This window comes from Coregonus clupeaformis, unplaced genomic scaffold (assembly GCF_020615455.1).
Source record: "Coregonus clupeaformis isolate EN_2021a unplaced genomic scaffold, ASM2061545v1 scaf0995, whole genome shotgun sequence".
In the NCBI taxonomy this organism is placed as follows: Eukaryota; Metazoa; Chordata; class Actinopteri; order Salmoniformes; family Salmonidae; genus Coregonus; species Coregonus clupeaformis.
In genome coordinates, this window is record NW_025534449.1 from 36,829 (window position 1) to 107,727 (window position 70,899).

Sequence of the window (70,899 nt, forward strand, 5' to 3'; positions counted from 1 at the left end):
AGTGGCGCAGTGGTCTAAGGCACTGCATCGCAGCGCTAACTGTGCCACTAGAGATCCTGGTTCGAATCCAGGCTCTGTCGCAGCCGGCCGCGACCGGGAGACTCATGGGCGGCGCACAAGTCGTCCAGGGTAGGGGAGGGAATTGCCGGTAGGGATGTAGCTCAGTTGATAGAGCATGGCGTTTGCAACGCCAGGGTTGTGGGTTCGATTCCCACAGTGGGCCAGTATAAAAAAATATATATATATGTATTCACTAACTGTAAGTCGCTCTGGATAAGAGCGTCTGCTAAATGACTAAAATGTAAATGTTTATGGGAATATCAGATTTTGATGATTATATGATAACTTTGGGTAAGCATGACCTTAAGGGTAGTAATGAGAAATATAATGTAACTTTTAATGTACCAGTTAGTAAGAAGAGCAGGACTTTGATGGTTAAAAGATTCGCTTTTGCCTGACAATGTGACTATTGGGAAGTTTAGAGATATTTGGAGGGTTTGTGGTGATAAAGCGTATATATTCTTACCCTATGGATGGACAGGATGTTGTTACATGTCAACGTTGAAGCTTCCATATGAGGTTTCTACCATTAAAAGAGGGGTAGCACCGGACACAGATAAATCTGAATCTAGGTTTGGAAATAGGGTGAAAAGAGACATGGCGACATTTCATAGTCTTGAAGCCTATCATTGGATGATGAGTCTAAGAGAGAAGGGGGGACTTTTTCCATGGTATGGTGTAACATTTTTGGCAGATCATATTGATAATATTACCTATACTTTGATTCCAGATAGTTATAGATGCATTGAATAATATAAGGGATGTGTTTGGTAGATCTGAAGGAGCTGGATGGTCAGCAGCGAAGTCTTGGTTCCAAGATCAGTTAGGCCCAGTGGGAGCAGTGATGGTTCAGATTATAGTTGCAGTTTTGATAGCACTGTGTGTGATGTTTGTAATTTGTTACTGACCTTTGAGAAAGCTATGATATTGAGATAGGTTGGAGTTGTGATGCCTGGAGACAACACTCAGATGCCGTTGTTGACTGTTCCTGATCTGGATGAAGATGGAGAAGTGGGACTGGATGGAGAATTGATGGATAAATATCCTTTTTGATTATTTGATCATTTTTCAATTTATTTTTTTCAATATTAGTGTGATTTTAGTATGATGTTATGAATCAAAGGGGGAAAATAGGATAATGTGATTCATACATCATATATAAAAAAAAATCTATATTAGTGTGATTTTAGTATGATGTTATGAATCAAAGGGGGGAAATAGGATAATGTGATTCATACATCATTTATATATAATTTTTATATTCTTAGTTGATATTGATGTTTAATTTGAAAAAGTGTTGTTTTGCAAAAGATACTGTTTGGTCTTTTCTTTTCTTCCAGAAGCATTTGGGGGAATATGTAGAGATTGAAATACTCAAACAAGGACAATATGAAGGGACAATATGACAGGAGAATGACTGGAGGAGATGGAACAAGGAAGGTGTGGAAAGATTCCGATTCCATCATCATTGGACGAGGAGACTACGGGGGAGATGAAGTGTAGTGAACTACATTCCAGTGTCTGCAATGAAATATAGACATATTTGCATGTGTAATACATAATATGTGTCATATATTCTTAGGTATTACTTTTTGTAGAATGACATTTGATGTTATTGGATACATGTGGGAATCTTAGATGTTTTTGTTTATTTCGTAAATGCTTAGGGACAGGGAGTCTAGGCAGGGATAGAGGTCCACTATAGGGTCCGATGGGTCGACCAGCCTGAGAGTGGACATTTTTTGGATAGTATTTTGTTTGCAGGGGCTTACATGTGTATTTAATTGCATCATAGTTTCAAATGCATTGATAAAGATTTATGAATTCATCGGGAGTACCTAGGTGGTTGCCTGGGGCAGAGGGACCGTGAGAGAATTTTACTGTCTTGATTGATGGATGGATTTGGAACGAAGGTTGCCAGACAGTTTTTCGCTCTCACACTCCATAAAGATTTGTTCATATTTCATAATAATGTATTCACACTTCATAAACATTTATTCATATTTCATGGAAAGGTATTTACACTCTAGAGAATAATGTTTTTTGGTTTAATGTTAAAGATACTCAATAAGATAAATTGTTACTTGTCATAATCCTATTCTGTTTGTTTTTGAGACTTTTAGTTCGTCTCGAAGGGGGGATATGTAGTCTATTAAGATTATGACTTTCTTAATGGGTTTAAGTCGAACCTTTGAGGATGTTTATTTTAGTATCAAGAGGGAAGAAGAGGTTAGAGCGACCATTGCAATCTGGGACGTCGCTCTCCGGGTGGGCATGACACCTGTAAAACTTATGCTGAAAGCTTGTGCCTTAGACCACTGCGCCACTCACAGACTGAGTATTGCTGAGTATTGTTGACCAGAGCCTTCTCTAACAAAGTCAAAACTTTCTTTAATGTCCCACCCTCAGATACAGATGGTGCCTTGTCTGGTTCACGGCCACATTGAGAAAAAGATGACACATTAGGTCTTTTCACAGGACCCACTCCCTCCTGAGGGCAGTCAAAAACAGCAGCAACCTGCTGTGAAAGTTGTGTTCTACATGCTTTACGTTCCCTTAACAGTTCATCCAACCGATCCTGTACCTCACTGGCTGTCCAGTCACGAATGGGTTTGCTCTTGAACACTTGGGCCAACTCTTTATCAGGACAGTTGGGTACAAACATGACTGCCAACTCTGAGCACTGATTGGGTAAGGTCCTGCCCTCACTCACAAGGTACTGTTCGGATGCCTCTGCAGCTTTGTTAAGCCTAATCCAGAAATCTATTGGACCTTCATTAGCATATGGTTTGATTGAATAGAAATCAGCTAATGGCATATCTGAGCAGACAGTATCCCCAAACTGTTGCTTGAAAACACTGAACACCGCCTTAACATCTGTGACAACAAGGTTGTTACGCTTCCAGACTTTGGTCACATCCCGTGCCCTGCCCATGAGCCTAGACATCACCTCCCCAACATTCCCAGACCCAGTGTAACCCCTCTTCTCTAGGTAGACTTCCATTAACTCCTCCCACTCCAGGACAGAGTACTTATCTGAGCCATCACCCCTAAAAAGAGGTGGAGCACTAACATCTGACTTCACAACCAGATTCAGCTTGGACGCATCAATAAAGGTTGACCCACACTGCTCAGGCAGGGGAAACTGCTGGGGTTGGTGAGGGGGATGGGCAGGAGAAAGACTTGAAACCCCAGGCTGCAGTAAACTCGCTCTGATAGATTCTCCTATCTCTGAACCAATCTGCTTAATAAGGTCACTAAGCTGACTCGGAGGCGTCCCATTATCACCGAGTACTGTGGATGATGGTACATCAAAAGACAGAGGTGGGATACCCTGGTCAGGTGGAACAAACAGCCTACCCCTCCCAGTGCTTGCAAACTCAGGACTAGCAAACGCTCTACTCCCAGGAGCTGACTGTACAATTGGTGTGAATGGAAGGACACCCCTCCCTCTACCCACACTAAAATCCCCAGCATAACACGTCTTATGGATTTGAGAATCTTCCATGGCTCAACAGAGCACTAAAATACAATGTAATTTAGTGCATTCAAATACCCAAAAAATAAATGCAATAAACAAATTCATCCAAAACATACAAATAAGCACGAATACCTGTATCTAATGAATATGCTACATTCACTTTCACTGTTTACAGTATATATTCACTTACAGTAAGCCATCAACAAATTCACATGCGCAGGTCGTGCACCTCATCCACATGCACAACTCCGGCGGTCGGCTTGAGCTGACCAGTCAGAAGGTCACGTAATTAGGACACTGCCACAACTGGAATTCTGATGGTTGGATAATTTTTATTCGACCTGCACACGAAGAGACAATACACAATATGTTAGCTCTTGGTGCAGCCACAGCTCTCGGACACCTGCGTGAGCACTAAGAAACTCACTGTCTAATCAGAGACTTCAACACATTAGTTCCCACAATGAGTTTTAAGTCACACATGCCCACTGGGCTAGTTTGTTCCCACCACAACCCACCAGGATGATGTCTGAAGGAGCTAGAAAGTTCCCCTCTACCACTTCTGCCTACCTCTACCGAGGTACAATATCTGCGCGCAGAGTAGTAGCCATTGACCCACTATCTAACATGCCCTTCAGCTCAACTTTATCCTGTACTAGCACAGTGGTGTAAAACAAACTGTCATTCTGAGTAATTCTCATTGTGTTCTGAAAAATGATTGTGTTGTTCTTGGGTACTGACTCACAAAAGTAAGAATAAACAGATTGGATATCATCATCAGTGGAGGAAAAATAAGAATGCCCCACATTGCCCTCCTCAGAACGGAGGCTTTCTAGTTTTCCTGAGACCTGCCAGTCTGTCCACATCCAGGGTTCTGTCGCTGCCCAGCCTCAGTTGTGTTCTACATGCACGTAATTAGGACACTGCCACAACTGGAATTCTGATGGTTGGATAATTTTTATTCGACCTGCACACGAAGAGACAACACACCAGGGGCGGTGTGTTCAATAGGGCGATATGGGCGACGCACTGCCAAACGGGAAAAGGAAGGGATTTTTTTTCTAATCAATTATATCACGGCAACAGTAGTTATCAGTGTTGTAATCTAGACGTCTGATCTGCCACAGTGCCACTAAATGTCCAATCAGGCTAAAGTCGTGCTTCAAATGCCCCCCCCTTTTGGGGCGATTTCAGTCAGGTTGAAAATCGCCCAGAAGTCTGTCATAGACTCCCATGTAAAATCTATTTTTTTCAAATATCAGAGCTTTCAATACAATCTCTATGGGTTTCTGAGGGCTAGCACTTACGCGCTTTCGTCATACGTAACGTAACCATGAACGTAACTAAGAAAAGAGCGGGTAGCAGCGTCAATCAATTCACTATTACTGTCAAAATGGCTAGGCTTCAGTGCAACTCGATTGTGTCTTTGAAAGAAGTTCCTTTTTGTCGGCGAACAAATGAAGATAAATTGGCAACGAAACAATTAGGACCTCCCAGACCAAATTTAATAATTCAACAGGTTTCTACTAAAGGGGGGGAAGTCCTACACCCGAGGATTTTCCAAAAATTGGTACGAACGAAAAACCTGGCTAGCAGGCTGCGATGTAGCTAATGCAGTCTTCTGCTACCCCCTGCTTACTCTTTCACCCTGAAGGCGGCACGGCAGACAGCACCGCTTGGACAGCGACTGGTGTGTAACGGACATGCACCATCTTTCAGGAAAGATTAAGAAACATGAGCTGTCAAAGACCCACATGGATAGCTGTTTGAGATTGTCTGCTTTGGGGAGAGTGAACATTCCCACTCAACTGGATGAGGGATACAGGCTAGCTGTCCGCCGCCACAACGATGAGGTTAGTGTTGATAATCACAAGTTTACTGGAGAACTGAAACTGACAAGGCTGACAAGATAGGACCCTTTTGTCCATTGTTATTGGATAGGAACATAACTTATAACCAGCTCCTGACCTAAATAGATCTTAGCACAACATTTTACTCAACATATCATATTCCATATTCACTATAACAAATATATTTACTACGACATTAGCAAGAACCGCCACATCCTCAGCCGGCTAATCCAGTGTGTGAAGTTTTGCGGAGTGTTTGAGTTAGCTTTGCGAGGCAAAGATGAAACTGAGGGCTCCACCAACCCTGGTAAGCCAACACTTTTGAGATCAGTCAATAAATGCTTCTGGTATTGACTTATATGCTGCCCCTGTCTTCATGTTGTTGCTGGACATATCTTTTTTAAAATGTGTGTAGGTCACCTAAATCATCAGAAAAATTGCCCCCCCCCCCGAGAATTTTTTCAGGAGCCGCCACTGCAACACACAATATGTTAGCTCTTGGTGCAGCCACAGCTCTCGGGCACCTTGCTAGTTGAAGGTCAGGCAAAAGAGAACAGGTGCTGCATGCACACATTCAGTGCCTAACAACACACTATACAATACAAGTAAAATGATATACAACATAATTCTGACAAAATAAAAGACATAACTGCACACCACAAGACAACACACAATAGGTTAGCCCTTGGTGCAGCCACAGCTCTCGGGCACCTGCGTGAGCACATAGAAACTCACTCAAACACTGACCCAAATACTCCCGAGTTACAATAGGTACCCTAATTAGCGAGCTCGGTGAAAGTTGTTAACATACATCTTTATATTGTCCACATTGTAACAAAACCTGTAGTTGCGTAACAGCCTTTGTGTAACTTTACCACAGTTTTATATTGACAAATTACGGCGCCAAGGACAACATACCTTGCTAGTTGAAGGACAGGCAAAAGAGAACAATAAGAGGGTACATAAATACAGATAACCCGCGATGGACCAAACCAAAATATACACAACTTTTACAATTAGGTGTATTTGCAATATAGATACATAAAAATGTTTGTACACCAAAAAATAACATTAGCTATGCAGCTGTAATTAAATAAAGAAACCACATTGAATTATTATTATTATTAACTTATTAACATCCCCTCTTGACCTGGCCTACTTGAACTGTCCTTGTGTGCAATTTGGTGCATAATCTAGGGGAACAACATCACACTACTACACATTTAATTCAAGTCATACCTTTATTGTCATTCATGCTCTTATTTTTAACCTAGTAGTTTTGCAAAAGTGTAACCTGCGTCAATTCTAGGAAATATTGGAATAACGTGCTTAAGAGGAGCCCTGACACGCACAACAGGATAACACAACTACCACATTTTCAATTGACAATCATTGATTTAAATGGATGTGGTCAATAGATTTGTATAGGCATATATACTAATTTAATTTAACTTGTAAGCCAAGGTTGGATTAGTAGGTCTATGCAACATGCACCTGGATAACCGCGTCATGAATCGGAACGAGCTCCAACGTCCTCATATACACATTATGACAAAATAAAAATCTTCATATTTCACGAAATAAAGACATAGAAGAAAACAGGTTCTAGAAACTCAATTTCTCCATGGCAATAGAATGTAAACATGTTAATTGCGCCAAACATATCCAAATATCGCCTACAACTCAATTCTCAGCGCAGCATATTGGACGACTCCACAGGCATTGATCATTCGCGACTTTAAGTCATTCCTGTTATCTCTAGAGCATCCCGTATATTTATAGCGCTGCATTTCGTCCCCCTCTGACCATGGATAGGTTTGGGAGCATTCCTGAGTTCACTTATGGTCCCACTAAGGTAATCTTAGGAGATATTCCTTTTGGCATACTGTAAATGCCTGTGCATAATGTACCTAATAAAGCATAATTATTTTAATTATCTTCAAAGGAATTCTGTAGAAGCAGTCTTTATTTTCAGACTCTGCAGGCCTGCTGGGAGGAAGCATATTACAATAAACAGGTAAGATTCACCCCACAAAAACAGTAACCACAGAAAAAAAGAGATAGATTTAATCCCAAAACAAGAGTTTTATTTCAAGACAGTTTAGAGAAGATGGTCATAAGAGTTTTTAATATCACTTGCAAATTGTGAGACATGAGCAGTTGTGAAATGTTGCGAGAGGCCCTTCTGAAAGCACATTATATGGTCTTTAGTGGCACGGTTTCACACCTTACCTCATCTTGCAGAAGAAGTTCATGGTCCACTATCTGCTGCTCCAGAGTCGAGGCCAGGTCTCGCCCCATGTCACCATGGAGCACATGAGCGACTGGCTGGTGTCTCAGGGCAAAAAATCCCTTAGGGAGAGGTGAGTACCACGTCAGCTCTCACCTTCACTGCCATTCTCTGTCACCAGCAGCACTCCAGGAGGTGTGGGTAAAATAAACAACAGATAAATAGGAAGCCAGGAAAGTTGAAATGCTTTGTGTTTTATTTGAAGGGTGTGGAAGGAAACCCTGGAGGAGGGGAACGAACTCGCTCGGCTGGTAAGAGAATGAGAGTTAGAGACTTAGACTATCAGTCAGTGAGCTCCTTTCTAGCCTTTCAGCAACTAGTCAGTACAGCAGAATATATCTGTTGTGAAATTACACTAATGGGACTTCCTGTTTCCTACGGCAGACCTGGGAAGTAAACACCTGCCTAAAAATGATTGACATGGAGCACAAGGCTGTCTGCAAGCTCCGCCGCTCTATGCATACCACCTCTCCAGCTGGCGCTGACATGTGAGTTCCATGTACTGCCCTGCATACAGCTTGCTCCATTCATCTACACATCTGGAGCTATGCAGAAAATAACTAGGGCAGTGTTCTCTGTGTGAACATTGCACATCGTTTAGCTTTCTCTGCTGCTTTTTGTTGATTTCAGCGACCCCAAGGTCCACATCATCGTGGAGAGAGCTGTGAGGAGCATTCTGGACAAGCTGTCCAATAAGCCCTGTAGCAACCTGCTCAGCCCATCCCAGGTGGTGGTGGAGCTGGTGCCCAGGATCCTCCTGGCCCTGTGGCTTCAGCCAGAGGAAGACCATTCAGATCACCCCATCCTCCTAAGCGGGATGGCTGTGAGTATGGTGGTGGCCGTAGGGGAGAAGCTCTCCAACACGTTGAAGGCCTCTTCTCCTCACACCCCTTTCTCCCGGGCTGCTGCTTTTGACTCTGTGAGGTCGATCCTCGGGAGAATCAGCCAGTCCTTCTCCCTGGATGACCTCAAGACCCCTTTTTTTATGAACTCTGTCTGTGCCTTTGTGGCGGACGAGCTGAAAAGTTACTTCCAGCCTACTGCAGACACCCTGCGAGTTCCCCCTGTCCTAGTGGTGGCCTTCTCCGCCACACTACCAGCTGATATCCAAGCAGGTGAGTAGCACTCATAGAAAGCACTCTGACAGATGCCTTTTGTCATGACATCCTGGTGCCTTGTAGTAGTAGAGCCAATCAGGATTTTAATTGTCACCCCTAACACAGATGCAGACCAGGCTTCTTCCCACCTGGAGGTTGTGGAAATCCCCCATAACACAGAGGCAGACCCAGCTTCTTCCCATCAGGAGCTTGTGGACATCACCCCAAACATAGAGGCAGACCCGGCTTCTTCCCACCTAGAGATTGCGGTCATCAACCCTAACAAAGAGGCACACCTGGCTTCTTCCCACTTGGAGGTTGTGAACGTCACCCCTAACACAGAGGCTGAGACGGCTTCTACCCACCTGAAGTTTGTGGACATCACCCCTAACACAGAGTCAGACCCTGCTTCTTCCCACCGTATGGTTGTTGACATCACCCATAACTCAGAGGCAGACCCAGCATCTTTCCACCTGGAGGTTGTGGACATCACCCCTAACACAGAGGCAGACCCGGCTTCTTCTCACCTGGAGGTTGTGGACATCACCCCTAAAAAAGAGGCACACCTTGCTTCTTCCCACCTGGAGGTTGTGGACATCACCCCTAACAAAGAGGCACACCTGGCTTCTTCCCACAAGGAGCTTGTGGACATCACCCCTAACACAGAGGCTGGGACGGCTTCTACCCACCTGAAGTTTGTGGTCATCACCCCTAACACAGAGTTAGACCCGGCTTCTACCTATCAGGAGGTTGTGGAAACCACCCCTAACACAGAGACAGACCCGGCTTCTTCCCACCTGGAGCTTGTGGACATCACCCCAAACACAGAGGCAGACCCGGCTTCTTCCCACCTGGAGTTTGTGGACATCACCCCTAACACAGATGCAGACCCGGCTTCTTCCCACCTAAAGGTTGTGGACATCACCCCAAACACAGAGGCAGATCCTGCTTCTTCCCACCTGGAGCTTGTGGACCTCACCCCTAACACAGATGCATACCTTGCTTCTTCACTCTTGGAGGTTGTGGACGTCACACCTGAAGAAAAGCCTCTCATGGTGGCCGTCTACGCCACTCTGCCATCTGACATCCAAGCAGGTGAGTAAGACTTATAGAAAGCACTCTGACAGGTGCCGTTCATCATGATAACATGTAAAGTGTTGGTCCCGTGTTTCATGAGCTGAAATAAAAGACCCCATTCAACTGGCCAGTGTTTAGAACCTATGGTTTGCATTTATTTACATTCTGTCCCGCTTTTGTCCCTTTCCAGAGGATGTTGCTGTGGTCACCCTGGACGTCACCCCACACGTCACCAAGGACGTGACCCTGGATGTTCCATGCAGGGCGAGGAAAGGGGCAGTCCAGCGTTTTTTTTGCAGGCTTTGGAGGGCAGTGTGCTGCTGCACTTGCCACAAGGAAGAGGAGGAACAATATTAATTATTCATTAGACCAGAAACAGGATTGAACCATACAGTGGGGAAAAAAAGTATTTAGTCAGCCACCAATTGTGCAAGTTCTCCCACTTAAAAAGATGAGAGAGGCCTGTATTTTTCATCATAGGTACACATCAATTATGACAGACAAATTAAGAAGAAAAAAATCCAGAAAATCACATTGTAGGATTTTTTATGAATTTATTTGCAAATTATGGTGGAAAATAAGTATTTGGTCACCTACAAACAAGCAAGATTTCTGGCTCTCACAGACCTGTAACTTCTTCTTTAAGAGGCTCCTCTGTCCTCCACTCGTTACCTGTATTAATAGCACCTGTTTGAACTTGTTATCAGTATAAAAGACACCTGTCCACAACCTCAAACAGTCACACTCCAAACTCCACTATGGCCAAGACCAAAGAGCTGTCAAAGGACACCAGAAACAAAATTGTAGACCTGCACCAGGCTGGGAAGACTGAATCTGCAATAGGTAAGCAGCTTGGTTTGAAGAAATCAACTGTGGGAGCAATTTTTAGGAAATGGAAGACATACAAGACCACTGATAATATCCCTCGATCTGGGGCTCCATACAAGATCTCACCCCGTGGGGTCAAAATGATCACAAGAACGGTGAGCAAAAATCCCAGAACCACACGGGGGGACCTAGTGAATGACCTGCAGAGAGCTGGGACCAAAGTAACAAAGCCTACCATCAGTAACACACTACGCCGCCAGGGACTCAAATCATGCAGTGCCAGACGTGTCCCCCTGCTTAAGCCAGTACATGTCCAGGCCCGTCTGAAGTTTGCTAGAGTGCATTTGGATCATCCAGAAGAGGATTGGGAGAATGTCATATGGTCAGATGAAACCAAAATATAACTTTTTGGTAAAAACTCAACTCGTCGTGTTTGGAGGACAAAAAATGCTGAGTTGCATCCAAAGAACACCATACCTACTGTGAAGCATGGGGGTGGAAACATCATGCTTTGGGGCTGTTTTTCTGCAAAGGGACCAGGACGACTGATCCGTGTAAAGGAAAGAATGAATGGGAACATGTATTGTGAGATTTTGAGTGAAAACCTCCTTCCATCAGCAAGGGTCTTTCAGCATGACAATGATCCCAAACACACCGCCCGGGCAACGAAGGAGTGGCTTCGTAAGAAGCATTTCAAGGTCCTGGAATGGCCTAGCCAGTCTCCAGATCTCAACCCCATAGAAAATCTTTGGAGGGAGTTGAAAGTCTGTATTGCCCAGCGACAGCCCCAAAACATCACTGCTCTAGAGGAGATCTGCATGGAGGAATGGGCCAAAATACCAGCAACAGTGTGTGAAAACCTTGTGAAGACTTACAGAAAACGTTTGACCTGTGTCATTGCCAACAAAGGGTATATAACAAAGTATTGAGAAACTTGTGTTATTGACCAAATACTTATTTTCCACCATAATTTGCAAATAAATTCATTAAAAATCCTACAATGTGATTTTCTGGATTATTTTTTCTAATTTTGTCTGTCATAGTTGACGTGTACCTATGATGAAAATTACAGGCCTCTCTCATCTTTTTAAGTGGGATAACTTGCACAATTGGTGGCTGACTAAATACTTTTTTTCCCCACTGTATACCATTAAATTCTTTGCATTATAGTTGCCTTCAATTCTGATTTTCTTCTGTTTAATTCTTAATTAATTTCAGAACATTTCTCTAAACTTTGTGGAGTAGGTTGTATAAATAGGTGGGAAACATCCCAATCCCAATTTTAATGCTTTTAATAATTAACTTATTACATTTTTTTTAGATGTATTATTTGACAAAAAAGTGGAGGGCGCGACAAAAAAACTTTAATCATCATAGAAAACTCTTGCTCACTATTAAAAATGCATTGTTTTATTTAAGCAAGGTTAAAAGATTAACGTTTCGGCCTAGTCTATGACAATATGCAAGTTGTGTTTGCCCAGTTAAAGGGGGGACCCAGACTCACCCTGGTTCTTGAGGGTTGCAGACACTGAATAATTATCATTTGAAATAAATTGCACTTTTCAAGTCTTGACTAAAAATCTTTAATGAATATGAATTTAAATACAATTGACTTGAGGATCAGAGCAAGCAGGCTGACTGGCTTGCCCTGAAGGCCCTCTGCCTCTACCTCTGTGTGGTTAATCTCAGCCAAGAGGTTGTATGGGTTGTCTGTCTCTCTCTGGGTGTGAATCACTATCACTATGACCTCTCGCTCCGCCTGCCCGTTGGCCTGATTAGAAGGCTTCCCCTCTCATTCCTTGTTCACAGGAGCAGGGGAGATGGCATCCGGGGTAACCTCCTCCTATCCTGTATCTAACCCATCTTTCTGGCTGTGAGTTCGACTGAGGTCACTCGTTCTCTCTCCCAGGGTGTTGGATAGTTTCTCCTCCTCTGTGTCTTGTGTATTTTCTACTTTGTAGAATAATAGTGAAGACATCAAAACTATTAAATAACCCATATGGCATCATGTAGTAACCAAAAACGTGTTACACATACCAAAATATATTTCAGATTTGAGATTCTTCAAAGTAGCCACCCTTTGCCTTGATCACAGCTTTGTAGATACAGAATAATACGAAATGTTCTGAGACCAGGTTGCGCTTTCACCTCCCCCGGTAAGAGGGGAATAAGGCAACCTCAGAGTTACATTCAAGGATACTTTATTGACACACACGGATGAAATGGACATGGAAAGGTAGTGGAATGATAGTGGTCCTGTAATGGACAGATAACAGGGGTAATGAATATGCACAATAACTGATAGCACAAGTAGAGCAACAACGCTATTAACAAAGGAAGGTCTGTATTAATGGCATAATGCTACCTGCGGAGTATTACACAACACAGTAAAACACAGAGAGGCAACTTACAATAGGCAATGGTAGTAAATATAAAGAACAACAAGTAAGAATGATATACATGTTACAAACTCACTTTGTGCACGTACACTATCCCACGGTATATCTGTGCATTCAAATTGTCATCGATAAATGCAATTGTGTTCATTGTCTGTAGCTTATGCCTGCCCATACCATAACCCCACTGCCACCATGGAGCATTCACAACATTGACATCAGCCAACAGCTCGCCCATACGCTGCTTTACAAGTGGTCTGAAGTCGTGAGGCCAGTTAGAAGTACTGCCAAATTCTCTAAAGCCGCCTTGGCTTATGGTTGAGAAATTAACATAAACGTATCTGTTAACAGCTCTGGTGGACATTCCTGCAGTCCGTAAGCCAATTGCACGCTGCCTCAAAACTTGAAACATCTGTGCATTGTGTTGTGTGACAAAACTGCACATTTTAGAGTGGCATTTTATTGTCCTCAGCACAAGGTGCACCTGTGTAATTATCATGCTGTTTAATCAGCTTCTTGATATGCCATATTTGTCAGGTGGATGGATTATCTTGGCAAAGGAGAAATGCTCGCTTACAGGGATGTAAACAAATTTGTGCACACAATTTGAGAAAAATAAGCTTTTTGTGCAAACGAAATATTTCACGCTTTTATTTCAGCTCATGAAACATGGGACCAACACTTTACATATTGCGTTAATATTTTTGTTCAGTGTAGTTATTAGGTTGGGAGAATGGGATCCTATCTGGGCTAGCTAAAGCCAACTTCATGGTTAGTAGTATGACAGAGAAAGAATAACAAGACAAATTTAAACATCACAAATCTGAGGGGGCAGGTGACCCTGTGCCCCCTTTGGGCATGACGTCTCTGCTATCAACCACATCATTCTGTCTCCGTGAATATTCAAAACAGACACATTCATTCAGGTCTGGTACTGTTCCTACCATATAGATCAGGGATGGACAATTCCTGTCCTTGGGGGCCGGAGTGGTGTCACACTTTTTCTCGCACACTCTAGGAGCTCAGATGCAATAATTTAATAACCTAATAACCAAAGTTTCGACAGACAAGCTGTCTTCATCAGGGTATCCTGACGTTGGTTATTAAGTTATTAAATTATTGCATCTGAGCCCCTAGAGTGTGCGGCTCTCCTTTTCTTTTTCAAGTGTTCTACTCCGATAGCCAGCACCTCGCCTAAATAGGTGTGCGTTTCTTTCGCCTCCATATTAATCTGGTACAGGTCCTACCATATAGATCAGGCATGGACAATTCCAGTCCTTGGGGGTCGGAGTGGTGTCACACTTTTTCCCCATCCCTAGCAAACACAGCTGATTAAACTTATTGCATTCTAAACTGAAGCCCATGAGTACTTGATTATTAGAGTCAAATGTGTTAGCTGGGGCTGGGGAACAAGTGTAACACCAATCAGGTCCCGAGGACTGGAGTTGCCCATCCCTGATATAGATGCTCTGTTTGCACACATCGAGGGATGTGGTGACAGTGGAGACAAGGGAACACACATAAACAGCTTTGTCCTTTTAGAAGGTCGTCATAATCCTTACATAAATATGATGTGTATGCAAGAAATGCAGAGCCACTTCCAAAAACATATTGACAGAGTCTAGTATCTAGTAATCTAATCAATTAGTTTTCAACCCCTTTGTTATGGCAAGCCTAAATAATCTCAGGAGTAAAAATGTGCTTAACAAGTCACATAATCAGTTAGATGGACTCACTATGTGTGCAATAATAGTGATTTTCAAATGACTACATAATCTCTGTACCCCACACATACAATTATCTATAAGGTCCCTCAGTCCAGCAGTGAATTTGAAACATAGATTCAACCACAAAGACCAGGGAGGTTTTCCAATGCCTCGCAAAGTAGGGCACCTTTTGGTAGATGGGTACAATTAAAGCAGACATTGAATATTCCTTTGAGCATGGTGAAGGTATTAATTACGCTTTGGATGGTGTATTAATACACCCAGTCACTACAAAAATACAGGCGTCCTTTTCTAACTCAGCTGCCGGAGAGGAAGGAAAACTATCAGGGATTTCACCATGAGGCCAATGGTGGCTTTAAAACAGTTAGAAAGTTTAATGGCTTTGATAGGAGAAAACTGAGGATGAATCATCAACATTGTAGTTACTCCACAATACTAACCTAATTGACAGAGTATGCACTCACTTAACTGTAAGTCGCTCTGGATAAGAGCGTCTGCTAAATGACTAAAATGTAAATGTAAAAGAAGGAAACCTGTACATGCATTATGTTTGCAATAAGGCACTAAGGTAAAACTGCAAATAATGTGGCAAAGAAATTAACTTTATGTCCTGAATACAAAGTGTAATGTTTGGGGCAAAATCCAACACAACACATCACTGAGTACCACTCTTCATATTTCCAAGCATGGTGGTGGCTGCATCATGTTATGGGTATGCATGTCATTGGCAAGGACTAGAGACTTTTTTAGGATAAAAAGAAACGGAATAGAGCTAACTACAGTCAGAATCCTAGAGGAAAACCTGGTTCAGTCTGCTTTCCAACAGACACTGGGAGACAAATTCCCTCTTCAGCAGGACAATAACCTAAAACACAAGGCCAAATATTCACTGGAGTTGCTTACCAAGATGACATTGAATGTTCCTGAGTGGCTTAGTTACAGTTTTGACTTAATACGGCTTGAAAACTTATGGCAAAAAAAAATAATGGCTGTCTATATAATGTATATTGCATATATTTTACAATCCAGTTGTGCAAAGCTCTTGGAGACTTACCCAGAAAGACACAGCTTTAATCGACTCAGGGGTGTGAATACTTATATAAATGAGATATTTCTGTATTTCATTTCCAATACATTTGCAAAAATGTGTTTTCACTTTGTCATTATTTTACATTTACATTTTACATTTTAGTCATTTAGCAGACGCTCTTATCCAGAGCGACTTACAGTTAGTGCATACATTATAATTTTTTAGAATTGTTTTTTTTATTTGTATTTTTTTTATACTGGCCCCCCGTGGGAATCGAACACACAACCCTGGCGTTGCAAACGCCATGCTCTACCAACTGAGCTACCTCCCTGCCAGCCATTCCCTCCCCTACCCTGGACGACGCTGAGCCAATTGTGCACCGCCTCATGGGTCTCCCGGTCGCGGCCGGCTACGACAGAGCCTGGTATTGAGCCGGGTATTGTATGTAGCTGCGTGAGAGAAAATATTATAATTGAATCCATTTTGAATTCAGGCTGTAAGAAAACAACATGTGGAATAAGTTAAGGGGTATGAATACTTTCTGAATGCACTGTATATCTGCAAGAAAATTATAAATATGTGAATGTTTGAAAGGGGGTCATATAAACATTGCCTTATTTATATTTTTACAGACAATATTAAGTGAATTCTGTCTGAAATAGTCATGCTATAATGGGCATAGTTTCTCAGACCAAATTTCCATTCTGGCTGAAACAAAGCAATCTGATCATGCTCCAGTCAAATACAGCTATAGGGAATGCCTATACATTGTCCAATCTCCTTCCACACATTGATTTCATTCTTCGCATCTTTATTCAGAAACAAACAAACTTGAAATTAAGTGCTGTTTCAGTGTCTTGTTGCAGGTTGTGCAATGTTCAAAAGTGTGTGTGATATTAGCATTAACTTATGTGTGTGGTGTCAAGTGTGGATGGTCCTATGTATGCAAATAGCCGAGATTGGATATTTCAGCACCATGGACAGCAGCGACATTGGGATAGCGAGATCTGTAATTCAGCAACACATGACACTGGATAGCGGCTGTCTCAGGTGAACTTGGCGTTGGGAAAATCCCATCTAATAGGAAACTAGGCATAGGAGGCAAAAATACTGAAGGAGAAGACTTCCACAGGAACTCTATGCTTAACTGTTCTGCCAAATTCATTTCAAATGTTACATTTTTCGATTTGTAAATAAAAGGGAACACATCTGCAAATAATGTAAATTGACTTTTCTAACTACACTGTACAGCTTTAGTGTGTCTGTGTCTCATAGGTACAACTGCAAGCAATTCGCTTCTCAAATCCTTCTCAAATGTCTGTTTAATGTGAGAAACTAAATTAAAAACAACCGTTAGACTAATACAATGCGTACTGTCACAAATTATTACTATTCCCAACAAGACAACGAAGTGATGGTCTTTACCCACCATGGAGACTTATAAAGGCTACTTCCCCCCACCAAAAGTTCCCACGCAGAGCGATGTTGTTTACTACATCATTATGCATATGTAGCGTGGTTCGTTCTGCGTTGTGTACTTTTAATTAGGACACTGCCATAACTGGAATTCTGATGGTTGGATAATTTTTATTCGACCTGCACACGAAGAGACAAAAAAATGATTTTAGCCCTTGGTGCAGCCACAGCTCTCGGGCACCTTACTAGTTGAAGGTCAGGCAAAAGAGAACAGGTGCTGCATGCACACATTCAGTGCCTAACAACACACTATACAATACAAGTAAAATGATATACAACATAATTCTGACAAAATAAAAGACATAACTGCACACCACGAGACAACACACAATAGGTTAGCCCTTGGTGCAGCCACAGCTCTCGGGCACCTGCGTGAGCACATAGAAACTCACTCAAACACTGACCCAAATACTCCCGAGTTACAAATGGTACCCAAATTAGCGAGCTTGGTGAAAGTTGTTAACATAAATCGTTATATTGTCCACATTGTAACAAAACCTATAGTTGCGTAACAGCACTTTGTGTAACTTTACCACAGTTTTATATTGACAAATTACGGCGCCAAGGACAACATACCTTGCTAGTTGAAGGACAGGCAAAAGAGAACAATAAGAGGGCACATAAATACAGATAACCCGCGATGGACCAAACCAAAATATACAAAACTTTTACAATTAGGTGTATTTACAATATAGATATATAAAAATGTTTGTACACCAACAAATTACATTAGCTATGCAGCTGTAATTAAATAAAAACCACATTGAATTATTATTATTATTATTATTATTATTATTATTATTATTATTATTATTAACTTATTAACATCCCCTCTTGACCTGGCCTAGTTGAACTGTCCTTGTGTGCAACTTGGTGCATAATCTAGGGGAACAACATCACACTACTACATTCACCCCTACTGTTTTACACTAGATTATAAACACAAAACAAAACACATTACCTCGAAGGTAACAAAGCAAAGAAAGAAAAAAAACATTTCACACCCACAGGGCGACAGAGTAACCCAGTGTAGTCCCTTAATTCTAGACCCACAAATGGTCGATCAGCTGGAAAGCTATCCCGTGAAGGATTAGGAAAAATAAGAGGTAGCTAATCCCTTATTCAACCCTATACAAAAAATGCCAAATACATTTTATGCTGATGAACTACACACAAAGTTACATGAATTGTCAAAAATATTAGACAAACCCACAAATCACTCTAAGACCCACTTAGATTACCACATACACACAACAAAGAAAAGGTAGGCAATATCCTACCGTCACTGAGAAACCAAGAATTGTTTCATTTCCTGTGTAGACATAGTTTGGATTAGCCTATTCACTGGATTAATAAATCTACCTAGTCTAGTCCGAACACCCTCACCCAAAAACCTAGCAGGAATGTCACGGACAGCACCAACCGTGCTCAAAGGTCTAACCTCAGGTTGGGGAGTACTACAGATCAGCATATCCGGAGCCAGCACACTTTCAATTTCCGACTCAACACTAGTAGTGTCAGACGACTGATCAGAATCCTGGTAGACTGTCACAGACCAGACTGACAAAGCATCTTCAACCAAGTTAACAACATCAGGCACAGCACCATCCCAGCTGAGTGGAGTTTCACTATCAGAATTCTTGTAGGCTTTGGGGATCTCAGCCCCGAAACCTGAAGGATCTGGAGAAGGTCTGTATGGAGGAGCGGGCCAAAATCCCTGCTGCAGTGTGTGCAAACCTGGTCAAGACCTACAGGAAACGTATGATCTCTGTAATTGCAAACAAAGGTTTCTGTACCAAATAATAAGTTCTGCTTTTCTGATGTATCAAATACTTATGTCATGCAATAAAATGCAAATTAATTACTTAAAAATCATACAATGTGATTTTCTGGATTTTTGTTTTACATTCCGTCTCTCACAGTTGAAGTGTACGTATGATAAAAATTACAGACCTCTACATGCTTTGTAAGTAGGAAAACCTGCAAAATCGGCAGTGTATCAAATACTTGTTCTCCCCACTGTATGTACTGGATATCATTTTTATTTTACATTTTTAGTCATTTAGCAGACGCTCTTATCCAGAGCGACTTACAGTTAGTGAGTGCGTACATCATTTTTATTTTTCATACTGGCCCCCCGTGGGAATCGAACCCACAACCCTGGCGTTGCAAACGCCATGCTCTACCAACTGAGCAACATCCCTGCCGGCCATTCCCTCCCCTACCCTGGACAACGCTGGGCCAATTGTGCGGCGCCCCATGGGTCTCCCGGTCGCGGCCGGCTACGACAGAGCCTGGATTCGAACCAGAATCTCTAGTGGCACAGCTAGCACTGCGATGCAGTGCCTTAGACCACTGCGCCACTCAAAGGGTGCCAGCTTTGCAACCCATCTCTGCTCGCATGCATCGTCTCGGCTTTGTAAGAATATATTTGAGTGGATTGTTGTCGGTCCACACAGTAAACTTATGCCCTCGCAGCCAATGGCTGAATTTATCATGAATGGCCCATTTCATGGCTAGAAATTCCAGCCGGTGAGCAGGATACTTGGATTGTGCATGATTAAGAGATTTACTAGCAAAAGCTATCGGCCTGGCTATGTCCTTCCCATCTTGCACTTGTGATAGTACAGCTCCCAAACCACTAGTAGATGCATCCACGGAAAGTAGAAATGGCTGAGAAAAATCTGGATGAACCAGCAGTGCCTGGTCAACTAGTGCTGATTTCAAAGCTTCAAAAGCGAGTCGACATTCGGCAGTCCAGTCTGCAGCAGTGAGCCTGCGAGGCCTCTTCCTACCCTTGCCTCTCCTAGGCTTCTTCTGACCTGTAGTTAGCTGAAACAATGGCCTAGCAACCATGGAACAATTCTCAATGTAGTGCTGATAGTATACTACCATACCAAGGAAAGAACCTATTTTGATAGGAGACGGTGTGACACCATCAGCTTCACTCTCAGCTTCACTCTCAGTCACATTCAAAATGGTTTGAACTTTAGCAGGGTCAGTGGCTACACCCTCCTGAGAAATAATGTGGCCCAAAAACTTTACAGACCTCCTCAGAAACTTGCACTTAGACGGAGACAGTTTAAGGTTGTGCTCCTGCAACCGCTGAAAAACCATCTCAAGTCTCTGCAGACTCTCTTCCTCCGTCTTAGCAAAAACCATCAGATCATCCAAGTAACAAAGGAGACTTAGAACGTTTTGGTCACCAAAGATGGTCAGCATCATTCTCATAAAAGTAGCCGGGCTGTTGCAGAGGCCCTGAGGTAACTGATTGTACTCGTGCAGACCTAAAGGGGAGGAAAAGGCAGTGTATTTCTTGTCCTCTTCATGCAGTGGCACGTTGTAATACCCTGACGTCAAATCCATTGTGCTGAAGAAGGCATTACCTCCCAGCGCGGCCAGTACATCAGCCTGATGAGGCAGGGGATTGTCACGCTCTGGCTCCGGGACTTTGTATTTTGAGCCAGGGTGTGTTCGTTTTGGTTGTGTTTTGTTTTGGTTGGGTGGTCATTGGTTTTGTGTTTCCCTTATTTGGTCAATGACTCCCAATCGGAGGTAACGAGTGTCAGCTGTCGGCTCGTTATCTCTGATTGGGAGCCATATTTAAACTGTCTGTGTTCACCTTGTGTTTGTGGGATTTTGTTCGTGTGGTTTCGTGTTGTACCATTAGACGTCACGTTTTCGTTGTTTATTGTTTTGTTTGTGTGAACGTTTAATAAATAGTAATATGTTCGCTCGCAACGCTGCGCCTTGGTCCTTTTTATATGACGATCGTGACAGAAAATCCCGCCAAGACCAGACCAAGCAGCGTGTCCAAGGGCCATCGCCAAATGATCTCCGTGGCAGCTTCGACTGGGTCAAGCCCATTGAGGAGTTGAGTGAGGAGGGTTGGAGACAGAGGAGCGAGAGGTGGGAGAGAATGTTGGAGGCCTGGAGAGACCCCCAGAAAATTTTTAGGGGGGGGCTCACGACGTTGGGGCAGCAGGAGGCCGCTATGGAGCGGTCCAGCGGGGTTGCAGAGGAGGCCGCCAGGTTACGGGGGCCACTGGTAGAAGAGGGGATGGTAGGTGTAGAGGCACGGCGAGAGGTACTGGCGTGTGTTGCCAGTCCGGTCCGGCCCGTTCCAGATCCCGGTGTAGAGCCAGTGGTGTGTGTCCCCAGTACGGTCCGGTCTATTCCTGCTCCCCGCACCAAACCTACGGTGTGCGTCGACAGCCCAGCCCGGCCCGTTCCTACGCTCCGCACCGAGTCTGTGGTGCGCGTCGCCAGCCCAGCCCGGCCCGTTCCTGCGCTCCGCACCGAGTCTGAGGTGCGCTTCGCCAGCCCAGCCCGGCTTCTTCCTGCTCCACGCACAAAGCCTACGGTGTGCGTCGCCAGCCCAGCCCGGCCTGTTCCTGCTCCACGCACAAAGCCTACGGTGTGCGTCGCCAGCCCAGCCCAGCCTGTCCCTGCTCCACGCACAAAGCCTACGGTGTGCGTCGTCAGCCCGACCCGGCCTGTTCCTGCTACTCGCACCAAACCAGGGGTGCGAGTCGCCAGCCTGGTTCAACCCGTTCCTGCTACTCGCACCAAGCCAGGGGTGCGAGTCGTCAGCCTGGTCCAGCCCGTTCCTGCTACTCGCACCAAACCAGGGATGCGAGTCGTCGGCCTGGTCCAGCCCGTTCCTGCTACTCGCACCAAGCCAAGGGTGCGAGTCGTCAGCCTGGTCCGGCCTGTTCCTGCTACTCGCACCAAGCCAAGGGTGCGAGTCGTCAGCCCGGTCCAGCCCATTCCTGCTACTCGCACCAAGCCAGGGATGCGAGTCGTCAGCCTGGTGAGGTCCGTTCGGCCCACGCACCAAGCCTAGGGTGCGTATCGTCAGCCAGGTCCGGTCCATTCCTGCCTCACGCGCTAAGCCAGGGGTGCGCGTCGTCAGTCCTGATCCAGCCAGCTGGGTCAGATCGGATCGGGGCCATTATGCGGGGATTGAAGTAGGGTGGTGGTCAAGCCCGGAGCCGGAGCCGCCTCCGAGGAGCAACACCCACCCAGCCCTCCCCTATTTGGGGTTTTGAGGCGCGGTCGCAGTCCGCGCCTTTAGGGGGGGGTACTGTCACGCTCTGGCTCCGGGACTTTGTATTTTGAGCCAGGGTGTGTTCGTTTTGGTTGTGTTTTGTTTTGGTTGGGTGGTCATTGGTTTTGTGTTTCCCTTATTTGGTCAATGACTCCCAATCGGAGGTAACGAGTGTCAGCTGTCGGCTCGTTATCTCTGATTGGGAGCCATATTTAAACTGTCTGTGTTCACCTTGTGTTTGTGGGATTTTGTTCGTGTGGTTTCGTGTTGTACCATTAGACGTCACGTTTTCGTTGTTTATTGTTTTGTTCGTGTGAACGTTTAATAAATAGTAATATGTTCGCTCGCAACTCTGCGCCTTGGTCCTTTTTATATGACGATCGTGACAGGGATGAGCATCCTTTACTGTGCGGGCATTTAACCACCTGAAGTCAGTACATAGGCGCAAGTCCCCATTCTTTTTCCATACCAGCACCAATGGTGAGGCATACTCGCTGCTGGATTTTCGGACGATTTCCTTTTCCTCCATATCATCCAGTGTTTCCCTGAGTTTTTGGTAATGAGCTGGAGACAGCCTACGATAAGGTCATCGAAATGGGCGGTCATCAGTCAGCCGTATGCGAAGGCAGAACTCCTTTGCCTCGCCACAATCTAGGCTATGTCTAGAGAACACTGTGTCATACTTCCCAATTAAGTTGACAAGTTTATCTTTCCAGAACTGTGAAACTGGACACTCCTCAACAGACAGGCCTTGAAGTCCAAGATTCCTCAGTGTACTGTTGAACTCTTAGCTGTCAGACTGCCATGTGATCTGTCACATTGAGCCTTTGCCACATTCTGATGAGCTGCTTGCTGCTTGACATCATTAAAATACTCCAATGCAATGCAAGGGTACACATCCGCCACTTTAGCATTTCGTCTCAGGGTAACTGGCGATGTTGTTGGATTCACAATCTTCACAGGGAGCCATCCATCCCCCCACAGAGGCGTAACTACTCTCCCCACTAGTATGTGTCGATTCACACAACGAGACGTGCTGGGCTCGACAACAACAGTACTGCCCACAGAGAGTTTTGTCTTTGGGGGTAGGCGGCCCCACACCAGATGCTCACTCATGGGTTGGAGCGTTACTGCTCTCTTCAACTTAATGGTGCCCACTTTATCTGGGATGGAGTCTCCTCTCCATCTCTCCAGATTTGACATCACACTGGCTAGAGGAACCTGGTGTACCCGCCACCCGCCAGTAGCTGTCATTTGATTTGAACTGTCTAATCAGAGACTTCAACACATTAGTGCCCACAATGAGTTCATCAACCTGCCCATCAACAATAAGCACTGGGACTACATAACAGAAGCCATAAAACATCCCCTTCAGCTCAACTTTATCCTGTACTAGCACAGTGGTGTAAAACAAACTGTCATTCTGATTGTGTTCTGAAAAATGACTGTGTTGTTCTTGGGTACTGACTCACAAAAGTAAGAATAAACAGATTGGATATCATCATCAGTGGAGGAAAAATAAGAATGCCCCACATTGCCCTCCTCAGAACGGAGGCTTTCTAGTTTTCCTTAGACCTGCCAGTCTCTCCACATCCAGGGTTCTGTCGCTGCCCAGCCTCACTACAGTCAAAGCTCATGTGGCCCGGAGAAAAGCACTTGACGCACAGCTGGTGCATCTGACAGTGAGCTTTGGTCCAGTGATTAGTGCTTCCACAGTCAGCGCACTCATGCTGACGTTTGTGGAATTGTTTACGGGGCCCTCTACATTTAACATGTTTAAGTCATTTAGCAGACGCTCTTATCCAGAGCGACTTACAGTTAGTGCATACGTTACTTTTTTTTTTTCATACCCCCTGTGGGAATCGAACCCACAACCCTGGCGTTGCAAACACCATGCTCTACGAACTGAGCCGGCCATTCCCTCCACTACCCTAGGCGACGCTGGTCCAATTGTGCGCCGCCCCATGGGTCTCCCGGTCGCGGCCGGCTACGACAGAGCCTGGATTCAAACCAGGATCTCCAGTCCCCCAGGACTGTGTTGTGTTACCTGCTTGACAATAGTATTGATGTCCCCCAGGAGAGCAGCAGCAGGTTGCACGTTGTTCCCCATCTCCTCAGCACACAGATCAACCTTGACATTGACCTTGACATAAATAACGTATGTGGAACGTTACTACAACATACCAGCAACGACACGACAGGAAGAGCGCCGTGCGTGACACATGTAACAGCAGCTGGAGGAGTGGCCAAACCTCAAGCTAAACACAACAGAAATAACCAGGCAACACCACATAATGCTAAGGCTGACACACACACGTTCCCTTTTATAAACCGGGTGACTCGAGCCCTGAATGCTGATTGGCTGAAAGCTGTGGTATATTTGACCGTATAACATGGGTCACGTTGAGGGAGGAGGTCAGAGGCCTGGCCGTGTGGTGCCAGGATAACAACCTCTCCCTCAACGTGACCAAGACAAAGGAGATGATTGTGGACTACAGGAAAAAAAAGAGGACTGAGCACGCCTCCATTCTCATCGACGGGGCTGTAGTGGAACAGGTTGAGAGCTTCAAGTTCCTTGGTGTCCACATCACCAACGAACTATCATGGTCCAAACACACCAAGACAGTCGTGAAGAGGGCACGACAAAGCCCATTCCCCCTCAGGAGATTGAAAAGATTTGGCATGGGTCCTCAGATCCTCAAAAAAATTATACAGCTGCACCATCGAGAGCATCCTGACTGGTTGCATCACCGCCTGGTATGGCAACTGCTTGGCCTCCGACCGCAAGGCACTACAGAGGGTAGTGCGTACGGCCCAGTACATCACTGGGGCCAAGTTTCCTGCCATCCAGGACCTCTATACCAGGCGGTGTCAGAGGAAGGCCCTCAAAATTGTCAAAGACTCCAGCCACCCTAGTCATAGACTGTTCTCTCTGCTACCGCACGGCAAGCGGTACCGGAGTGCCAAGTCTAGGTCCAAAAGACTTCTCAACAGCTTCTACCCCCAAGCCTTAAGACTCCTGAACAGCTAATCATGGCTACCCGGACTATTTGCACTGCCCCCCCCCCACCCCATCCTTTTACGCTGCTGCTACTCTGTTAATTATTTATGCATAGTCACTTTAACTCCACCCACATGTACATATTACTTCAACTACCTCAACTAGCCGGTGCCCCCGCACATTGACTCTGCACCGGTACCCCCCTGTATATATAGCCTCCCTACTGTTATTTTATTTTACTTCTGCTCTTTTTTTCTCAACACTTTTTTTGTTGTTGTTTTATTTTTACTTTTTTGTTAAAAATAAATGCACTGTTGGTTAAGGGCTGTAAGTAAGCATTTCACTGTAATGTCTGCACCTGTTGTATTTCGGCGCATGTGGCCAATCAAATTTGATTTGATTTGATTTGAAATGTATTTTGACTGTTCGAATTACGTTGGTAACCAGTTTATAATAGCAATAAGGCACCTCTGGGGTTTGTGGTATAGGGCCAATATACCACGGCTAAGGGCTGTATCGAGGCACTCCGCGTTGCATCGTGCTTAAGAACAGCCCCTAGACGTGGTATATTGGCCATATACCACACCCCCTCGGGCCTTATTGCTTAAATATAGATGTACTGTACAGCACTAAGACAGCCATGACATTATTTGGAGAGACCACAAAGACTTATAGAGAAGCTATATAATTGATAGACTAAATCCAATAGACTGAGTCAAATACCTTTATACCTGGTTACAATGAACTGTAGTTCACTATGAAATGACCTGTGACTAGGGTTGCAAAATTACAGTTACTTTCCCAAAATTCCCAGAAATCCCTGTTGGAAGATTCCAGAAATCAGAACGGAATAAGCAGAAAATCTGGAATCCGAAAAAAAAGAAGGAAAAAAAAGAAACCCTACTGGTGACCTTTGACCTAGCTGGATGACCTTTACTTGGGTGTCAAACCTGGGGGGAAGGCCAAAGTGCAGGATCCAGTTGAGTCTGGCACCAAGTAGGACCACAACATCAGACTGGAGCAGAGCTCTGCAGTCCCCACCAAGACCATAGAACCAGTAGGATAGGAAGAGGAGGAGGAGGAGGAGGAAGAGAGGAGGAGGAGGATAGGAAGAGAGGAGGAGGAGGATAGGAAGAGAGGAGGAGGAGAGCAGGGACAAAACAAAATGTAATGAAAAGAGGCTAGTTATAGGAGTAGTGTAGTTGTTTGATTGACACCAGTTTACATTGACATGACCTGGCCAGGAGAGACTAGTTATAGATAGGGATTTCAGGAGTTTCCTGGTCCGTTCAAATGGTCAGGGAAATTCTTGGTCCTACTTATACAGTCAATGGTCTGTACATGAATATGATGCCAGCTGAGAGAAGGAGAGGCTGACCTGGAGCGGGCAGCAGCAACACAGTTGGGGTGATCGTCAGGCAGCACCCCCTTTACCCATGGGGGTGGGCAGGAAGGGCAGGTCACACTCCTCCACCAGCTCCTTCAGAGCCCCCTCTGCTCTTCAATGGGCTGCACCTGCAGAGGGACACAGACAGAGGGCACTGCCACACGGATTTCAACAGACTGGCCTTCACAACTGGGATGCATTCAGCTGAGCAAAACGTTGTGCAACGTTCAGATAGAAATACAGCATGTAGAACGAACGTGCCTCTCGGACAGGTAGAATGAGAAATCATGTCAACAACATTTGTCGACTGAACGTGGCCCAGTTTTCAACTGAACCGTGGTACAGTGCTATATGTGTTACAGTGCGTCTCAGCTGGCTATTGATCTCTCTTGGACAGACGCACGTAACATAACTGGAAGTAGCGTCTGTCAACAGACTGGGATGTGACAACTTTGTTCCGGTACGCTGATTTTTCACCACTAATCATTTGGACAAATCCCGATTTCGCAGGTGCTCGCATCTTTTCAATTTCAGAACGGGAGGGGACATTTGGCCCATAAACTTGCCTGAAACTTGCAGAGAGTTTCCGTTTAGGGGGGTGGAGAGTTCGCAAGTGGCGTTAGTATCTTTCTCTTAACATCTCCCCAGACCTTATCCAAGTATCTGACGCAATTATGCAAGATTTTAGTTCTGTTTCCCCCAGATTATCTGGCTATTAAAAAAGCAATGCCTACCTTTGCCAATGATGAGTAAAGGCCGTTTGGCTCCTTTCAGGACCGCCAGTGCTTCTGTGATCGCCATATGGTCAGCCATACTCACAGGAGGAGGTGGACTACAGGGCACCTCTCTGACAAAGGAAATAATAAATAATAGGTCAAACATTAAACATGTTACCTAGCAACTTTATTGCATATGTAAATAAACCATGAAGGTCTATCGAGGCTTATTGCTATTCTCTGATGAGAATATTTTGATATAGTGCTATATTTTCTAAGTAATTTAATTTCTGGTTCACTTCAGACGTTAAAAGGTATAACAAGATAAAATAAAAATGACTACGGTGATGTGAATTCAGAGGTATACATATTCAACAGTAACACATTAGTATACATTTTAAATGGATGAAAGACAGTGATGGCCACTAACCTGGCTCTGCTCCTGTCCAATTTAGCATTGACCATGTCACCAGATATGTCTACGTATACAGCACCTGGACGTCCATACATGCTAGTGCGTGCTGCCTTAGACAGACCAAACACCCTTCCATTCAGATCAATTAAGGCTGTGCTGTGCTCTTATGAAGCAGTTAAGGTACCTTGCTAAGCTGGAAAATTAGAGGTCAGAAAACAGACAATTGCAGGTGATACCAAATGATATGAAGAGGACTACACAGAGGGAGTCAGAGTAGACTGTATACCTTCTCTACCACTGAGGAGATCATATCCAGACTGCTAGACCTAGCAGAGAACTTACTGTACAATCTGCATGCCTCCACCTGACAGAGAAAGAGGACCACAAATAACAAATTATTTCCTCTTTCAGCAATTAAACTGCTAGGGCCAGTTTCCCAGACAGAGATTCTCTATTGAGTTTGCTTTTTAGGCCATGACTAGGCTTAATCTGTGTCCCGGGATACCATCCCCTAATGTTCAATAGTCAGAAATGTCATGGTTGAATCGGTACCTGTGGAAACTCTTGAAACGCCCCAGTGGTCTCTTGGTTTTGATCAGAGGAGCCTCCAATAACAATCACAGGCCTACAGAGAGAGAGGTATCACACAATGACATCAACTGACAATCTGAGATAGTTTGGAGTCCTCAGATCATTTTTTGCAGTGTGCGGATAGCATCCCTTCTTTTGAAAGGCAACTGAACATGAGTAGTAGGGTCTTCTGTTTGTGGAGTTCTAGCATACCAGCAGTTCATGTTAGCGTTGGCCATTCCACCAAGTGAATGGATGAGTCCCGGTCCAGACACAACCAGACATGCACCTGGACTGGAGAGGAACAGACAGACAGAGGGAAAGACAGGAAGACAGGCAGACAGACACACAAAGGGTCAGACAGACAGGCAGACATAATTAGCAATGCAAAAAGCTATGAAACTGACCCTCACACACTACACGCTCCTGTAGTCTATGTAAGGGTAGTTAATATCACATGATTTGGGGAGAGCTGGTTTAGTAATAAAAAGGTGGCTTAGGGCTTGTTCATTGCGCATTCCCACATACTTGATTCCTGAGGCTTGAGCTGCCATAGCTACTTCAATGACTGGAACACCAACTATTCCAAACATATATTCTACATTCTGTAGAGAGATACATGTAGATACAGTATATAAAAAACATTTTTAGTCATTTAGCAGACGCTCTTATCCAGAGCGACTTACAGTTAGTGAGTGCATACATTTTCATACTGAATTGTATATGAATTGTTACAATGTAGTTTAGATTTTCTTTGCATTGACACACACATTGGCATGCATCAACAAGGGTGTTAACACAGAGCTGCCAACTCTCACGCTTTCGCCGTGTGACACACGTTTTTGCCTGTTTTCACACGCACTCACGCCACACATCCAATTTCTCACGCAAAAAAAATCGGCCGAGACTCGTTCGTTCCTTTTTTCAAACTCCCCGACGGTAGATGGCGCTGATGAGCGCCACTGAACCATATGCGCTGCACCCCGAAGTTAGCGACAGAAGAAGAGATACCACTGCCGCGAAAGTCAACATGAGATGAAACGGTCACTACCTCAAGAAGTCTGATAAGAAGCTGAGCTGAGACTAGGTATGTAACAATGAAATGTCGTCCAATTGAATACTCACTCTCTTAAACTTTAAATCTTGAAATAAATGATTTGTTTGTGCGTGTGAACATGATTTAGTGTGGTGAATGTAAACTCAGCTGATTTCGAACAGGTAAGATGTATTCCAAAGAATTTAACATAAATACAGGAAATGTGTGCAATAGAAGTAGGTATGTTTTTGTAACTGAGAGTAGAGTTATTAAACCAACATGACCATTGTAATTGTTTAAGGTTTCAAAGATGTCCCGTAAGAGACCTTTGCCAGGACAAAAGCGAAACCTTTTATTTTATTTAAAGAACCAGCCAAGTGAGAAAAGACAGACAAACACACTGACAGAACAGCCAGAACGATTGATAGAAACGACAGGACAACAGACAGAGGAGCAACACAAAGGACAGAGAGAGCAGGAGACAGGACAGACTGACAAACAAGCAGAGGAGCAACAGACAGGACAGATTGACGCCCATGCAGAGGAGCAACAGACAGGACAAATAGAACAACCAACAGGGCAGATGGAAGAAGACACAGAGGGACAGAAAGAAGAGACCCCCCAATCCAACAGCAGGGCCAGAAGAGTCGTGCTCTGGCTGGAGCAGCAACATATAGATCCATTTTCCAAAATGAGTGGACCTCTTCATGGCCATGTATTACCAGAGGGAGCCTCAACACGCACTACTGGTGTGCAGTCTGCCGTATTGAAAACTCATGTTGCCACCAGGGTGTGACAGATGTAGTGCGCCATATAAAAAGCAAAAGGCCACCAAGATAAGCAACGAGCTCTCCTGTCCACAGCCACAATATCCCAATATGCAATGGCCGTTCCATCTGTAGGGGGTATGTCTGCACAAGAGGTTAAGGTATGATATGTGTAATGATTCTGTCAAGGTTCAGTCAAGAGTTTTGTGTTCTAGTTGATCACGGTAAAGTCATGGTTGATAGTTTTGACTAATTTGTGGTTTGTATTTCAGTGTAGTACAGTCCAGTTTTCTTAATTTGAGATCTTAGTTGCTGAATGTGTTTTTTACCTGTGCCCTATTATCGCAGGCGTTTTTTAAATAAAATGTCTTTTGGGAGGATTATAATTTATTTCTTACAGACAAGAAGGGCTGAGGTCAAAATGACAGCTGGGTTGGTAGTTCAAACGTCCCCTAGCCTGCGGACCACCTGGGGCCTCTCCTAAAATAATGTTTCGGAGATTCGAAGACAGCGCAGGAGTACAGGTGTGCCAGGACTAAGTCATCCTGCATTACCAATGAAGCACTCGCACCATATTTCACACAGGAGCTTGTGAAGGAGATGAAAAAAGCCCCGTATACCCTTGTTACGGATGGGTCGAATGACACTGGTATTTCACAAACTATTTGAGATTTTTCTCCTCTGCAAAACATGTGCTTTGTGTATTTTTAAACATCTAATAACATGAACATCTGTATGATTCTAACTTGTCATTATAGGAGTGGAAAAGATGAACCCGCTTACTGTCCGGGTCTTCATGGGCAGCAAAGTTGTCCACCAGTTCTTAAATATGTGCACAACAAGTGGGACGAGCTGTGGGCCAGCAAGTGAGATCTTCACCAAAATTAACTCCACCATAGAGGAGCATGGCATCCCTTGGGAGAACTGCATTGGTCTCTCAGTTTACAATGCAGCTGTGAACATTGGACCACGTAATTCCATTGCCTCTAGGGTGCTCCAGAAGCATCCCAACACCTATATTCATGGTTGTCCTTGTCATGTGGCACATAACACCGCCAAAGCTGCAGGAGTGGGATTTTTAAAGATTTTTAAAGTGAGTTAAGGCCTGATTTATCTTTACATGTAACTTTTTATTTGTATCCTAATTACGTGCATTGACTGAATGTGTTATGATTGATTTATGCATTGCAGGTGTCCGGTTCTGATTTGGAGGATATGGTAGTGGACATCGGTTACTGGTTCAAGGGTAGCACAAATCGGAAAGGATACCTGTCAGGTATGCATGTTTGATACTATTAAGTGTAATACTGAAATGCTGAGCTGTAGAAAATATATGATATGGATTTAATGTCTAAAACAGAGTTTTGTGAGCTCCATGAAGCGGAGTACATGGAGGTCCTCCTGCGTATCTCGGTCCGTTGGCTAAGCCTTGAACGTTGTGTGACCAGGATCCTGAGGCTGTATGAACCTCTGGCCAGCTACTACAAATCTGCTAGTATGGTCATCAATTTTCAATTTCATTATGCAGCAACTACATGGATTGTTAGTCACATACTTGTATTAATGACAACCTCTTGTTTTGTGTTATTTATTGATTGATTCAAGATGAAAATCAGGCCAGGTTCAAGAGACTTGTGCAGACATTCACTGACCCCATGACAGAAGTGTACCTGCTGTTCTTCCAAGCCACCGTACCAACTTTCACTTCTTTCAACTTGCTGCTTCAGAGAGAGCAGTCATCAATATTTTTGTTACATGATGAGGTGGGATTGGATTTTGCTGTTTTTTTCCATTCTGTGTTTCTTGCTGATATCTGCAGGGGTCCTCTAAAACAGGTTTCACCTACTATTTTTGTAAATGTCTGTTATAGATGGTGAAATTCGCACGCAAGCTATGTTCCAAGTTTATGGTTCCAGCAGCTCTGCAGTGCCATGAGGAGCCTTGTGAAATTGCATTTGAAGAAAAGGCAAACCATTTACCAGGTTAGTATTTGACTATTATTATGATCAAACACTGTGATATGTGATATTTAGCCTTGTACCTTATACCGATATGCTGTATTGGGTTCACAACCAGGGCTAAACTTAACAGATTACTCGTCGAGGGTGACATCACACCACAGCAGGTGGATTCATTCCATGAAGCTGTGTTGTGTTTCCTGACAAGTGCTGTGGACTATGCACGTAAGAAGCTGCCACTGGAAGAGCCACTGATCAAGCACGCACAATTTGTAGATGTACGGCAGAGGGCTGAAAGTGAAATCGAAGATGTCCTGTACTTTGTTGAAAGGTTATTTTTTTTCTCTAATTATTGTCTATCATCTTAGCTAAAATACCCTGTGTTTTATGATGAGGTGTGTTCACTCCTAAACTGCACATGAGATATTCTTATGTGGCTTCTCCTCAAAGATGTGTATGAACTGCTGCTGGTTGATGACTATATACCTAAAACGTAACAACTTGTAACTCTACTTTCATAAATAGGTTTCCCCATCTCCTCCCATACCATTGGCCAGAGGAGCATGACCTTCTGGGTGAGGAGTTTCTAAATTATCAGACAATGCCAATGATATCCCTGCAGGACTAAACTGAAATGGAAAGCTTCTGGGCTGAAATGGCAACCCGGAAGCATAAGGTAATTTTTTTTTCCTTTTTTGTCTTTCCTTTTGGCAGGTGTGGCTTGGCTACATCTGTTGCTTAAAATTGTTGCATGCATATATGTGTCATGCATGTTTCAAATTATGCATGTTTTTATCTGAACTTTGTTAATGGATCAACCTACAGTATACTCACAGTATTAATCAATCAAAAATCAAGGTATGTTTTTCCATTGTGTTTTGGTGCATTTTCCATAGGTGACAGGAGCCAAAGAATTCGAGAGGCTTGCTGCCGTCGCCAAGCTTGTCCTGGTGTTGCCCCATGCAAACGCAGATGCTGAGAGGGTGTTTTCAGTTGTGGGACTGAACAAAACCAAGAGAAGAAACAGCCTAGCATTGGATGGCACCCTGTCCTCAATAATGACCATAAAGATGGCCAATCTGGAGCCCTGCTTCAAATGGGAGCCCCCCTCCGATATCATCAAGGCCTCCAAGAAGGCCACAGGCCAGTATAACCATGCCGACAGATCATAGACAAGAGGCCCATTTGAGATGAGCCAGGTCTGCGCAGAATCGATCACCGGCGATCACCGCCCAATGCATGCTGGTTAGATTTGTGTCCGACTTGATCCCGACTTTCTCTGACGTCATGCACACGCGGGCAACGATAACCTCATGAGATCAAGGCGGCCGCAGTTCTGAGATGCAGGCAGTGCAATTGCTTTTCACCGACTGCAGGACCCAGGCGGACCCAGGACAAAAACTCACTATGTTAACATATGCTATTCCACATAAACATCTAAATGTTTTTCTACAACAATATTAATAGTTAGCTATACCAGTGCAATGACCTTTGGCACACTTTCACAACTCGTAGTGCTACATTCTCACTGCCAAGGACATGATCAGCGACTAATATATTCTTAGCAACACGGTTACACAGTATAACACTGTTTTATATAAATTGCACACACTTCACCTGAGCTTTTAGTGCCTCTGCAATGAGCTGAGCCCCAGTCACATCTTCCATTATTATTGTCGAGAAATCTGTTCAAAGTGCAAACGCGGTTAGCAATGCTTTCTTGGACTTGTTGTTCAGTAGCTTATAAATCGTGTTTAGATCTCTTGCAAATCATTAGTTTTTGTCTGCTTTCCAGCATGCATTACATGAGTAGCTTTTTCTTCTTCAGTGGGGTTTATAGGCAGTTGGCATCCAACGTTATGGTGCATTACTGCCCCCTATTGTACAGAAGTGTGGACATGAGCCGTGCAATAGCAGTCATGAATATTTAATAAACTAGTAGCATTTTTCTTTTTTTATTGCAAGAAATACATAATAAGCCCTCATTATGTGTTTATAACTGCACTTTACTTAACACTTAACTCAATTAAGTCATTATGAGTGTATGACAGTATGAAAAAAATCAAAAATGTATGCACTCACTAACTGTAAGTCGCTCTGGATAAGAGCTTCTGCTAAATGACTAAAATGTAAAATGTAAATGACTTGAGTGTATGCATTATAGATATAGGCTTCATAGAAAGTGTTACAAATGTTCTCCTGTCATCTTATAGGAGATCCATTCATGGATTTAGTTATGGCTTGAGAATGTGACTGGTCTACGGAGTTCTCCTTTATGTCTGTCTTTATATGTGACAACAACTTTTCTGTATTATGTGTATTTCCACAATCAATAATCATAAACGGTACTTCACTATGAATACTTTTGACTATGTGGTTTGAAGTACTTTACCGTTATCTTGCACATACATGAAGACTACTATAGACAGAAATCAATGCAGTGATGTTTTATTAAATAAAGGCTCGGATTAAAATATCATATTAATAAAATCAGGCATTTGGCTAATTCTTCTTCCCAGAAGCTCCTCTGAATGGTTTGGAGATGGCTCTGGAGAGAGCGTGTAACACCCTGACTATGAGTGGGCGTTTACGGGACTGGGACTCCTGGGGAGCAGGGGCCGGTGTGGTTGTCAGGTCCTCCTTGGGAGGGGGAGTGGATGGAACCTCTGGAACCTCACACTCAGCATCTGTCATAAGAACATTTCATAATCAGAAAATGAATGTGTGTGTTTGTGTCTGTCCGTCTGCCTGCCTGCCTGTCCGTCTACCTGCCTGTCCGTCTGCCTGCCTGCCTGCCTGTCTGTCTGCCTGCCCGTCCGTCTGCCTGTCCGTCTGTCTGCCTGTCTGCCCGTCCGTCTGCCTGTCTGTCCGTCTGCCCGTCTGCCTGCCTGTCCGTCTGCCTGCCTGTCTGTCTGTCTGCCTGTCTGTCTGCCTGTCCGTCTGTCTGCCTGCCTGCCTGCCTGCCTGCCTGCCTGCCTGTCCGTCTGCCTGTCTGTCTGTCCGTCGGTCTGCCTGTATCTGTTGTCACTGTTTTAACAAGCTTGTCATAGGGTGATACATCAATATGACATTATCGATGCTTATCACTTACCCTGTGAAATATGAGTCTCTCTGAGACGTTTGGTAGACAGTGCATCCTGTTTAGGGTGGCTCTTCGGTTCCCCTTTTGTCTTGAACAGCTGTTGACAAAACACATCAGGACAACTGAGCCTGTGTAAAATACAGAGTGTGCATCCCAAAAGGCACCCTATTCGCTACGTAAGGCACAACTTTTGAAAAGGGCCCATAGAGCGCTGGTAAAAAGTAGTGCACTATATAGGGAATAGGGTGCCATTAGGGACATAGCCATTGACTCTCTCCCATGTGTATTAGGATTGCATTACAGCGTCCTCACTCAACCTCCTAAAGACAATGACAACAGTATTGTTCTAATGCTGAGAGACAATAGGGGTGTAGTGAATCTGTAGGGTAAATTTCAGCCCTGCCTTACAGATGTAATCTCAAAACACAGAGCACCCTACCTTAATCATGATCTTTGGAAACTTATGCATTTTCGGTAGGAAACGCCACTTCCTGTTCTTCTTAGTCTCTTCCCCTCTGGCAGAGGGAAGGCGGGCCATGCCGTCAGCCTTTACATCAGCCGGGCTAAGGCTCCTGGCAGGGAATTCCTCAGTAGCATTAAGGTCAGCTACAACACCATGAGTGATGTCACTTGTGGCATTGCTGGTGTCTGAGTGAGAAGAGCACGCTAGTGTGACCGACCTGTGTACAATAACTGGGAGAAGAGGACGCAGCCATTGAAGTCAGTCACTGCATCCCAAATGGCATTCTCTTCACTTTATAGTGCACTACTTTTGACCAGGACCCATAGGGTCTGGTCAAAAGTAGTGCACTAAATATGGAAGAAGGTGCCATTTTGGACACACCCAGTGAATTTTACATCATAAAACGCAATGTATTGAGCATGTTACAATTAAGTCCTATGCAGATGAAAAGAGGTACTTTCACTTACCATCCTCCATTGTAGACTTGGACACATAAGTCAGGCTGTCCATCACCACGTCTGTCATCAACTTGATGACCTGATCCAAAACCATTTCAGCCGATGGTGGCATAGGCCTTCCCATACACTGCCCCAGGAGTCTCCTAACAGAAGTCTGGGCAAAGTTGTAAATGAGCTCTGAGGCATCGTCCTTTGACAGCTTCCTCAGGGCTGGTTTAGGCAGCGCTGGTTGAGAGAGGCTTCTGTGGCCAACCATGGATTGAAGCTGGCGGTTTATGGTTATCTCCTGAATGAGACCATGGACCTTTGTGATCAGGTTGCCAGATGCACCTTGAAGGGGCTTCAACTGACAGGAGCCTATCCAGATGTTCTTCTGCTGAAGTCATCTCTGGGTCGTCCGTCTTCAATGTGTCCATTATAGTTTTCACTATGATATTGGTGTCAGATATGTTTATTTCTTGTTGGCTCACAAGCGTTGACCGTGAACCTGTCTCGTCCATTGCGATAGAGGTATGGGATTCTGTCCTTGTGATCTCATCGGCAGCGCTCATGTCAGGCAACTGGTCAAGGCTCTCCAGTACAGAGTCTAACATGTTAGTGGCTATCAGACACTCCTCACTTGCAATCTGCCCAACAGATGAACTCTCAGAGTTGGCCACTCTACACTTGATCACATTTAGGATCAAGCTGAGCGTCTTCTTTGCAGTTTTGCTAAAGCCTTCTTGGCTGACTGCCACTGTTACGTCTTTTAGAGCCACAAGAGGTTTGCAACTTTCACTCAATCCACTGCCGTGGAGAGGAGAGGCTCTCTTCAAACTGTTGTTGCTCACAACTGACATACTCCTGGTGGGCAGAGTGACATCCTCACTGCATGTGTCAATTACATGGTGGTCTGTTGAAGAGCCACTCGAAGACAGAAGGGTTTTAGACCTTTTAGCCAAACAGACTTTTGACAAAGGCTTCTCACTTCTCACAGACGGAGGGCGGCTCCTGTCCTCAACAAGAGCAGTGTCAGCGGACTTAGAGCGTCTGAGTGTCTCCACAGGGGTGGAGTCCAGCACATATTTGGCTGTGGTGACTGACACTGGTGGAAAAGAGAAAAAGATGTTCAGTCTATCCTTTACTCTGTGGTACATGGTTTGAGCAGCATCCAATAAGTTGTCAAAGACAACTCTGGGTTTGAGCTGGAACTCCAGCTTTTTCTCTCCTAGTGGGAAGGAGTCTGCGTCGTCCACAGTGTACTGGGATACACTTTCAAGGTCTTGCATGATAATATTTACTATATCTTCGGCTGTAGAAACCGCATGGTGTGAGAAGGTGGTGCTAGGCATGCTCTGTAGCAAAGAATGGCTGGCTTTGCTAGCAGCTCTGAGAATGGTCTCACTCACAATGTGTTTGGCCTTAGCTCGGAACTCAGCACTGTGAAAGCTCTGGATGGAAACGTTAGAGGTTCTGCTGGCTGCACTAAGAGATCGCGTGAGTGTGGCAATCTCGGCTGACGTCACATCACTCGAAATGGAGAGGTCCTCCAATTTCGAAATTATCGAGTCCAACTTCTGGTTGAAGTCGAAGGATGAATTTGACGTGCTCTCCCCAACGGAAGCGGAGCAGTCTTCCTTTGAAGTGTCCCTCTCATCACCGAGATCACCTGTTTGATTACCCCTTTAGTGCAGGTGTCGAGGGTGAGCTGGTAGGCTGAGGCTGGGGACTTAGAAGGGGTCTTACTGTCTGTCTTCTGTACAGGAGACACTGCCAAAGTGGCCTCAGTTACAGGAGATTCCTGCACAGTGGCCTCAGTTACAAGTAGTCCAGTTGCAGAAAGCTCGATTTGCACAGGAGTATTTTTTTCCCTCAGTGAGATGGTGGGAGGTGAACAGCTTCCTTAGTTTGTCCAGGGTTTTGGTATAAATCTTCTGGGAACCTGAACTCACTTCCACCCAGAACATTTTGCGACCTGATTTCGTACGCATGGAGGCCTTATTGACCTCAGATACCTCATGCAGGTCGGAAATAATTCCACCAAAGAGATCAGAGGATGCCTCCTCAATATTCTCTGAGGAAACATGGACAGATAGGATTTCCGACAGTTTCCCACAAGTGTCGGTTTTATCCAGCGCAGCAGTATATGTCAAAGCTGCATCCTGAATGACCTGAGTGATGCATTGCTCAGCTTTGACAATATACTCCTCCACTGGTTGACCATGGAGGATGTCAACTTTATCAGCAGGGAGCTCCTTCTGAATACTCACATTCTCCTCTGATGGGCATGGGTTGTTGAAGATAATGCTCTCAGTGACCATCTTAGAGGAGGCGAGAGATGAGTCGAGAAGCAGAGATCTGTATATTGTCGAGGTGGACATCTCTGGGTGCTTTATCACAGCAGCCTCCTCCAAAATGGCCGACGGGCCCTGGAGGATGTCAGAGATATCCATGTCCTCAATGGTCTCTACCAGAGACGATAGTAGGTCTCTGGCTGCCAGGTTGGTAGGTCTCTGGTTCTCGAGCTCTGTTTTGATTGCTTGACAGGCAGTTGCCAGAGCAACAACAGAGCGAGAACACAACTGCTTCAAGGTGGAGTCAGAAAAAGATGATGACAGATCTGTCATGGACATGGTGGAGAGTTGACTCTCAGAGACAAATGGGCTGAGTTTGACAGACACCTGTCTGACCAAGTCCCCAGCAAGAGCTCTCATATCTATTGCTCCACTAGCTGAGTTGTGGGAGCAGGCACTCTGTGGCCTTGACGGGTTCCTGTTATCCAAAAATCCTGTTATCCAAAAAAAACTCAAGTACAAGATCCACAACATCGGATGACACTTCTGTCACTCTGTTGTCGGACAGAAATGTACTTGGATGAATGGTGCCTGCATTCACAGTCCAGTCGCAAATTGAGTTGTTGGACTGACTCTGGACTAGTGGAACTAGACAGGTTTCACTTGGACCTTGGCCAAAGAGCTCTGCCATTTTGAGCAGAACTGATCTTAAGACCTTTGACTTGGAAATGTTCAGCAGTGGGTCGTTGTTGGACAGTCTGGTGGATGGTCTGCTAGCCGATCTGTGAACCACTAGGCTTTGTATTTCTGCCGAAATGGCAGTTAGAAAATAGGTCAAGGGGCTGGACGCTCTCCCCTCATTTCCTCCGTTGGCTTTAGCCTTGATGATGCTATCTATGATGATGACTATGACCTGTCCAGCCAGAGGACCCAAGATGGCCTCAAGCTCCCTCTCTAACTCAAGGGGAGACTTGTGGCCGAGCGCAATATGCTCTATGGCATGGGAATACATCTTAGAAGTCACCATGCTTAGCATCTCTTGGGCAAACTGTTGACTTGCTGAGATACTTCCAGTCAGCAGAACTAGAGTTCCCTGACTGACACTTCGCATTAGCTCAGCCAATCTGGAGTTGAGAAGGTTTATAACCAACTAGACAATACCCATCATAAACTTGCCATCCGTTGACATTTTGCTAGGTCTTTATTTCTCCTGTCTACTCCGTTTGGGCGGCGGTACGATGTCACCCTGCGACTGGCCGCTCTGGACCATGTCGAAGACAGAGTCCTCAGAGATGCCAAACACAGATCTCAGTGGTGCTGAGTGTGGTCTGTGTCTCATCTCTCTATCGCCACCCTCAGGTGAGGAGACATATCGCTCTTCGTTCTCACTCAGCAAAGAGGTCATGGACCTGCAGAATGCACAACAGAAATGAATAGTATATGGTAACAAAATAAAAAATATGATCCAAGAATTTGGGACACAAACTCAACCTTGTTATTGTTATTCAAAGGAAGCATTGTGAACCATCTCAAACCACACTCAGACCAAACATTAACATTCAGAGTAAACGTTTTAGAGTGGTTGTGTAGTATCTAAGTAGTATTTCTCACTAAGTGGATCTGGAATGGATATTTGTACCTATAACAGGAAATACCTGCAAAAAGAGGAGGGGATAGAGCTAGGTATCTGTGAGAGGAGGGGATAGGGCTAGATACCTGTGAGAGGAGGGGATAGGGCTAGGTACCTGTGAGAGGAGGGGATAGGGCTAGGTACCTGTGAGAGGAGGGGATAGGGCTAGGTACCTGTGAGAGGCGTGGATAGGGGTAGGTACCTGTGAGAGGAAGGGATAGGGCTAGGTACCTGTGAAAGGAGGGGATAGGGCTAGGTACCTTTGAGAGGCGTGGATAGGGGTAGGTACCTGTGAGAGGAGGGGATAGGGGTAGGTACCTGTGAGAGGAGAGGATAGGGCTAGGTACCTTTGAGAGGAGGGGATAGGGCTAGGTACCTGTGAGAGGAGTTGATAGGGCTAGGTACCTTTGAGAGGAGGGGATAGGGCTAGGTACCTGTGAGAGGCATGGATAGGGCTAGGTACCTGTTAGAGGCATGGATAGGGCTAGGTACCTGTGAGAGGCATGGATAAGGCTAGGTACCTGTGAGAGGCGTGGATAGGGCTAGGTACCTGTGAGAGGAGGTGATAGGGCTAGGTACCTGTTAGAGGCATGGATAGGGCTAGGTACCTGTGAGAGGAGGGGGATAGGGCTAGGTATCTGTGAGAGGAGGGGATAGGGCTAGGTACCTGTGAGAGGAGGGGGATAGGGCTAGGTACCTGTGAGAGGCGTGGATAGGGGTAGGTACCTGTGAGAGGAGGGGATAGGGCTAGGTACCTGTGAGAGGTGTGGATAGGGGTAGGTACCTGTGAGAGGAGGGAATAGGGGTAGGTACCTGTGAGAGGAGGGGATAGGGCTAGGTACCTGTGAGAGGAGGGGATAGGGCTAGGTACCTTTGAGAGGCGTGGATAGGGGTAGGTACCTGTGAGAGGAGGGGATAGGGGTAGGTACCTGTGCGAGGAGAGGATAGGGCTAGGTACCTTTGAGAGGAGGGGATAGGGCTAGGTACCTGTGAGAGGCATGGATAGGGCTAGGTACCTGTTAGAAGCATGGATAGGGCTAGGTACCTGTGAGAGGCGTGGATAAGGCTAGGTACCTGTGAGAGGCGTGGATAGGGCTAGGTACCTGTTAGAGGCATGGATAGGGCTAGGTACCTGTGAGAGGAGGGGATAGGGCTAGGTACCTGTGAGAGGAGGGGAAAGGCGTGGGAGTGCGTGTGCTGTAGGCAGTTCTGGCGCTGGTGCACCTGCTGGCTCCTCCACTACAGCTGAATCTGACGCTGCGGCCAAGAGAGGTCACCTCTCCTGTCTCATTACTTCCTGATCCAGAAGAGCTTGGCGAATCAGAGAGCTCTATCTGCATGGTGAGGTCAAGGGCGGGAACAACCACAGTGGATGTAGACTCCATCACCCATGCTACAATATCCATGCACTTGGCACTAAACTCATGTCTGCTCATCTGCAATGTTAAAAGACCATACAGAGTTAGTTTGTTAAAGGGGCTGCACTGATATAAAACTTAGAACAATTTACTCAAGCTAGTCAATTAAAGCAGTGGTTCAGGATTAAAGGTTCTGCAGGATTTCCACAAATGAATGTTTGGTCCATTTTACCAACATTAACTACTTTAGAGGTGACTATAACTCACCCCGGCACGCATATTCTCACTCAGCAGATTCCAATGGCTGAAAAGTAAATAAATGCAAGTACACAATGAACTACATGACATTACCTCTATTATCTTAGATTACGTTATGGATGGACATTACCTCTATTATTTTAGATTACGTTATGGATGGACATTACCTCTATTATTTTAGATTACGTTATGGATGGACATTACCTCTATTATCTTAGACTACGTTATGGATGGACATTACCTCTATTATCTTAGACTACGTTATGGATGGACATTACCTCTATTATCTTAGACTACGTTATGGATGGACCTCTATGGAACTAGGCCACACCCAGACATCCCTGATTGGTTATTTGGTCCGTTGAATTGGCCCGAGACTATGGGAGACTCTCAATCTCCTCGCCTCCTTCTCAAAACCCATTGGATGAGAAGTTCAGAAGGGCGGGACCTCTGGCTTTCTCATCCAATGGGTTTTGAGAAGAGAGGACACGAGGAGTATGCAATTGAGATAGGGAACATATCTAGGGGATGCATGGGGAAGCCAAAGAGCAACTGTTACGAACCCCGTGGCTTTGAACGTCTAGGGTGATGGACATGAGGCCCGTAACATAATTCATGTAAATTATAAGTGTGGCATGGAACAGTGAGAACAAATATGACACAACAACCATGAACTACCGTCAAACACAAATGGTTTATTTCTGAACACACGGTAAAGGTTTGGGGAAAAGGGCTGAGCAGGACCCAAGAAATGAAACAATAGTGTAAAACACCCCTAAACTGATCTTGCCTGCCTCAAGAACCGCTAGGCTACTGCTACCATACAAAAATACAGTGGGTGGTCCGCTCAGGTCTAACTAGTGTTTATAGACAGTTCTTTCTACGGGAAATGTATGCCCAAGGGCAGCTAGCTCAAACTCCCCTTTTCCCAGAAACACACAATAGTTACCAACCAGAGTAACCAGCAAATTAATGAGTACTCTAAACACAGGACATCACAGTATCCATTACTCACATACAAAACAGTGGTCTAACAAAATTACCAACCAGAGTAACCGGCAACTTAGTGAGTAAACAAAAACAGGACACCACAGTGTCCATACTCACATACAGAAATAGTCTCTCTCTCTCAACAAACACAAGTGACTGGTTTTTATATAATGGGATGTGTGATTGAAAGAACGAGTAACAGGTGGTGCAATGCACAGGAATGTTCACTGATTGGTCCAATCAGCAGACACCTCAACGACCACCAATCAGGAACATACAGGACACCTGTGATTAGGGCAGAAGGAGTAGAAACACACAAAAACACAGGATACCTGTATCCGTAACACTCCCACCCTTAAAAGAGCAAACCACAATGGTTTGCGACACACGTACTCATCACAACACCCAAAATTCAATAATCATCCTGTCGGGATAAAAAAACCTAGATCATTACACACGAGACAAAGCATCTGCCAACACATTATCCAACCCCCTTTTTGTGGCGGATCTCCAAATTATAATTTTGCACGACAAGTGCCCAACGCATAAGGCGTTGGTTCTGGTTGTACATCCGGTGGAGAAAAACTAAGGGGTTATGGTCAGTATACACTATCACTGGTAATGCACTGGAACCAACATAAACTTCAAAGTACTGCAGAGCTAACAACAAAGCTAGAGCTTCTTGTTCAATGGTGGAATAGTTTGTCTGACATTTGTTAAATTTCCGTGAAAAATAACAGACAGGATGGTCCACTCCACTCTGGTCTTGCTGCAGTAGAACAGCACCAGCACCTCTGGCACTTGCATCTACCTCCAGTTTAAACGGTCGTTCAAAATCTGGCGCAGCAAGAACAGGAGTACTACATAAGAGTGCTTTAGCAGTGTTGAAAGCAGTACAACAATCTTCAGACCATACAAATTTTCTCGCCGGACTGAGCAAATCCGTTAATGGAGCAACTACCGCAGAGAAATTTTTACAGAAACTACGGTAGTAGCCAACCATCCCTAAAAAACGGCGTAGCTCTCTTCTGGTGGTAGGTGCGGGAAATGCGTTTATAGCTGAGACCTTGGCCTCTACAGGGCGCACCTGACCATGGCCGACCTGTTTACCGAGATAAGTAACAGTGGCCTTCCCAAACTCGCACTTTGCTAAGTTTAGGGTTAGAGAAGCGGTTGCTAGACGTTCACACACTACCCTTAGAGTTTTAACATGATCAGACCACTCAGTTGAATAAATTACCAGATCATCAAGGTAAGCACTACAATTAGGAACTCCAGCCAATACTGTGTTAACCAGGCGTTGGAAAGTGGCTGGTGCGTTCCGCATCCCAAATGCCATGACAGCATATTGTAGGAAGTGATCTGGGGTCACAAAGGCAGAAATGTCGGAGGCACGTGGGGTTAACGGCACCTGCCAGTAACCTTTTAGAAGATCTAGTTTGGTTACATAAGTAGCAGCACCAACAGTATCAATACAGTCATCCAGTCTGGGTAACGGGAACGAGTCGGGCACTGTGACAGCATTGACCTTCCGATAGTCCGTACATAATCTGGATGTCCCATCAGGTTTAGGAACCAGAATGCACGGAGAACTCCAAGGACTTGAACTTGGCATAGCCAGGTTATTCTCCAGCAAAGAACCGACCTCACCCCTCATTATCTTTCTTTTAGAGACGTTGACACGATAAGCATGTTGCTTGATAGGTGCAGCGTTTCCAACATTAATGTCATGTTCTAACACATTTGTACATGTAGGAACATCATTAAAAAGACATGGAAAGCTGTGTAATAGTCTCACAATATCATCTGACTGTCTGTCCGTTAAATGAATCAGGCTTGACGGGAGAGACAGCAGCATGTCTGAATTGGGCAATCTAGCACACTGCTGCTGAGTATTGCGCAACTCCAAACCATCTCCGTCCACATCATTAACATGACCTCCCACTACAGCCGTAGCAGTAATAGAGACAGCCGACTCGGCCAGTTTCTCTGGACTGTCTACCTGAGTGACGGGCCTGGTGTGGTATGTCTTCAACATGTTAACGTGGCACACACGAGATTGGCGTTTTCTATCAGGAGTCTGTATCACGTAGTCAGTTTCACTTAGTTTCTCTTCAATGACATAAGGACCAGAGAAACGTGCTGACAATGACGCTCCTGGCACAGGCAACAATACAAGAACATGGTCACCTGGCTGCAGTGAACGAGAAACAGCCTGTGTGTCATAGTGTCGTTTCATCCGTTTCTGTGAGGAAGACAGCGCTTCCTTTGCTAGAGCACAGGCAGCATGTAGGCGCTCACGAAAGCGACTAACGTAGTCCAACACATTTTCTTTCACACACAACTCTTGTGACAAAAACTGATCCTTAAGGACTTTCATAGGTCCTCTCATGGTGTGTCCAAACACCAGTTCAGCTGGGCTGAACCCTAGGGATTCCTGTACTGTCTCACGGACAGCAAACAACACTAGAGGAACTCCCTCATCCCAATCTTTCTCAGATTCCAAGCAATATTTACGGAGCATAGACTTCAGGGTCTGATGCCAACGTTCAAGCGCACCCTGAGACTCTGGGTGATATGCGCTTGACACACGGTGTGTAACTGACAAGGATTTTAACACTTGTTTGAAAAGTTTAGAAAGGAAATTCGTACCCTGATCAGTTTGTATCACCTTAGGTAACCCAAAAGTGGAGAAGAATTTGATCAACGCTTTACTCACCACCGGAGCAGTAATCCTTCGCAGAGGAATGGCCTCTGGGTACCTGGTGGCCACACACATAATTGTCAACATAAACTGGTTACCAGATTTTGTTTTTGGTAATGGTCCAACACAATCAACCATCACATGTTCGAAGGGTTCACCTATTGCTGGTATGGGACAAAGAGGCGCGGGGGAAATAACCTGGTTCGGTTTCCCAACTACTTGACAGGTGTGGCAAGTCCGACAGAACTGAGCCACATCTTGTTTTAAGCCAGGCCAAAAGAAATGTCGCAAAACTCGATCATAAGTCTTGGTGACTCCCAGATGTCCGGACCACTGGTGATCATGAGCGAGGGATAAAACATTTTGTCGAAAGGCTGTAGGAATCACTATTTGGTAAACAGCATTCCAATCTCCGCCAGCGTCAACATGGGATGTCCATTTACGCATGAGGAGATTACCATCAATGAAGTATGCCATGTTTTTCTTCTTTAGGTCCTCCTCTGAGACAACACTAGAAAAACATTTAGCCAGGCTAATGTCAACCTGTTGGTTAGCGATCAGCTGCTCACGAGTAACTGGTAACTGTATTGCCTCAGCAACAAGTTCCACAACCTTCTTCCTTTCTCTGGGCTGTTGGTCAGACTGCACCAGCTTACCAGAGGTAGCACCCGAACTATCCTCTGGGTCACACTCTCTGAATAGAATCGTGTTCGACAAATCTATCACTTCACCCACTTGTCGTGCTTGAGCACGTGTGACAGCACAAGCGGGGAACACATCTGGATAACCCTGTGCCAGCTCCTCGGAGAGAGACTAGTCACTTTTATCCAATACCTCCAATACGGGTATCACCTTTCCTCTGGCAATATCGTTGCCCATTATAAATGTCACACCTTTTACTGGCAACATAGGACGTACGCCAACTCTGAACAATCCACTGACTAACTCAGAGTGTACGTTCACAAAGTGCAATGGCACTGGGACAAATCCCATTTCAATTCCTTGTACTAACACACTGGAACCACAATATGTATTATTAGACAAGGGCAACACATCAGCTAGTATGAACGACTGCGCCGCACCAGTATCTCTGAGGATTCTAACTGGACGCTGAGACGCTTCGTCATCTGATATAGAAACAAACCCCTCAAAAATGAACGGTTCATAACTGTGATCTGGGACAGGGACTTTCAAACCACATTCACTATGAGGCCTCTGTCTTGATTCCGGCCCCACAACCGCATTTGAATCAGCCCAACACCCGTTGGCGGCCTGGCGTGCTGATGCATCCCCGGTTTGCGTTTTAGCAGAAAGCAATCATTAACCATATGTCCCACCTTATGACAATAGAAACAGTGACGCACATCTTTTGGGCGTGCTGGATGTACTGCTGGTCGACTAGGACTAAAAGTTAGCAACTCCGCAGCCCTGCTCTCCGTACGAGCCGAAAACACGCTCTTATGCGTCAACACAAACTCGTCTGCCAATACAGACGCTTCCGACAGTGAGGATACTTTCTGTTCGTTCAGATAAACTACAATGCGTTCCGGTAAGCAATTTTTTAACTCTTCTAACAATATTAACTCCCGTAGAGAGTTAAAATCAGTTACCTTACTAGCACTGTGCCATTTGTCAAACAGATTTCCTTTGTCTCTAGCAAACTCCACATAAGTCTGAGTAGGAGACTTTTTATGAGACCTAAATCTCTGCCGATATGCCTCAGGAACAAGCTCATAGGCACGAAGAACAGTAGCTTTGACCACTTCATAATTCAAACTGTCTTCAAGAGGTAGCGCTGCCAGAACCTCTTGGGCTTTACCTGTTAGTTTACACTGAAGTAATAGGCACCATACCTCTTCGGGCCATTTCAATGCTACCGCTATCCGTTCAAACACACTGAAATAGGAATCAACCTCTGACTCCCTGAACACAGGTACCAAGGTGATCTGCCTACTAATATCAAACGTAGCAGATGACACAGCTGGTGAGGATGGCTCACTAGCAGGCATAGTATTAGCAGAGACTAACCTCGCTGTTTCTGCCTCTAGTTCCATTTTACGCATCTCCAGTTCCATCTTACGCGTCTCCAGTTCTTGATCAAGCCTACGCGTCTCCAGTTCTTGATCAAGCCTACGCGTCTCCAGTTCCATCTTACGCGTCTCCAGTTTGTCTAGCCTGATTTGTGCCCGCTCTTCCGCCTCCATTTGGAGCCGTGTCAAGCGGACATCCATCCTGGCATCACTGTCAGTCAGTGGGGAGAGTGGGTCATAACGGGGCAATGTGGCCGGAGCCTTAGCCTCGTCCTCAGACACTGATGGGCTTACAGGAACAGCCACCACCTCCCCTACAGGAGCAGCAGACTCAGGCGGCGGTAACTCAAGCACTCGCTCGTTCAACAATATCGCTAGCACTACTTCCCTAACTTCTGCTTTCACTAAACCCCTCGGTATGGGTACAGAAAAGTGGTCAGCCAAAACCTGTAGATCCACTCTACGGCAATTCTCAAAAACCTCCCACGTAGGGTTTTCCAAAAATGCCTCCAACTCAAAAGTAGCCATCCTACTAGCAACACGAGCCGTCGACTACTGAACACAAAAAAAAACAGGTAGTACAGCTGCCAAGCTCAACACTGAACCAGACACTTACGAATTTGCATGAGTAGCATGGGATATATCCCGGACGAACCCCCACTTTATGTTACGAACCCCGTGGCTTTGAACGTCTAGGGTGATGGACATGAGGCCCGTAACATAATTCATGTAAATTATAAGTGTGGCATGGAACAGTGAGAACAAATATGACACAACAACCATGAACTACCGTCAAACACAAATGGTTTATTTCTGAACACACGGTAAAGGTTTGGGAAAAAGGGCTGAGCAGGACCCAAGAAATGAAACAATAGTGTAAAACACCCCTAAACTGATCTTGCCTGCCTCAAGAACCGCTAGGCTACTGCTACCATACAAAAATACAGTGGGTGGTCCGCTCAGGTCTAACTAGTGTTTATAGACAGTTCTTTCTACGGGGAAATGTATGCCCAAGGGCAGCTAGCTCAAACTCCCCTTTTCCCAGAAACACACAATAGTTACCAACCAGAGTAACCAGCAAATTAATGAGTACTCTAAACACAGGACATCACAGTATCCATTACTCACATACAAAACAGTGGTCTAACAAAATTACCAACCAGAGTAACCGGCAACTTAGTGAGTAAACAAAAACAGGACACCACAGTGTCCATACTCACATACAGAAATAGTCTCTCTCTCAACAAACACAAGTGACTGGTTTTTATATAATGGGATGTGTGATTGAAAGAACGAGTAACAGGTGGTGCAATGCACAGGAATGTTCACTGATTGGTCCAATCAGCAGACACCTCAACGACCACCAATCAGGAACATACAGGACACCTGTGATTAGGGCAGAAGGAGTAGAAACACACAAAAACACAGGATACCTGTATCCGTAACAGCAACTTACTCGTCCTTCATGTCCTGCACAAAGGTGTGTAGGTCTGGGTAGCTTCTCTTTCCCCTGCTGAGGGTGAGGCTGGTCTGGGAAGTTTCATCCTTGTGGGTCACGGTAGTGAATGTCACCACTGCATCCTGATGGCGACAACAGAAAGCAGAGTTAGGCTGTAATTCAATTTTAAGTCATTAAAACACAAAATATCTCAATGAAATGTCATACATGTAATAGAAAAATACATCATACCTCCTGTGACTGAGATGGGATGGCAACAGCCTCGTCCAACTCAATCTCTCTTTCAACCTCCTGCGACTGAGATGGGATGGCAACAGCCTCGTCCAACTCACTCTCTCCTTCAACCTCCTGCGACTGAGATGGGATGGCAACAGCCTCGTCCAACTCACTCTCTCCTTCAACCTCCTGCAACTGAGATGGGATGGCAACAGCCTCGTCCAACTCACTATCTCCTTCATCCTCCTGCGACTCAGATGGGATGGCAACAGCCTCGTCCAACTCACTCCCTCCTTCAACCTCCTGCGACTGAGATGGGATGGCAACAGCCTTGTCCAACTTACTCTCTCCTTCAACCTCCTGTGACTGAGATGGGATGGCAACAGCTTCGTCCAACTCACTCATTCCTTCAACCTCCTGCGACTGAGATGGGATGGCCACAGCCTCGTCCAACTCAATCTCTCTTTCAACCTCCTGCGACTGAGATGGGATGGCAACAGCCTCGTCCAACTCACTATCTCCTTCATCCTCCTGCGACTCAGATGGGATGGCAACAGCCTCGTCCAACTCACTCCCTCCTTCAACCTCCTGCGACTGAGATGGGATGGCAACAGCCTTGTCCAACTTACTCTCTCCTTCAACCTCCTGTGACTGAGATGGGATGGCAACAGCTTCGTCCAACTCACTCTCTCCTTCAACCTCCTGTGACTGAGTTGGGGTATCTGTCTCTAGAACAGCCTCGTCCAACTTGGTTAGTCTCTCAGCCTCTCTGTGATCTTTATGGGATCTAGATAGAGAAAAGGGAATCTCTCTTAGGTCACTGCTATAATGTGAGTGTGAGGATGTGTTCCAATTATAGAATTAGTATCATAGAATTAGAATCATTCTAGAATTAGAATAGAATCACTCAAATTCTATGGCTCCAATACTCTTGAGATGACTCGGCCTATCCAGAGCCAAATATTTAGAGAATTCTGCCAACTTTTAAAAGGACTCAATGTTAGCGCCTTAGAGCCTTTCATTTATCCTTTCATTATAAGTACATTCTAATTATAGATGTTCAGTTACATAGCATTGTTTAAAATGTCAACATTGCCCATGGGGAGCCAGATGTCATATGGATATCTACTGTGTCATGTAATGTATACATAAACTCAGCAAAAAAAGAAAACGTCCCTTTTTCAGGATCTTTCAAAGATAATTTGTAAAAATTCAAATAACTTCACAGATCTTCATTGTAAAGGGTGTAAACACTGTTTCCCATGCTAGTCCCCTGTAGCTCAGTTGGTAGAGCATGGCGCTTGCAACGCCAGGGTTGTGGGTTTGTTTCCCACGAGGTGCTTGTATGAAAATGTATGCACTCACTAACTGTAAGTCGCTCTGGATAAGAGTGTCTGCTAAATGACTAAAATGTAAAGTGTTGTTCAATGCATTGAACCATAAACAATGAATGAACATGCACCTGTGGAACGGTCATTAAGACACTAACAGCTTACAGACGGTAGTTATGAAAACTTAGGACCCTAAAGAGGCCTTTCTACTGACTCTGAAAAACACCAAAAGAAAAATGCCCAGGGTCCCTGCTCATCTGCGTGAACGTGCCTTAGGCATGCTGCAAGGAGGCATGAGGACTGCAGATGTGGCCAGGGCAATAAATTGCAATGTCCGTACTGTGAGACGCCTAAGACAGCGCTACAGGGAGACAGGACGGACAGCTGATCGTCCTCGCAGTGGCAGACCACGTGTAACAACACCTGCACAGGATCGGAACATCCGAACATCACACCTGCGGGACAGGTACAGGATGGCAACAACAACTGCCCGAGTTACACCAGGAACGCACAATCCCTCCATCAGTGCTCAGACTGTCCGTAATAGGCTGATAGAGGCTGGACTGAGGGCTTGTAGGCCTGTTGTAAGGCAAGTCCTCACCAGACATCACCGGCAACAACGTCGCCTATGGGCACAAACACACCGTCGCTGGACCAGACAGGACTGGCTAAAAAAGTGCTCTTCACTGACGAGTCGCGGTTTTGTCTCATCAGGGGTGATGGTCGGATTCGTGTTTATCGTCGAAGGAATGAGTGATACACCGAGGCCTGTACTCTGGAGCGGGATCGATTTGGAGGTGGATCTTGGGCGGTGTGTCACAGCATCATCGGACTGAGCTTGTTGTCATTGCAGGAAATCTCAACGCTGTGCGTTACAGGGAAGACATCCTCCTCCCTCATGTGGTATCCTTCCTGCAGGCTCATCCTGACATGACCCTCCAGCATGACAATGCCACCAGCCATACTGCTCGTTCTGTGCGTGATTTCCTGCAAGACAGGAATGTCAGTGTTCTGCCATGAAGAGCCTGGATCTGTTGGATCGGAGGGTGAGGGCTAGGATTTAGCCATTCCCCCCAGAAATGTCTGGGAACTTGCAGGTGCCTTGGTGGAAGAGTGGGGTAACATCTCACAGCAAGAACTGGCAAATCTGGTGCAGTCCATGAGGAGGAGATGCACTGCAGTACTTAATGCAGCTGGTGGCCACACCAGATACTGTTACTTTTGATTTTGACCCCCCCCTTTGTTCTGTTGGTCACACGTCTGTGGAACTTGTTCAGTTTATGTCTCAGTTGTTGAATCTTGTTATGTTCATACAAATATTTACACGTTAAGTTTGCTGAAAATAAACGCAGTTGACAGTGAGAGGACGTTTCTTTTTTTGCTGAGTTTATATCTCAATGTCCCAACTCTCTAAATACATGGCTCTGGGCCTACCTCTCCATAGGCGGTGACCTTTGACCTACTACTGAATCTGTAGGCCTATGTGATCCTGTAACCAGTCACAAATGTGTCATTAGTGTAAATCACTTACCTGACTTCCTTCATAACATCAGCTTCATTGATGGGGTCATCCAGGTCTATGAGGGTGAGGTCATTCCCACTGACCTCTGACCTCTGAAAGACAGCACAAAGTCATGTTTAGATGTCACCTACTGTGTCGCCTTTTGCCGTGTTCAAAACAACTGGGAAATCTCTGACTTCCGACTTCAGTGCGTTCAAGACAACTGGGAAATAGGGAAAAAAACAAGCTCCGACTGGGAAAAATCGTTTTGAACAGTCATCCAACTCGGAATTCCAAGTCGGAAGCAGCGCGGCTTGGCGGGTCATGTTTTGGAGGACGCCTGACTCGACCTTCACCTCTCCCGAGCCTGCTGGGGAGTTGCAGCGATGAGACAAGATCGTAACAAGATCGTAACTACCAATTGGATATCACGAAAAATTGGGGAGAAAAAAAGGGGGTAAAATTACCACCACAAAATGTAAAAGGAATTCCAAGTCGGAAACTCTGGGATCTTTCTAGAGCTCCGACTTTCCGACCTGAAGATCACGGACATGATTTGACCTAGTTATTTTTTTCGAGTTCCCAGTTGCCTTGAGAGCACCATTAACCCAACTCTCATTGTCACATCATAATGCATCATATTCAGAGAAATATAATCACCAGAACATCATATCAGGTGTAAAGTTCAGTTTACCAGTCAAATTGCCAAGGTCAGAGGCTCTATCCTTTCTAGTGATTCTATTTCTATGGTCACATAATAATGCATCATATCTATGCTTGTGTCCGAAATAGCACCCTAGTTCCAATATAGTGCACTTCTTTTGGCTGGAGCCCTATAGAGTCCCACAGTATGAGTCATAATACCCATAAAACCTAGTGGTCAAACAGGGAAATTGTCATTTTTCCACCATTCATTTTTCCCATTGGGGATTTTAGAAACACTTAAAATAAGGTCTGTGTTTCGTGTAGGCTTACCCTGGTGTGACATTTTGATAACCGTGTAAATCTCTCTAGGACAAGGTGACTTATCAATATATTCGCCTGTATTTACCTCCCAAAAATGTAATGCTTATTAGCTGCTAATGTTGCTATCATAAAGAACTACAAATTTTACGTTTAAGTCATTTAGCAGACGCTTTTATCCAGAGCGACTTACAGTTAGTGAATACATATATATTTTTTATACTGGCCCCCCGTGGGACTCGAACCCACAACCCTGGCGTTGCAAACGCCATGCTCTAGCAACTGAGCTACATCCCTGCCGGCCATTCCCTCCCCTACCCTGGACGACGCTGGGCCAATTGTGCGCCGCCCATGAGTCTCCCGGTCACGGCCGGCTGCGACAGAGCCTGGATTCGAACCAGGATCTCTAGTGGCACAGTTAGCACTGCGATGCGGCGCCTTAGACCACTGCGCCACTCAGGAGACTTATGCCAAATGCCATGATGATCATGCTGATCGAGGCAAAGGTAAGAATCTCTGGATTAACTATCTAATGTTAGCTAAATGTAGTAATGAATAAATTGGCTGCATTTCTTTAAATGGACAATTCTGTGAACTGTCTAGTGCAAGTTTTAAATTGACACAATACCCGTTAGCAAAGGTGTCAGCTAGAGATGACATGCAGGAGCTTGCAGGGATTTGTAGTTTTGCATGATGTCTACTTTGATGCTAATTAGCATTTTCGAATCTGAGAGTAAATAGAGCCGAATATCCTGATAAAAGTCAACTTGTCCGAGAGAGATTTACAGGGTAAGCCTACACGAAATACAGCCCTTATTTTATGTGTTTCTAAAATCGCCTATGGGAAAAATGAATGGTGGAAAAACGATTGGAACCATTTCCCTGTTTGACCGCTAGGTTTTATGGGTATTATCACACCTCCACTGTAACACTCTATAGAGGGGTTGGTTGTTTAGCAACAAAACTGGCATGCAACTATGGGGCAAAATAGACAGGGTTTGACTTAGACAACATGTAAACTATATTTAGTCTCTAAATGTTTAATGCAAACATAAATACATTTGAACAATGAACTCGTATCAAATACATTGTTACAGTTGTTGTTGGTTAGCTAGGTAGCGCATTTTAGCCATTGCATAGACATGATATCAGTCAAAACACCTCAAAACAAGACTTGGTATCAATAACACCATACAACGAGCTGAAACATGCCACAGAGCTACGATTCCCCACATGGCAGCTTGTTGTTAGCTGAGGTTCAGAATCATAACAAGATACACGACTTCCGGCCATCGATGCGCGAGCATCATTTTCGTGACATCAGCCAACCCTTCTATGGCTCCTAGTCAAAAGTAGTGCACTAGCTCCTGGTCAAAAGTAGTGCACTAGCCTACATAGGGAATAGGGTGCCATTTAGGACGTATTTATGAAGGCGCTGTCATAACCTTTGACCCCCATTTGACCCACAGCAGATTCTACTTACTGTACCTTTAGCCAACTCTCATGACTCCCCGGCCATAGACTTTCTAGTTTGATATTACAGCATGAATAGCACACTATTTCATTTGTTAAACAATATTTAATCCACAGTAATTAATATAATTGAATATTTAAAAATAAATAACATGCCTACCTTGAACTCTTTATTCTCCATCTCCTTGCAAAATCAGCACATTTCCTTGCCAAAATGAACGCGCATCCAGAGCGAAAACAAACGCAATCCTCCAGCACTAGGGAGGATTAGACTGAACTGCTCCAGCGGTTTTTGATCAGTTTCAACGTTTATCAGTGATGACGTAACAATGACCTGTACAGATTTGACGCACTTTAGATCTCGTGCTGATGCAACACTCTGTGTTGTTGAAAGCTCATGTATGGAAATCCTGCGAGTTGTAAACAAATGTAGGCTATTGTTGCCCTTAAAACTGTAATGTTGAGGACGCCATGAAAAATAAAATACATAACCCACACCGTTAGGCCAAGGTACATGCAATTGTCATCATTTTGCCAATATACTTCTTGTTCCTTGTTGTATGTAGCCTTTCTTTTGGGATTAGCACCACTGTCACCTAGAAATTGATACTGCGGTTGTCACATAAAACAGATAACCAATAGTTCATTATTAAATAACATAACTAATTTCTTTATTTTATTACTCATAAAATATACAGCAATCTTCAGATACTGAAAGAATTCATGGGAGTTTCGAATTCAGTCACTATTTCATATGTACATGCTAGTTTCATCCTTTTAAATAAATAAAAAGGACACAAAAAAAACTGTGAACCTCCTGTTCCTGATTTGACGAACATAGCATATGTATTGTACATATTTCCAGTTAAAATGATTTTTAAAAAGAGACAAAAACGGGGGTTTGAACAAGCAATCACATAAAAGGATTGAGTGGTTTCATTTTTTTGAAGAAGTTAAAGCAAGCAAAACCTGTCAAAATACTGTAATGACCTGACTAGATCATAAAAGAACAACTGTCCAGACAGAGGATTGAGTTTACGAATGGACGGTTTATTAAACCAACTTTACACAGGCTACTGTTTGGCCGTAGCCCACGCCAAATAAATGAAAGATAATCCACAAGCCAATCGTGACCTTCTCTTGTGAAGCCCAGACGTAAAAAAGAGAGAGAACAAAGGCTAAACCTGGTCTTAACTTCCTATGCTCCATCCCCCTGCCCAACCCCTCTCCACGCCACTCCGCCAACCGCCAGGATGCCCGGCATCAGAACATTCCAGGCATTCCCGTGATTGGCAGATAGCAGGTTGATTGACATGTCGGACCCCGCGAACACTGGGTACTGGTAGGTACAACACAACCATCTACTAGCCTAACACATAACACACAGCTGTCTGTGCGGGTCGCTACACAGCCCCCCACCACAAAGTCCCTCGTCCCCGAGGGAACAAACAAAGTCTCTGAAGCGACCCGGAGGTCTCCTTTGCCTGCGTGGCTGTGATGGCCGCAGAGTGCCCCTCTGGGAACCAGGGGATGAAGGCAAGGACATGGGGGACAAGGAAGCGGGAACGGGTAATACAGTCCGTGGCTCTGGGGAACCACGCGGTGACACAGGGGGAGTGGGCTGTCTGGAGCCTTGTCTGCGGCACCTGGGGGTGGGTGCCTGGAGAATGTCATTGCCAGAGAGGGGAATTGTGGGGGTTCCTGGGGTTTGGGGAGAAGAGGCCCCTCTATATGGGGCTAACCTGTCCCGGTGCAGTGTCACCTTTCTCCCCCTGGGAGGAAGCTGCACCCGGTAAACAACCTCCTCTACCCTCTCCAGGACACTGCAGGGTCCCACCCAGTGACTGTCCAACTTGGGGCATCTGCATTTTTTCCTTAGCGGGCTGTAGACCCAGACCAGCTCCCCAGCCACAAAGTGCCTTCCCCGGGTGTGCACGTCATAGTTCCTCTTCTGCCTCACACCTTCATTCAGCAGCTGCTCTCTGGCAAAGGTGTGGGCTGTCTCCAGGCGGTCCTGGAGTCTCCGGGCATACTCCGGCCCCGGGGAAACATGAGGGCTATCCAGGGGCCGAGCAAACGCCATCTCCGCAGGGGTACGGATCTCTCTCCCCAGCATGAGGAGGGCAGGCATGCAGGAGGGGGAGTCTTGGACAGCGGAGCGGCATGCCATGAGGACCATAGGCAGGTGCTTGTCCCAGTCACGCTGGTGTTTGGAAGAGACGTTGGCCAGCTGCTGTCCAAGCGTTTTGTTGAAGCGCTCCACAAGGCCATCACTTTGAGGATGGAGAGGAGTAGTGCGGGTCTTGTGCATACCCAGCCTCTCACACATGGTGGCGAACACACGGGACTCAAAGTTTCTGCCTTGGTCACTGTGGATGGACTCTGCAGCTCCAAACCTGCTGAACATCCCCGCTGTCAGGGCGTCGACGATGGTCTCTGCCTCCTGGTCAGGCAGAGCATAGGCCTCGGCCATTTTGTGAAATAGTCCATGGCCGTGAGCACCCAGCGGTTTCCACTGTCTGTGGTGGGGAACGGCCCAACTACATCCACTCCCACCCTCTCCATGGGAGTCCCCACTGGGAACTGTTGGAGCTGAGCATGAGAGCGGCCTGGGGGGCCCTTTCTCGCTGTGCAGTTGTCACAGCGGCGGCAAAAGTCTTCCACATCCCTCTTGTGCTGCCCCCAGTAAAAGCCCTGACGGAGGCGGCGCAGTGTTTTTGTGACCCCAAAGTGTCCAGTCCCCACCCCCCCATGAGTACTCTGGAGCACAGCCTCCCGCAATGCTTTTGGGACCACCACCTGCCACCTCTCCTCCCCCGTAGCTGACTCCTTCCATGCCCGCTGTAACACGCCATCAGCCAGCCGCAGTCGCTCAAACTTTGACCACAACCCTTTGGTCGCGAGTGAGAGCACTGTCACCTCTTCCCATGGTGGCCTCACCTGCGCCTCTACCCACTGTAGCACTGGCTGTAGACAGGCCTGCTCGCCCGACACACTGTGGCACATACCCCCTCCTCTGCACACAGCTCTCTCTCCCGTCCCTCTCTCCGTTCACAGTGGCGGCAGCCGTCTGCAGTACAGGGCCGACGGGACATGGCGTCGGCGTTGGAGTGGCGTGCCCCTGCCCTGTGCACCACCGTGAAGTCATACGGCTGAAGCTCCTCCAACCAGCGTGCCACCTGCCCCTCTGGCTCTCTGAAAGACATGAGCCACTGGAGAGCAGAGTGGTCAGTCCTTACAGTAAAGGGCAGACCACCCAGGTAGTACTTGAAGTGTTTGACGGAAGCCACAACAGCCAAGAGCTCCCGCCGGGTGACACAGTAGCGGCGCTCATGTTTGTCAAATGTTTTGCTGAAGTACGCCACCACTCTCTCCCCCTCTGGCCCCACCTGGAACAGCACCCACCCATGCCCACATTGCTCGCGTCTGTGTCCAGGATAAAGGGCAATGTGAGGTCAGGGGGGGGCGAGCACGGGGGCCTCGATCAGTGCACGTTTGAGGGTGTTGAACGCCTCCTCACACTCCACTGTCCAAGTGAAAGCCTTGTCCTTCGGCAGCAGGCGGTTCAGTGGAGCAGCAACGCTTGAGAAGCCCCGTACAAACCTCCTGTAGTACGAGGCCAGGCCCAGGAAGCTCTTCAGCTGACGCTGGTCGGTGGGGGTGGGCCAGTCTCTGACAGCCGCTACCTTGTCCTCCATGGTGCTGATCCCCTCCTTCCCCACTCGGTGGCCCAAGAAGGACACCTCTCTCCTCATGAAGTGGCACTTCTCGGGGTGGAGCTTCAGACCTGCGGCAGCCACCCTCTCCAGCACACACCGTAGCGCCCCCAGGGCTGACTGGAAGGAGCTGCCATGGGCCAGGATGTCATCGAGGTATACCAGACACTGCTGTCGGGGGATGCCATCCAGCACCCTGTCCATCAAACGCTCAAAAGTAGCTGGAGCGTTGCACAGGCCAAAGCACAGGACCTTGAACTGCCAGTGTCCTCTGTTAGTGGAGAACGCAGTTTTGGCTCTGGCCTCTGGGGAGAGGGGCACCTGCCAGTAGCCACTGCGGAGGTAGTGAGGAGAACCAGGAGGACCCCCTAACCAGGTCCAGCGACTCATCGATACGTGGTATGGGGTATGAGTCCTTCCTGGTTACCTCATTCAGCCGCCTGTAGTCCGCACAGAACCTCAGCTTGCCCCCCTTCTTCGGAACCATGACGACTGGCGCCGCCCAGGGGCTGTCTGAGGGCTGAATGAAGTCTGCCCGCTGCATCTCCAACACAGCCTTGTCTGCCGCCTCCTGGCGTGCCAGCGGGATACGGCGGGGACGCATCTTGATAGGTCGAGCATCACCTGTGTCGATCTCATGCTGCACCAGATGAGTCTGACCCACCTCTTCCTCACTCAGCGCAAAGCTGTCTCTGAATTCAAACAGCAACTGCCACAACCGTTCCTGCTGCTCGGGGTCAAGACCAACACAGTTCCTCCCCCATATCTCCCTCACTGCAGACAGTGTCCTCTCCCCCTCCCATCTGGGGTAGCTGGGCTGGGGGGCGCGGCCCGGGCTCACAGAGGGCTGTGTCGTGGAGGTAGCTGGGGGAATGTAACACAACGCCGTAGGTGACAGGGGGGCTGGGGAAAAGTCACACACAGATGTGGGGGAGGGGGGGCAGCCATGAGTCTCTGCTGCTTTAACTGTTGGAGTAAAGGCTTTGTTGGGTTGAGTGAATGTGATATTAGGGGCCATGGTGACCTCCGGCCCTCCCTGGAAGCTCAGTGTGCCCCTATTTAGGTCTAACTGGCAGCCTGTGCTCCTAAGAAAGTCCAACCCCAGGATACAAGGGTCCTGCACAGCCACCACCCACACAGGGTGACGCACAGTCCTGCCCCCTACTGTCAGAGTCATTATTCCCTTCCCTTTCATGGGTGCCAGCTCACCTGTGACTGTGCGGAGCTGCACAGTTGTAGGCTCACACTGAGTCCAACCTGGCACAATATCTGGCCTCACCAGGGTTACTTTGGACCCAGTGTCCACCAGGGCGGAGCAGGGCACCCCCTCCACAGTGACAGGGACATGACAAAAGTCCCCAACACAGGTCCGGCCCACCACAACAACAGGCTCCATCCGCTTGCCCACGTCTGCTTCTGGGGGAAGTGGAGCCTTGCTTCCCCGTCTGTGCCGGTGGGCTCCTCCTGAAGAAGATGGTGGTTGGGATAGAAAGCCAGGGGTCCGCACTACCCGGTCTATGCGGACCCCGAGCCGTTTCCCTGAGCTCTGGGGACATGGGGCAATCTCGGCGCAGATGGCCTGGCTGGCCACAACCCCAGCAGACCCTGGGACCAGGGCGTGTGTTTCGTGCCGCCTGTAGCGACACAGCACGAATGAGTTCTGTAATTTCAGCCACCCATGCAGGCTTTTCCGGCTCCGGGCTGCTCTGCCCCCCAGCTCGCACAGAGGGTCTGTCTCCCTGCACCCCCACCAAAGCCCCAGCTGAAGCCCCAGCCCACACCAGCTCCCTCTCTAAAGCCATCTCCAAGGCTACCTGCAATGACTCAGGATGAGCCAGCTGGGTCTGTATGCGCAGCTCCGTAGGAGGGAGCGCCTGTATGAACTGGTCCCGTGCTAGCTTGCTCTGCACGGAGGGGGGCATGTGAGCATATGCCCACCGAGAGAAGCTCTCAATGTCATTAGCTAGCACCCGTAGAGGCTCTCCAGGCTGCCTGCGTCTATTACTCAGTTCGGAGCGCAGTAACCCGGGCTGTACACACTGTCCATAGCGCCTCCTCAGTGCTCCCACTAAAGCACCATAATCACGTCTGTCCTCGGGGCTAATGTTGGAGTAAAGGACAGCGGAGTCACTCACCACCTTCCGGAGACATTTGAAACCCCACCTCTTTAAGGATTACCTGGGATAGGATAAAGTAATCCTTCTACCCCCCCCCCAAAAAAAATTGTAAAGTGGTTATCCCACTGGCTATAGGGTGAACGCACCAATTGGTGAGTCGTTCTGGATAAGAGCGCCTGCTAAATGACGTAAATGTGCCCTTGAGCAAGGCACTTAACCCTAATTGCTCCTGTAAGTCGCTCTGGTTAAGAGCGTCTGCTAAATGACTAAAATGTAAAATGTAAATGTAATCAATATCAAACAGGCCAGAGCTTCATCCGTGAGGCATAAAGCCAACTGCAGTGCCCTTTCTTCATCCGACCACCCCCTACAATGAGCTAACAGTTCAAACTGAGCATGAAAAGCTTCCCAATCCGCCTTACCGGAACACTTCGGGGTCTTAACAGATACGGACGCAGCCGGGAACTGGGCGCCGCCATGTTTGTTTACATCCTGAGCCCCAGATTCCTCGTCCCGCCGCGTCGACGTCACCCCTTCGGTCCGCCCACCAGAATCCGCGCGAAACACAGTCAACGAATGACTCATGCCCGCTTCAGCCGCCATCACTCTAACGTCCTCCCTCAAGCGGCCTCTGGGCTCCGATGCCCTGGCGATCTCCTCAGCCAGAACCCCCGACGTCCATGCACACGCACCTCCTTGGCCATAATCGTAATACCTCCACCTTCACTTTCGGATTCCCTCGAAGCATTTTCAACCCCTCGTTCTCCCCTACGGTAGCTAGCTACAGAAGTCAGCTAGCTAGCTGGCTAACTTTTATCAACGTTTTTACTTCTGAAACCAATGTAATGACCTGACTAGATCATAAAAGAACAACTGTCCAGACAGAGGATTGAGTTTACGAATGGACGGTTTATTAAACCAACTTTACACAGGCTACTGTTTGGCCGTAGCCCACGCCAAATAAAGTAAAGATAATCCACAAGCCAATCGTGACCTTCTCTTGTGAAGCCCAGACGTAAAAAGAGAGAGAACAAAGGTTAAACCTGGTCTTAACTTCCAATGCTCCATCCCCCTGCCCAACCCCCCTCCACGCCACTCCGCCAACTGCCATGATGCCCGGCATCAGAACATTCCAGGCATTCCCGTGATTGGCAGATAGCAGGTTGATTGACATGTCGGACCCCGCGAACACTGGGTACTGGTAGGTACAACACAACCATCTACTAGCCTAACACATAACACACAGCTGTCTGTGCGGGTCGCTACAATATGTACATGCTAGTTTCATCCTTTTAAATAAAAAAAAGGACACGAAAAAACCTGTGAACCTCCTGATCCTGATTTGACGAACATAGCATATGTATTGTACATATTTCCAGTTAAAATGATTTTCAAAAAGAGACAAAAACGGGGGTTTGAACAAGCAATCACATATTTTGGTCCATGTCTGTTTTTCACTCAGTGAAGTGCTACTATCCCCTTGGACTACAGGTTATTGCCGTCATAAGGTGTCCGTCTGTCTGTTGGCTGGACAGTTTCTACCGTTTAGGACCTTTGTGGGTAAAGGTAAAGGTGGGGTATAGCAGCAGCAGTTCCTCTGAAGTCCAGTATCTGCTGGAAGGACACCTGGTGGTACGAGAGGATGAGTGTGGCCAGCCAGCCTGTTGTGCCTCCCCCTCTCCCTCCCTCCCTCCATTTCTCTCTCTCCATCTGCGGGACTCTTAAGGCTCCTGTGCGGACTGTCTCGGCTCGTGCCCTCCCAAAGCTGGCTGTGGTGATTTAAGACACGGTGTGTATGTGTGATTTTGTTTGTGGCCTCTGCCCCACTTCACTGTCCATCCGCCTGCCCTTGGCTCCCCTCCTGGGCAGCGACCACCACCCCCCTCAGTATGTCTCTGAGTCTGAGTCGTTGAGTTCCTCATCCTTGTAGAAGCCTCCATCGTGTTCGCGGTGGCCGATGTTGTTGAAGCTGCAGTAGGAGCTGTGCTCGCTGCCTAATTCAGGAACATGTTTACGGTGCTGAAGAGAGAAAATCAGAAAAGATCTAGTGTTCCGTTAGTCCAGTACGTACCGTTGTAGCAGGCCCAGTGTAGTGGCGTGTAGCCCTGGTTGTCTGTGATGACGGAGAGGGTCTCCACTGACTGGGCGGCGTGTAGGAGCCCCCCCAGCACCCCGATGTGTCCGGATGCCGCCGCCAGGTGGACAGGGGTTCGCCCCTTACAGTCCCGAACCAGGAAGCTGGCGCTGTGCTGCAGCAGGGCCTCCACACACTCCTCATGACCCGTCACCGCCTGGGAGGAAGGGCGGGGAGACAAGAATGGATTTGAAATAACTAATAATCAATGATATAATAATGAATCATCAATTATTACAAATTGGCAGGTCCCCCTACAGGGATGAATACACCACTACCCATGGACAACTACTTTTCTGAAGATAATATGTATATTTGAGCCTCCCCGTCTCTTTCTGTGTGTGAGCGTATACAGCCAGCTCTCCTCCTCACCCCTCTGTGTAGCGCTGTTCTGCCCCACTTGTCTTTGGCTTCTACGCTGGCTCCCTTGTTGAGCAGTGAGTACAAACAGTCTGTGTGTCCGCTCAGCACCGACAGCATCAGAGGGGTTCTGATACACAAGACAACAAGGTCATATTACAAACTGGTAATAACCAGGCTGAGTCCCAAATGGCAACCTGAGCCCATAGGGTTCTGGTTTAAAGTAGTGCACCAAGTAGGGCATAGGGTGCCATTTGGGACGTAGACCTAGTGTCAAAATCTCTTTATTTCAGGAATTGTATCCAAAACCCAATTGACTTACTGTCCATTCCCGTCTTGAACGTCCACTGCACTCTGGAGGTCAGCATTTCCAATCAGCAAACGCAAACACTCCGAATCACCGTTGGTAGCTAGAGGAGGATAAACAGAGAGGATATAAGAATGTGAGATGATTGACCGTTGGTAGCTAGAGGAGGATAAACAGAGAGGATATAAGAATGTGAGATGATTGACCGTTGGTAGCTAGAGGAGGATAAACAGAGAGGATATAAGAATGTGAGATGATTGACCGTTGGTAGCTAGAGGAGGCTAAACAGAGAGGATATAAGAATGTGAGATGATTGACCGTTGGTAGCTAGAGGAGGATAAACAGAGAGGATATAAGAATGTGAGATGATTGACCGTTGGTAGCTAGAGGAGGCTAAACAGAGAGGATATGAGCTGATTGCTGGACGACTATTACCTTCACATGAACAGACAGATTTCTAGAACAGTGGTATTGGTAGATGACATCCTCATGATGTTAACACAGCAGATAATAAAACATTTTGGGGCTGAGGCCCTCGAAGCCTGTCACCTGCTAGCTGTGTACCTGGCTCTGGATAGAAGTCCCCATGTGCACTGATCTAGGATCAGCTTACCCTCCCCAGATCCTCAGCAATAATGACAAAAAATGACCTTAGATCAGTGTGTAGTGGGCATTTTCACACTATGCTATATAATATCCCTAGAGTGGACATTGGCATCCTAGCAAAATGACCAAACAAATGTCCATCTTGGTAAGGAAAACTTTTGAATTACAGAATCTCTAGGTCTTACGTGATATCCTATGCGTACCTGCAGCGTGGATGGGGGTCCTCTTCAGGGTGAAGTCTTTAACCAGGATGGAGGCTCCCTGGTTGATGAGGACGTCAACACACTCCACATGGCCTTTAAAGGCAGCCAGGTCCAGAGTGGTGCGCCCCTGGCTGTTCCTCACGTCTAGATCCAGCAGAGACTGAACCAGGACCTCCATAGCATGGTGGTGGCCGTGGTACGCCTGAATGGAAACAAACACACAGTCTGAAGCAAAGTCCAGTGGTATGCCTGAACAGAAATACACTCCTAATATAATCAATGTCCTATAGTAGACCAGTGGTATGCCAGAACAGATATACACTCCTAATATAATCAATGTCCTATAGTAGACCAGTGGTATGCCTGAACAGATATACACTCCTAATATAATCAATGTCCTATAGTAGACCAGTGGTGTGCCTGAACAGATATACACTCCTAATATAATCAATGTCCTATAGTAGACCAGTGGTATGCCAGAACAGATATACACTCCTAATATAATCAATGTCCTATAGTAGACCAGTGGTATGCCAGAACAGAAATAGTCCTAGACCTCTAAAGTAGACCAGTGTCTCTCAAATCGGGTGCCCATTTTTTCTCCCGCCCAGCATCAACATCGAAGGTCCCTGCCAAGCGTGAGATTTAGAAACAAACACACTACTACTCCTCTGTTGGAGGTTGATTAACTCAAATGGCAAAATAAGGAAATCATCCTCATCATCACCGTGTCAAAATATGCATGTATTTTACACTAATCAGGAACAGATAGGAACATGGTGTGTGAGTGTCTGGACAATCAACTTTTCGTGGAAAAACAACACCATGCCTGTATCCCAGATAGCAACCTATTTCCCATGTAGTGCAGTACTTTTGATCTGGGCCCATAAGGTTCTGGTCAAAAGTAGGGCACTAAATAGGGAATAGGGTGCCATTTGTCATGTGGCGAGACCCCTACAGGAGCAGGTAGGCTTTACTCACAGCTAAGTGTAGGGGGCTGATGGGAGCTCTGACATCAGAGTCGTTCAGGATGTCTGTCCCTGAGGTTTCCATTAGCTGGGGAAAGACAAGGACGGGCCAGTTTAGACTTGTAACATATTTACTTTGAAGGTTAGTCTAGTAGCATGTTTCATGTTGTAAATCTCAGTGTCCAGCCCCTGCAGACATACTGGGGTGTTGCATTCGTATCTTAAACAAGCTAGTGTGAGGAAAAGTAACCAACTGGTACTTACCACATCTAAAGGTGTTTCACTTGCAATCTGGAAAAAGAACATCAAGAGTGACGATGCGGCCACGACAAACATGCAACCACACCTTAAAACCTACTGAATATCAACGTCTGTCCCAAATGGCACCCTATTCCCTATATAGTGCATTACTTTTGACCAGAGCCCTATGGGCCCTACATCCATTTGGGACGCAGACAAAATGGTCTGTGAATGCAGGGCGTCTAGTCCCCTGTGGTTCTGACTCACCAGCTCCAGACAGAGGCGGTGTCCGTACGCAGACGCGTAATGGACTGCGTTGTAGCCCTGATTGTCCCTGATCCCTGGGTTAGCGTCGTTTCGCAGCAAATATTCCAGACACCTAGAGGTCAGAGGTCAAGAGTTCACTAATCATTATACCAACATCAAGACAGACAGATAAGCAAGCAGAGACACTTTCCCAAAGGAGACGTGGCCAAGCTTTCACACTGCAGATTTAACACTAGTATGTATTCAAACACGGCCAACAACATACTCTAGACTACAGTGAAATGTGAAAGGTCATGGCACCACAACATACTCTCCAGACTACAGTGAAATGTGAAAGGTCATGGCACCACAACATACTCTCCAGACTACAGTGAAATGTGAAAGGTCATGGCACCACAACATACTCTCCAGACTACAGTGAAATGTGAAAGGTCATGGCACCACAACATACTCTCCAGACTACAGTGAAATGTGAAAGGTCATGGCACCACAACATACTCTCCAGACTACAGTGAAATGTGAAAGGTCATGGCACCACAACATACTCTCCAGACTACAGTGAAATGTGAAAGGTCATGGCACCACAACATACTCTCCAGACTACAGTGAAATGTGAAAGGTCATGGCACCACAACATACTCTCCAGACTACAGTGAAATGTGAAAGGTCATGGCACCACAACATACTCTGCAGACTACAGTGAAATGTGAAAGGTCATGGCACCACAACATACTCTCCAGACTACAGTGAAATGTGAAAGGTCATGGCACCACAACATACTCTCCAGACTACAGTGAAATGTGAAAGGTCATGGCACCACAACATACTCTCCAGACTACAGTGAAATGTGAAAGGTCATGGCACCACAACATACTCTCCAGACTACAGTGAAATGTGAAAGGTCATGGCACCACAACATACTCTCCAGACTACAGTGAAATGTGAAAGGTCATGGCACCACAACACACACAACAGTAAGAGAGGTGTGAGACGTACTTTCCGTCTGTGTCGGAGGCAGCAGCGTAGTGGAGCGGGGTGCAACCCCCTTTTATCCAGATCGTTCACACTGGCCCCAGACCCCACCAAGGCAAACAGACACTGGTAGTTACAATTGGCTGCCGCATAATGCAGAGGACTCCTAGAAGAACGCACAGAAACCATTCAACATCAACAACAGAAACAGCTTATTGGAGCTGTAAAACATTTACATTTTACATTTACGTCATTTAGCAGACACTCTTATCCAGTGCGACTTACAGGAGCAATTAGGGTTAAGTGCCTTGCTGCAGTGCACATAGACACATTTTTCACCTAGTCAGCTAGGGGATTTGAACCAGCAACCTTTCGGTTACTGACCCAACGCTCTTAACCGCTAGGCTACCTGCCGCCCAATATTTCTATATGCCCCTATACTATATTCCCCATTATCATAAAGATCACATATGAAAGTTATTTGATGCCACAGACAGACCTTCCGAAGCTGTCCTTTCTGTTGAAGTCTGCCCCTGTGTTGAGCAGCAGATTCAGACAGTCCAGGTTCCTGGTAACAAGATATCAAGTTCAGAAAGGCCCTCGTACATCTGAGCTATCAGGTGGATGGTAACAAGATATCAAGTTCAGAAAGGCCCTCGTACATCTGAGCTATCAGGTGAATGGTAACAAGATATCAAGTTCAGAAAGGCCCTCGTACATCTGAGCTATCAGGTGGATGGTAACAAGATATCAAGTTCAGAAAGGCCCTTTCACATCTGAGCTATCAGGTGGATGGTAACAATGAGAACCTTAGAGAAAAGAGAAACCCGTACACTGCTCTTGCTAGTATCACTGTTTTTATAATGCTAATAAAAGCAATAATAAAAAGCGATACTAGCAAAAGCAGTTTGCAGGTTTCTCTTCTCTTTCAAGAAGATATAAAGACAATTTAGACCAGAGCGCAAGTCAATACCACCATGGCATGGAACCACATTATACAGAAATGATACCGCACTAATGATCTATACGATTTTTTTAATACTGCTAAACAATGTGAAATGTAAGAGTGTGAATATGTGTTTGTTCTTTCTGGTGGCTTTCCAGTTCATGAACTAAATATTCCTTGGTGTAAAGCCTGGACCAGTCCACTCACCCAACAGCTGCTGCAGCATGTAAACAGGTCCTTCCAAAGTCGTCAGGGGTGTCTATATCAAAGCCTGATGAGAGGAGCTTCCGACAGCAGTCAGAGAACCCACTGAGAGCAGACAGGTGGAGGGGGAACATCCCATGGACGCCTCGCCTGCAACACATTTTTACATTTGAGACTTTAAGCAGACACTCTTATCCAGAGCGACTTACAGTTGATTCAGCTAAGATTGGAAACAGCACCACATCACAGTCCTCATTAAACCCCACAGCAGATCAACACATCAGCATGCTGCAATGCCCTGTCTATCAACCCCCCACACACCACAATGTGTTGAGCATAGTCTCCAAGCGGGAATTCGGTCAATGACAGAATTGCAGATGCATGTTGCATTTTTGCTGGAAACTGTGTGTGTTCTCACTTGGCTGTGTCAGCTGCGTTCGTGATGAGTGTATTGATGAGTAACTCATGGCCGTAGCGAGCAGAGATGTGCAGAGGTGTGTTTCCATTCTTTTCTTCACAGTCGATCTCAGCACCTACAGAACACACACACACAGACACACACAGACACACACACAGACACACACACAGACACACACAGACACACACAGACACACACAGACACACACACAGACACACACACAGACACACACACAGACACACACACACACACACACATACACACACACAGACACACACACACACACACACACACAAACACACACAGACACACACACACACACACACACACACACACACAGACACACACACAGACACACACACAGACACACACACAGACACACACACACACACACAGACACAAACACACACACACACACACATACACACACACACACAGACACACACACGTCAACCACTTGACCCTAGAGGCCTCATGAAGCTTCATGTTCAACCACATTGCAAGTAACATTGCTCTGTGCCAGTGAATCATGGTTTGAAGACAAAAGACAATGCTGAAGAGCCTACTGGTTCATATATATTCAGTTGAGAGCATTCACAGCGACTCACCATTCTGGATGATGGCTTGAGATCTGGAGAAGCGTCCGTGGATGGCCGTCATGTGGAGGGGGGTCTTTCCATCTTTACTCTGCAGATAGAAAGACAAAGATGGTTCACACGGCAGTCTGTGCTGCTGACCACAGGCAAAATCAAACACGTATTGGAGGAGCGCTTGATTGCATTTAGTTTGCATTGTTAGGCCTATTCCATTGGTATTTGAATGTAGACCAGGGCCAAATACTAAGCCATGTGCTGCGTCAGTGTGTGCGTCCCAAATGGCACCCTATTTATAAGTACACTACTTTTTGAACCAAAGTAGTGTACTTATAAAGGAACAGGGTGCCATTTGGGACACAGGCAGTGTCATCACGGCTCCTTGCTCTATGGGCCCCTGGTCAAAAGTAGTGCACTACATAGGGAATAGGGTGTTATTTAGTTCAGACACAGTGTTGGTCATCCGGTCTCCTCACCTTGATGTTGACGAGGGCCCCGTTGCCCACCAGCAGCTCCAGGCAGAGCGCCCCATGGCGCGAGGCGGCCGTGGAGTGGATTGGGGCGAAACCCTTCTCGTACACCTGGTTCACGTTGGCGCCGCACTCGATCAGCTCATTCACCACCACATCCTGCCCGTTGTAGCATGCCACGTGGAGGGGGGTGTTACCGTACCCATTGGGCTAATTTATCTGGAGGGAGCAAGGGAGGGAAAAGAGTGGAGAGAGAGAGGGGGGAGAACAAAACAATACATTCCTGATCAGGTCACTTGGTTCTGAAAAACCCCTGGTCCAACCTCTCTCTCTTCATTACTTGGTTCTGAAAAACCCCTGGTCCAACCTCTCTCTCTTCATTACTTGGTTATGAAAACCCCCTGGTCCAACCTCTCTCTCTTCATTACTTGGTTATGAAAAACCCCTGGTCCAACCTCTCTCTCTTCATTACTTGGTTATGAAAACCCCCTGGTCCAACCTCTCTCTCTTCATTACTTGGTTCTGAAAAACCCCTGGTCCAACCTCTCTCTCTTCATTACTTGGTTATGAAAAACCCCTGGTCCAACCTCTCTCTCTTCATTACTTGGTTATGAAAAACCCCTGGTCCAACCTCTCTCTCTTCATTACTTGGTTATGAAAAACCCCTGGTCCAACCTCTCTCTCTTCATTACTTGGTTATGAAAAACCCCCTGGTCCAACCTCTCTCTCTTCATTACTTGGTTATGAAAAACCCCTGGTCCAACCTCTCTCTCTTCATTACTTGGTTCTGAAAACCCCTGGTCCAACCTCTCTCTCTTCATTACTTGGTTCTGAAAACCCCCTGGTCCAACCTCTCTCTTCATTACTTGGTTCTGAAAACCCCCTGGTCCAACCTCTCTCTCTTCATTACTTGGTTCGAAAACCCCCTGGTCCAACTCTCTCTCTTCATTACTTGGTTCTGAAAACCCCCTGGTCCAACCTCTCTCTCTTCATTACTTGGTTATGAAAACCCCCTGGTCCAACCTCTCTCTCTTCATTACTTGGTTATGAAAACCCCTGGTCCAACCTCTCTCTCTTCATTACTTGGTTATGAAAACCCCCTGGTCCAACCTCTCTCTCTTCATTACTTGGTTCTGAAAACCCCCTGGTCCAACCTCTCTCTCTCTTCATTACTTGGTTATGAAAAAACCCTGGTCCAACCTCTCTCTCTTCATTACTTGGTTATGAAAACCCCCTGGTCCAACCTCTCTCTCTTCATTACTTGGTTATGAAAACCCCCTGGTCCAACCTCTCTCTCTTCATTACTTGGTTCTGAAAACCCCCTGGTCCAACCTCTCTCTTCATTACTTGGTTATGAAAACCCCCTGGTCCAACCTCTCTCTCTTTATCACTTGGTTATGAAAACCCCCTGGTCCAACCTCTCTCTCTTCATTACTTGGTTATGAAAACCCCCTGGTCCAACCTCTCTCTCTTCATTACTTGGTTATGAAAACCCCCTGGTCCAAATCACTGGCTCTAACCTCTCTCTCTTCATTACTATTATGAAAACCCCCTACACATTTGAATGCGTGTTGACTCACATCCACACCAAGGTCCAGGAGGTACTTGACCACACTGATCATTCCACTGGAGGCTGCAGAGTGGAGAGGGGTGTAGGCCTTCTTGTTTTTACAGGACACCTCTGATCCATGAGAGGCCAGCAGTTTCACCACCTCAATGTGCCCTATGGTAGAGAGAGAGGGGGAGGGATAAATAGAGAGAGAGAGAGAGAGAGAGAGAGAGAGAGAGAGAGAGAGAGAGAGAGAGAGAGAGAGAGAGAGAGAGAGAGAGAGAGAGAGAGAGAGGGAGATAGTAAGGGGGTTAAGAGAGATACAGAGATACAAACACAGAGAGATAGGCAGAGAGAGGGAGAGATAGATTAGTTTACAGTGGTACACAGCACCATAAGCAACACCTACATCATGTTAGTACAACTGA

General features: G+C 46.1%; 4 protein-coding genes, 2 long non-coding RNA genes and 1 pseudogene across 10 annotated transcripts; 1 reads left to right on the forward strand and 6 right to left on the reverse strand.

The window, feature by feature from the left end:
* Positions 1-24,310: 24,310 nt before the first annotated feature.
* On the reverse strand, positions 24,311-26,791 carry LOC121561461. The gene is made up of 3 exons (XR_006659243.1): positions 26,742-26,791; positions 26,314-26,391; positions 24,311-24,505 (listed from the first exon to the last, which is right to left on the reverse strand). It is a non-coding gene; the product is annotated as an uncharacterized LOC121561461 (long non-coding RNA).
* A 37-nt stretch (positions 26,792-26,828) lies between these two features.
* Positions 26,829-34,216, reverse strand: LOC123486090 (2-hydroxyacyl-CoA lyase 1-like). 4 transcript variants are annotated; one of them, XR_006659242.1, is made up of 7 exons: positions 33,830-34,216; positions 28,665-28,745; positions 28,434-28,506; positions 28,224-28,245; positions 27,897-27,991; positions 27,485-27,597; positions 26,829-26,878 (listed from the first exon to the last, which is right to left on the reverse strand). XR_006659242.1 is itself a non-coding variant. In XM_045217284.1 (7 exons), exons 2-7 carry the CDS (start codon positions 28,688-28,690, stop codon positions 26,865-26,867), a joined length of 399 nt encoding a protein of 132 aa, XP_045073219.1. In that variant the 5' UTR covers positions 28,691-28,745; positions 33,830-34,216; the 3' UTR covers positions 26,829-26,864. The 4 variants fall into 4 exon arrangements, 1 of the variants encoding a protein (XP_045073219.1); XR_006659241.1 differs by having other exon boundaries at positions 27,897-28,074; XR_006659240.1 differs by having other exon boundaries at positions 27,897-28,074; positions 28,168-28,245.
* On the forward strand, positions 31,479-32,201 carry LOC121560213. Its single transcript, XR_006659244.1, has 3 exons — positions 31,479-31,749; positions 31,860-32,017; positions 32,125-32,201. It is a non-coding gene; the product is annotated as an uncharacterized LOC121560213 (long non-coding RNA).
* A 443-nt stretch (positions 34,217-34,659) lies between the features above and the next one.
* Positions 34,660-36,547, reverse strand: LOC123481061. Of its 2 annotated transcripts, none has more exons than XM_045217283.1 (4): positions 36,225-36,547; positions 35,734-35,942; positions 35,304-35,391; positions 34,660-34,899 (listed from the first exon to the last, which is right to left on the reverse strand). In XM_045217283.1, the coding sequence occupies exons 1-4, from the start codon at positions 36,469-36,471 to the stop codon at positions 34,715-34,717; spliced, it is 729 nt and encodes a 242-aa protein (XP_045073218.1). In that variant the 5' UTR covers positions 36,472-36,547; the 3' UTR covers positions 34,660-34,714. The 2 variants fall into 2 exon arrangements, with proteins under 2 accessions (XP_045073218.1, XP_045073217.1); XM_045217282.1 differs by having other exon boundaries at positions 34,661-34,899; positions 35,734-35,987; positions 36,225-36,546.
* A 1,317-nt stretch (positions 36,548-37,864) lies between these two features.
* Positions 37,865-41,318, reverse strand: LOC121560726. The gene is made up of 2 exons (XM_045217281.1): positions 41,280-41,318; positions 37,865-39,897 (listed from the first exon to the last, which is right to left on the reverse strand). Exon 2 carries the CDS (start codon positions 39,020-39,022, stop codon positions 38,009-38,011), a length of 1,014 nt encoding a protein of 337 aa, XP_045073216.1. The 5' UTR covers positions 39,023-39,897; positions 41,280-41,318; the 3' UTR covers positions 37,865-38,008.
* On the reverse strand, positions 39,690-54,688 carry LOC123486091. The gene is made up of 7 exons (XM_045217285.1): positions 54,562-54,688; positions 51,996-52,078; positions 49,776-49,920; positions 48,915-49,039; positions 41,744-41,780; positions 41,280-41,554; positions 39,690-39,897 (listed from the first exon to the last, which is right to left on the reverse strand). The coding sequence occupies exons 1-7, from the start codon at positions 54,580-54,582 to the stop codon at positions 39,690-39,692; spliced, it is 894 nt and encodes a 297-aa protein (XP_045073220.1). The 5' UTR covers positions 54,583-54,688.
* A 6,741-nt stretch (positions 54,689-61,429) lies between these two features.
* The window catches only part of LOC123481274, a 10,897-nt pseudogene continuing 1,427 nt past the window's right edge, over positions 61,430-70,899 (reverse strand).

What these genes read in the sequence shown, in the direction of transcription:
- LOC123486090 (XM_045217284.1), bottom strand. Translation starts at nt 28,690, where the DNA reads ATGGCCAACGCTAACATGAACTGCTG. An exon ending in CGTTTCAAGAGTTTCCACAG is followed by an intron (nt 28,246 to 28,433) that starts GTACCGATTCAA and finishes TTTCTCTGTCAG; the next exon opens with GTGGAGGCATGCAGATTGTA. An exon ending in TTGGACAGGAGCAGAGCCAG is followed by an intron (nt 27,598 to 27,896) that starts GTTAGTGGCCAT and finishes TTCCTTTGTCAG; the next exon opens with AGAGGTGCCCTGTAGTCCAC.
- LOC123481061 (XM_045217282.1), bottom strand. Translation starts at nt 36,471, where the DNA reads ATGGTTGGCCACAGAAGCCTCTCTCAACCAGCGCTGCCTAAACCAGCC. An exon ending in TTCCAAAGATCATGATTAAG is followed by an intron (nt 35,392 to 35,733) that starts GTAGGGTGCTCT and finishes TTTTGTCAACAG; the next exon opens with CTGTTCAAGACAAAAGGGGA. An exon ending in AGAGACTCATATTTCACAGG is followed by an intron (nt 34,900 to 35,303) that starts GTAAGTGATAAG and finishes TTCTTATGACAG; the next exon opens with ATGCTGAGTGTGAGGTTCCA.
- LOC121560726 (XM_045217281.1), bottom strand. Translation starts at nt 39,022, where the DNA reads ATGTTGTGGATCTTGTACTTGAGTTTTTTTTGGATAACAGGATTTTTG.
- LOC123486091 (XM_045217285.1), bottom strand. Translation starts at nt 54,582, where the DNA reads ATGGAGAATAAAGAGTTCAAG. An exon ending in GATGTTATGAAGGAAGTCAG is followed by an intron (nt 49,921 to 51,995) that starts GTAAGTGATTTA and finishes TTCTCTATCTAG; the next exon opens with ATCCCATAAAGATCACAGAG. An exon ending in CCTTTCCCCTCCTCTCACAG is followed by an intron (nt 39,898 to 41,279) that starts GTACCTAGCCCT and finishes TGCATTCTGCAG; the next exon opens with GTCCATGACCTCTTTGCTGA.